This window comes from Bidens hawaiensis, unplaced genomic scaffold (assembly GCF_021521415.1).
Source record: "Bidens hawaiensis isolate Kalapana, Puna unplaced genomic scaffold, B.hawaiensis_p1.1 tig00044783_1, whole genome shotgun sequence".
NCBI classification, from domain to species: Eukaryota; Viridiplantae; Streptophyta; class Magnoliopsida; order Asterales; family Asteraceae; genus Bidens; species Bidens hawaiensis.
Window position 1 is genome coordinate 57,535 of NW_027497962.1, and position 72,089 is coordinate 129,623.

Here is a 72,089-nt window from a genome sequence, read left to right on the forward strand (position 1 = left end):
AATAGTTGGTGAGTTTCACTAATTTAAATAAACACTGACGAATCGTTTTAATAATCATTTATTACAATATAATCATGCTGGGAACTATGTTACCCCAGGACATTTCCATTAACTTTCTGGGAACTATGTTACCCCGGAAAAATTCCAGATTTATTTTCCTATATTTACATTTATTTATCTATTTTTAAATCTCATTAAAATACTAAATATATCAAAAATACCAAAACACTTTAGAAAAATCCCAAATTTTTCTGGGATGATCTCTATCATCCTCATAACTTTCTGGAATTTTCCCAGATTTATTTTCCTATATTTACATTTATTTATCTATTTTTTAGATCTTATTAAAACACTAAATATATCAAAAATACCAAAACACTTTAGAAAAATCCCAAATTTTTCTGGGATGATCTCTATCATCCTCATAACTTCCTGGAATTTTTCCAGAATTTAAAACTTATTTTTCAAGCCATTTTCACCCAAAACCGAGCTAGAAAGCCCTTGAACTCGTTTCACCGAAAAGCCTACTTAGACTTTTCCAACCGAGCTCAAATTTTGTGGGTGACTTTTATATGTTATAAAAAGCTTATCTTAAATTTTCCGGAATTTTTCATCATGTTTTGCTATTTTTCACTATTTTTGGCCAAAACCGAGCATTAAATTCACCAAATATTCATCTTTTATCCAAAAATTACCAAAAATTCACAGATCTCATATTTTCATGTGTAGATCATCTCTGTGAAATTTCGTGACCCGACTCTAAGCACACGAAAATCTGTCCAAATCTCATATACACACGAAAACCGAACTATCTTGTGTTTTCTAGCTTTAGATCGCAAGGATCTCGGTTTCTAGCCTTTGCTAGCCGCTAGATACAACACTTACAAGCACATCAACACCACACCAAGCAAGTTATACCCACAATCAAGCCATTTCTTTCCTAGTGTCGGTTAAAACATCAAAACAACGATTTTAACCGTAAAAATCCGTTCTCGACTCTTTTTACTCACTTCTTGGACCAAGATCCCTTGTATAACTTGTATACATCTCTTGGTCATGCAAGAGTCGGTTTCATCTCGGATTTTCACCCGTTTTTCACATGGAAAATTCATTTGACAAGATTTCAACCGTAAAAATTCATTCTAAACACTTTTAACTAATTACTTGGATCAAGATCCTTTGTATAACTTGTATACATCCCTTGATCATACGAGAACCGGTTCCATCTCGGGTTTTCACCCATATTTCACTTGGAACCTTTTGTTCTTGCAAAAACAACTCAAACTAAGTAATTAACACCAAAGATTATGTATTGTAATATGCTTATACCTTCAAAATCTTGGTTAAAATGTGATGATCTTGGAAGAAAACTTGAAAGAGTTAGAGATTTGAGAGAGTTTGAGAGAGTTTTGAGAGAGTTTGTGAAGTAAAAAAAGAAAATGTAATGTGTAAAAGGGTGTGGGGAGGGTGGCCGGCCTAATGAGGTGGTGTGGGGGGCCCCACAAGTTCAAACCATAGCCACATGTTTGGATTACACAATCCGGATAATGTTGTGGATAATCTGGTTCAGTTCGTTTCTCGTTTAAACTCGTAATTCGGCTTAAAACGGGCCTAAAATGGTTGTTTTTCGGGTTAACATAAAATTTATATAAAACTGATTTAAAAACTTTAAAAACTTAACCCATGACATTAAAACATCATATTATTAATAATTACGCATCTTTTTCGGCTTGATTGATCGTCTCTTGCTTGGTTTGGTGTTAAAGGTTTCGTTTAGCGTACCGACGTACCATTAAATCGAAATCCTTTTTCTGTGCTATAATTTACTTATCCCGAAGCATTAATACTTCGTAAATATCACTAAACATTATATACTTCGTCTATAATGTAATTCCCGATTCGTTCGGGTTTCAATAATCGTTCATTGGTTAATTGTAATTCCAATACGATTCACTATATAATCGAGTATGATTCGTACTATGAATCATATATACTCGTATATACGTACTATAACTCATATAATCAATATTTAAATGACACGTAAATAGTATATACCGGCTAGGGTATACCTGGATTTGCCGGAATCGTTACATTTTATTAATTCCGCAAAAGTTTTAGTTAACTCTGATATTTAGAACTATGTTTATGTAGTAAATCAAAAGCCAAAGTAGGGCACCGGGAACGGGGCCTTACAATTGCAAAACAAACCGCAACAGGAAACTGTCTTCGCTTCAATTTGAATGGCAGTTTCTTATCTGAAGGAGTTAGACCACTACGAGTTATATAAGTGCGAAACCCAATATTAGTACCTGAAATAACCTTTGCTTCGAAAAAACGTCTCCCCAAGTTAATTACTTGTAAATTGAATCTGTTGCATAAACAGTTCTTCTGATCAATATTCCATAATAACATTATTGGCACACAAACTTTTAGAGCCAATCTATGATTAGGCATACCAGGCATTTTTAAACCATTTATCAATAGGATTATTATTGATATAAAATGAATATTGATTTATGACTCTAACTGTGACATTCATCAATTTCGGGTTATCTTGTAATTGTTTTTATTATGTAAACCGACACGTTTTGTAAACCGAAACTTATGACATATAAAATATTGGATTTTTATGTTACTAAATCATTCTCGTTGGTTCAATTTGAAAAACCCCTTTTGCGGATTCAAAAACGCCTTTAAAACGACCAAATTACATAAAACACGAACTTCCGGGACGCATAACGAACCACACAAGACGAGCTAGGACAACCCACCCCACCCAAGACACGCCGCGTGTAACAACTCGGGTTTTCAAACTATTATTTATTAACCATTACCCGACCCGTTTTCGTATTCGAGAAATTTTCATGGCGCGTTATTCGAGTATTTATTATTTTATTAATAATTCTTATAATATCTACTTAATATATATTTTAAAACTTTCAAAAATGTTGCATTTTCAACCCAAAACTAAACTTTAACCCTTTATGTGTCAATCTTCAAACCTTAAGGGCTGAAAATAAATTTTCTATAATAACCCATCTTCAAATCTGGACTAACCTTTTACCCATGATCCAAACCCCGAACCCGCTTACCCAAACGTTATTCTTGGACCACAATCTTCTCATAAACATGGAAATTGATCGATGATTATCATTATACATACCAAATTGGTCATTGTCGACACTGGGAATTAGGAAACAGATCATTCGTGATTTATATTACTTAATATACCGAACCATCATAACTCGCTTAAGGTTTTGAGAATATAACCACCATAATAATGCAATTAATCGAGCATATACAACCCTTACAAGCCATCGGCCGTTAACCCTAACCCCAATTGCTTCTACCATCTCGCAAATCGACGTTCTTGTTCTGTGTATGGCTGGCAGTTTCATCGTGTCGTTCATCATCGATCCATCACTATTTCTGGCAATTAATACATGTAACTACTTCGTTTTGTATCCACTTTCATTAACCCTAACTTCAATTGCATTCTAATCAACATGTTATACCGGTTTTGGTTCGCGTTTTGGCCGTCGCTGTGTCGGGTTTGTTAGCCATCAATTCGCAACTACAAGAGGTAACAGATACATGTGTCAAGATCGTTTTTAACTCAATATCATTAACCATAAAGTTATTTAAATCAAATCATAGCAGATTATCAAATTACAGATCTAGGGTTTATAAGGTTTGGGGGTTTCTGTTCGCGTCTGGTTATATTATATTGGTTTTGTTTAATGCTCAATTGACAACCTAGAACAGTTGGTTGGGTGTGGGTGTTATGAGTGGGTGGTCGCGGGTTCGAATCTGGACAGCCCCGTTTTGCTCTTTTAATTTTTGTTCTAAAGCTTTTAAATGAATTTTTTTTATAAATTATTATAACTAGTATTAAATATAAAGTAAATGGTATTTTATCAAATCGACGTTAGAACGTTAAGGTGTCTTGTAAATAAATCTCGTTACTAGTTTTCGTGTGTGTGTGTGTGTGTATTTGTGTATATATTAAGTAAATCGTAATAATAATCATCATTACTTTATTAAAAACCCGACACCATTATTGGTGTATTCTCGTCGTTGAACGTTTTCATAAATTTGTTTATATTAATTTTATATATGTATATTATATATGCTAATAAAAGTAATAAATAGATTTTCCTTAAAATATTTAAACATAATATTTACTTATATCTTACTACATCCTATATTTAAGTATCTATACGTTATTATAATTATTTTATTTATTTATTTAGATATTATTATTATAAGCATATCTTATATCTTAATTATTTGAATTATTTACGTATATATATTTTTATCGTGGGTAATTATTGGTGAATTTATATATAATTAACAATGACTAATCATATTGTTTTCATAAAATAATTCGTAAAGATCTATCATTCAATCAATAAACTTGCTAATCATAAACATAACTTAAATCATATCGAAATCTTAAATCATTTAAATCGTGTTATATCTTTTATACTTAATTTATACTGTATTATATTAGGAATCCTTGACGGTGAATCCCGAGGGGGTTTAACTGCTCTCATCCTCACATCCTCACTTTTACTTCACTCATTTAATCAGGTGAGTAATCACTCCCCTATTTTACTTGTTTTCAAATGTTTTGGGGACACTTGCGTACCATTTATCAAATTATTTATCTTATTATTCTCAAACGCAAACTGTGATCTTTGTGTTGTGTATCAATTGAATGACTGTTTGTTACTTTCTATTTGCTTACTTGAATCACATTCGGAGAGGTCCAACATAATCTCATTATAGTATGATCATACGACCGTCGTAGTGGCCGGAGCCCGATCGCATTGGCAATGGTTTTACCGACACTCATTACTTGCTTAACACTTTCATTGTTTATACTCACAGATAATAGTTTTGCTTATTTTTACTCTATTATTTATATCATTATATATTATCATTTTGTTCGTGTAAAAACTTGTGAATCTACTCACTCAACATGTGTTGTTGACAAATATACATATTTTGTACGCATTTGCAGGTTATAGATTGGATTGCTTGTCGAACTGAAGCTCACGTAGAGATGACCTTAGGATGTTAAACATAAACAAGAATAGTTGGTTTTGTATTGTAATTTTCTCTATTTTTGTTGTACTTAAATGTTCGTTGACAATTAATAAAGTAATTAGATATTGTCGCTTTACAATTGCATGATACTATCTTGCGAGCTGTGGCAATCAGCTCACGCCCCGACATTTCAGCCGTAGGTTGGGGTGTGACAGATTGGTATCAGATCCGAAGGTTTAAGATAGGTCATTAGAAAAGTCCTAGAAAAATGCTTAGGACCCCATACGTGTCTATTTGTTTACCTTATGTGTTATATTTAATTGTTTACAACTTACGTAATTACCTGCTAGACTAAGTACTTATTTAACTGCTTAGTTTAATGATGACCGTCGTTCAAGTTAATCAAAAACCTAGTTAAACTATATAGATAGGATAAGTAAGGTATCGTATCCACCAGGAGTATGTGGTCAATGCAGTTCGTGTAAACAGATTTAATATTATGAAGTGACTGGTTTTTACTGCTGATCACACAAGCAATTTTTAGTAAATATAGAGAACTAAGCAATGATCAAGTAAATGGATTTCAAACAATTAACAAAGCAAATCACACCCGGGAATTCAAGAAGCAACCAAACAGTATCTCATGCAACCTAACAGATTTATTATTAACGATTAACTGAAAACTGATCAATCAGACAAAACCTTAGACGTCAACAATCACTTTACACACGGCACTGGTTATCAAACGGTCCTTGCCAGTGTGACTCAGTTAAGGGTAATTGTACGTTTTATCGTATTTAATCTAACCAAACAGTTATATGACTAATTATCTAGCAACTGGTAACAGATCGTTCAGACCAACGTAAACCTAAACCGACCGAACACACAGAAATACTAAACATCAATAATCATATATCAATCTTTAAATAACAAAACATAAGTATTCTTAATCACATGAGAAAAACTGCAAAAGGTTACAAACTATACATCCCGAGCCGTGACATCGTCAATCGTCAATATAGATGATATGGGTCATAGATATGGTCTTGACACGAGCTAGGATGGTGGAATCGCCTATTGGAACTGCTGGAAATCGCCTCTATTCTTCAAAAACGGAGTTAGGGTTTTATGTTGATGAAAAACAAGTTATAAACTCAAATCCCGTCTGCACACCCGTCGTGGTACGCGACGGGTCTTCTTAGGGGTCTATCGCGTACAGCGATTGACCAGAGTCAACATAATTTTATCACCCATCGCGGTACGCGATGGGGACTTCAGCAAACCCATCGCGTACCGCGATGGTACTCTGACACAGCAAACTTCATTCTTTTCCTCGTTTTGCGTGATGGACATCCCGGGTCTTCATTCCGTGTCACAACAGGTCCATACTGAGTACTTTAACGCCTATGACCTGAAATCCAATTAAACACGTATGAAGTATCGATAGTTCTAAAATAAACAGTTAAAAGTAAATAATAAACAAACTAAAACATATACAAATTAACCGACCATCATTTAATGCTTATTTTACATTCATGCACACAGAACTCCGAGACTATGTCTCACCCTCAAAATATTTTTATAGCTCCGAGGCAATGCCTCATTCCCATGATATATATTTACATTTAAAATTTGTTGATTATTTTTTGTTGACGAGAATTTCTTTTAGGATTTCCTAAGTTTTGCATTTACATTTTAAGTGTTTAACGTAATCAGTTAACGGTTACATTTTCCATTGTGTTTTATTATTTTATTACTTTTTAAATGTCTAGTCGGGTGAAAAATCCATTGGACGCCATGGACACGCCAACTATTCATTTTCACAATTATTATATTTACGATATTTGGTTGAAGCATTATTACGCGTGGTGATATACAAGATACTTCAACTACTCATACTTTACATTTTTCATTCGTTATTTAGTTTGGTCGGTTAAAACGGCACGTAACACTCATGGGCCAACAAAATACCATGGGACACCCAATATATCAAGAAACTTACGTTATTTTTTTTATTTGTTTATGATGTTATTTTATTTTGAAACAAGTTACGATTTGACTCAATTACTTAATTATTCAATTGCATCGAACCAAGACTTACTGATTCAGTTCATTCACATACTCATAAATATTTTGATTTCCATAATGGAGCACAGATCATTCACTCACTGGGACTCTATTATCACAAGTCCATCTAAACAACTTACTATTTAATTATCTAATCGGTTATCTCGCACTCATATTATCACATTCACAAATTATCAAGAGCAATTAATAGCTATTTTCTCATACGGATATTACAACATCATCAAATTATCAAATATAATAAAAGTATTATTAAATACCTTAATATTTGAACAATATCCCTCATGTTCATGATTATCACGTTATCAATTAACGAACTTATCACAAGTAACTCAATATCTTCAATAACTATCAATTACATCTCAATTATCACCCTCAAATTTTAAGTATTAACATTTTAATTTGTTATGCTTCGACAAAAATCTCATATCAAATCACCTCATTGATTATATCATCTACTTAAAAAATTGTCGTATAGATTATCTCATTTAAATTCTGACTTATCCTTAAGTCATGATTAACGCTAGCACAATTTATGTCGAATATCACTATTTCCTTAATAAATAATAACGAATTTACACAACTTATTATTTATACTCATTTAATCTCAATTTACATAATTATAGAAGGATTTCTACATTAAACAATATAGATCATATATTCTCTACACCCGCTTTATGACCACAAGTACAGTCAATGAGATAGCTCCTACAATCTCTAGGGTATAAATTCTAAACACTAATACAATCAATTTAATCTTGTTCACTAACTTCTTTCAGAGAAATTTCGATTCATTTACCCTTACTCACCCTCATAACAACGATAATAGCAAGCTCAAGCTTAATAATCGAGTTTAGGTTATTAAGTAAACCCATTTATCAATCTCAACGAAATCATAGTGTCCCAAAACAAGAAACCTTACACCGGAATACGCTCGTTACGTCTTATTCGCAACTTTCGTCATCCAACTCAATTCTTGTGTCATTCTTACACTCACTATAACAGTTATGGTTATCCCGTTAACACTTGTCGTTACGCTGCCTACGACACAAAGACATCCCACAACGGTCTATGCCGTCAACTTAGCTTTATAAACCTGCTACACGTACCTTCTACAATTATGGAGACCCTAATCACATACGCAACGCATTGTTCTTTGCTCATTCACGCCGAGTTCAGATTATATCGGCACCTTACCATACTACCCATGCTCATTTAGCTTAAACCAACCAACTCTATGCCTTTCAGGCTTTCTTCATGTATTAATGTCGTTCTCGCCTATTCTATTCGAGACCCGCAAGACTTAATTTCATCAAGCTTACCTTAGTCAAACCTTGTTTTCACAAACCTATTTGAGGTGCCCCAAATCATTCGATCTCAATTATATAAGTTTTCATAAGCTCAATTAACAAAGGTGTTTTGAATTAAACCAATCGTAGTTATGTTTTCACAAAGAAGATTTTTATCGTCTTCATCATTTTCGTCTAAACGTATTTTGTACTCAATTATACCTTAAACGATTATTTGTCTAAATTAGTTATTTTGGAACAAACCCAATTTGAAAAATCCATCATTTTAAGTATCTTTTTCGCATACAATACAATTTTTCTTATCTTTCCAAAGATCAATATCGTTGGTTGCCGTACTTATCTATACGTTTGGTTTTACTTAATCGAAAATTATAGGATTTGGTTCATTAACATTTCATCAACTGTTCAAAATATTTAGATCCTCATAAATCGAAACAAATTTTATTTATTATTAATATTATTTGTTTTTTTTCAATTATAAAAGACATAATTTCGATAGTCAGTTATTAGTTGACCATATTATTCAATTTGTCTTTTCCCATTTACCTTGTTTGCTTATTAAATTACTGACAACGTGTCAATTTCTACTCTCAACTTTGATTTTTAACATTTTTGTACGTCGTGTATTTATTGATCTCATGCATTAAAAGTTACCTTTCATCTTATAAATTTTTTTTATCGTGGAAATTGAATTGTTATAGTTCTATTATTAATTGAACTTGTCGTTATTTAAACAAAATTATTTCCGCTATAGAATTTTATTCCATTCTTTAAGTTAATTTCACTATAAAAATATGAATTTCATTGAATTCCCATGGTGATTTAATTAGAATTCTATTATTAATGTTCACTATTATCTAATGACATTTGCGTGGTTGTTGTCGAAAACTTGCAGTGGTTCGTGGGTACCTCAACAATCCATTTTCACTCTTGTTAGATTTCGTTATTTAGTTGGAATCGCACGTTGGTTTCTTAGATATTTCAGCTTCTTACTTCTTTTTTTAATACATCTTGGGAATTTAAAATGTTTCGATGATTTCTTCAGTTGTTGTTTGAATAGTCATGGTGGTTCATGCATTTCCAGCTCCGCGTTTTCTTCTATTTAAATATATTATTTCTCAACTCGTCTCTATTTTTCATTATTACTTTAATATTCATTATTTATTTAATATTTCATGATAAACTATGAATATTGCAACTTCTTTATTTTAATTTTAACGATGTTATGGAGATAGGAAAATCCTTTGTAATTTGGGGATATTCCAATGACCCGCTTTATACTATATCTAATTTTAAAGATTTAATTGGAATAGGACTATCTCGGTGATTCGTGAATATCCGCTTCCCAATTTCATCTATTTACAGTTTGTTTGTATACATAAATATTTGTATTAATATTTTTGCATTCTCAATTACTACTACCAGTACTTTAATATTATGATTACCTCACCTTAAATTCACAATTGCGATATTTCAATGTTGTATAAAGTTCTCTTTAAATTTCATGAGTTTCTCATTTAACTAAACTAAATCCCTCAAATTCTTCGTTCAAATTTGTATTCACGGTCTTATGAATTCTACCTCGAATGTTAAAATATTTAAAAATTTTCACTGGTTATTATTCGTCTACAATTATCAATTAATTCCTTCATAAACTTTTGTTGATGTTATCCTTGCAATCATAGAATTTTTGGTAAGTTCACGTAAATTTGTTAGTTGGCTCGTATCCCCACTCTCTTTCTTTACAATCAATCTTGTCAACGCATCATATATCCCAACTTCAATTTTTCCGTTTCTCTTAACTTTTAAGTTACTATAAAATTTTCACTAATTTCATTAATCAAACTTGAAAGTTCACCTAAATTGCGTTATTAGAAATATTTTATAAAATCTTCTGATTATACACTTATAATAAATCAACTCCCAATGGTCTTATAATATGTTAACACTTTCCTCATACTTATAATAAATTAATAACTTTTCTCACTAAATCATGCCTTTCAAATATTTTGTATACCACACGATGGGACGAGTTATGCGGACCATCCGACGACCTAAGTAATTATGGAGACCTACATAATTATTGAAGTCCTCGCATGGAAATCATAATGCGTGCAATTGTGTGTCATAATAGAGAATCGTAAGTAGTCGGGGTAACGGTACAAATGTAGAGATGATAAAGACATGGTGGATACGTCGCTGGTACATCCTATATATAAGTGTCCTTATCAGATTTTCATTTGGAGCGTTGTTCTGACTGTTCAAAGTTCTGAGTTATGATTTTTTTTTATATTTAAAGTTTTCTTTTCTCTAAATTTAACGGTGGTGCTATAGTATTCTTTAATTTCGGGATGAAATTCCATAAAGTAAGGGAGACTGTAACAACTCGGGTTTTCAAACTATTATTTATTAACCGTTACCCGACCCGTTTTCGTATTCGAGAAATTTTCATGGCGCGTTATTCGAGTATTTATTATTTTATTAATAATTCTTATAATATCTACTTAATATATATTTTAAAACTTTCAAAAATGTTGCATTTTCAACCCAAAACTAAACTTTAACCCTTTATGTGTCAATCTTCAAACCTTAAGGGCTGAAAATAAATTTTCTATAATAACCCATCTTCAAATCTGGACTAACCTTTTACCCATGATCCAAACCCCGAACCCGCTTACCAAAACGTTATTCTTGGACCACAATCTTCTCATAAACATGGAAATTGATCGATGATTATCATTATACATACCAAATTGGTCATTGTCGACACTGGGAATTAGGAAACAGATCATTCGTGATTTATATTACTTAATATACCGAACCATCATAACTCGCTTAAGGTTTTGAGAATATAACCACCATAATAATGCAATTAATCGAGCATATACAACCCTTACAAGCCATCGGCCGTTAACCATAACCCCAATTGCTTCTACCATCTCGCAAATCGACGTTCTTGTTCTGTGTATGGCTGGCAGTTTCATCGTGTCGTTCATCATCGATCCATCACTATTTCTGGCAATTAATACATGTAACTACTTCGTTTTGTATCCACTTTCATTAACCCTAACTTCAATTGCATTCTAATCAACATGTTATACCGGTTTTGGTTCGCGTTTTGGCCGTCGCTGTGTCGGGTTTGTTAGCCATCAATTCGCAACTACAAGAGGTAACTGATACATGTGTCAAGATCGTTTTTAACTCAATATCATTAACCCTAAAGTTAATTAAATCAAATCATAGCAGATTATCGAATTACAGATCTAGGGTTTATAAGGTTTGGGGGTTTCTGTTCGTGTCTGGTTATATTATATTGGTTTTGTTTAATGCTCAATTGACAACCTAGAACAGTTGGTTGGGTGTGGGTGTTATGAGTGGGTGGTCGCGGGTTCGAATCTGGACAACCCCGTTTTGCTCTTTTAATTTTTGTTCTAAAGCTTTTAAATGAATTTTTTTTATAAATTATTATAACTAGTATTAAATATAAAGTAAATGGTATTTTATCAAATCGACGTTAGAACGTTAAGGTGTCTTGTAAATAAATCTCGTTACTAGTTTTCGTGTGTGTGTGTGTGTATTTGTATATATATTAAGTAAATCATAATAATAATCATCATTACTTTATTAAAAACCCGACACCATTATTGGTGTATTCTCGTCGTTAAACGTTTTTATAAATTTGTTTATATTAATTTTATATATGTATATTATATATTCTAATAAAAGTAATAAATAGATTTTCCTTAAAAGATTTAAACATAATATTTACTTATATCTTACTACATCCTATATTTAAGTATCTACACGTTATTATAATTATTTTATTTATTTATTTAGATATTATTATTATAAGCATATCTTATATCTTAATTATTTGAATTATTTACGTATATATATTTTTATCGTGTGTAATTATTGGTGAATTTATATATAATTAATAATGACTAATCATATTGTTTTCATAAAATAATTCGTAAAGATCTATCGTTCAATCAATAAACTTGCTAATCTTAAACATAACTTAAATCATATCGAAATCTTAAATCATTTAAATCGTGTTATATCTTTTATACTTAATTTATAATGTATTATAATAGGAATCCTTGACGGTGAATCCCGAGGGGATTTAACTGCTCTCATCCTCACATCCTCACTTATACTTCGCTCATTTAATCAGATGAGTAATCACTCCCCTATTTTACTTGTTTTCAAATGTTTTGGGGACACTTGCGTACAATTTATCAAATTATTTATCTTATTATTCTCAAACGCAAACTGTGATCTTTGTGTTGTGTATCAATTGAATGACTGTTTGTTACTTTCTATTTGCTTACTTGCTTACTTGAATTGCATTCGGAGAGGTCCAAAATAATCTCATTATAGTATGATCATACGACCGTCGTAGTGGCCGGAGCCCAATTGCATTGGCAATGGTTTCACCGACACTCATTACTTGCTTAACACTTTCATTGTTTATACTCACAGATAACAATTTTGCTTATTTTTACTCTATTATATATATCATTATATATTATCATTTTGTTCGTTTCAAAACTGGTGAATCTACTCACTCAACATGTGTTGTTGACAAATATATATATATATATATATATATATATATATATATATATATTGTACGCATTTGCAGGTTATAGATTGGATTGCTTATCGAACTGAAGCTCACGTAGAGATGACCTTAGGATGTTAAACATAAACAAGAATAGTTTGGTTTTGTATTGTAATTTTCTTTATTTTTGTTGTACATAACTGATAAATAATTTATCAAATTATTTATCTTATTATTCTCAAACGCAAACTGTGATCTTTGTGTTGTGTATCAATTGAATGACTGTTTGTTACTTTCTATTTGCTTACTTGCTTACTTGAATCGCATTCGGAGAGGTCCAACATAATCTCATTATAGTATGATCATACGACCGTCGTAGTGGCCGGAGCCCAATTGCATTGGCAATGGTTTCACCGACACTCATTACTTGCTTAACACTTTCATTGTTTATACTCACAGATAACAATTTTGCTTATTTTTACTCTATTATATATATCATTATATATTATCATTTTGTTCGTTTCAAAACTGGTGAATCTACTCACTCAACATGTGTTGTTGACAAATATATATATATATATATATATATATATATATATATATATATATATATATATATATATATTGTACGCATTTGCAGGTTATAGATTGGATTGCTTATCGAACTGAAGCTCACGTAGAGATGACCTTAGGATGTTAAACATAAACAAGAATAGTTTGGTTTTGTATTGTAATTTTCTCTATTTTTGTTGTACTTAAATGTTCGTTGACAATTAATAAATTAATTAGATATTGTCGCTTTACAGTTGCATGATAGTACCTTGCGAGCTGTGGCAATCAGCTCACACCCCGACATTTCTGCCGTAGTTTGGGGTGTGACACCGCGTCGCGCAGCTAGGGCAGGAGGGGTCAGGTCGCGCGGCACCTAGTGGCATCTGCAACTTATTTTCGTTTTTTCCTTGTTGTTTTGTGCTTTGCGTGTTTGTTGAACCAACCTATTTGCATGCAAACATGAAAGAGAACCTTACAAAGAACCCTTGACCCTTACCCTATATACACTCACCCATCTCCTTCATTTTTACACTTGCTCTTACTCCAAATTTTTGCTCAAATCTTAAGATCTAAAGGTTGTTCTTCATATTCCTGGTAGTTTGACTTCCCAAGTCAAACTACCCATAGTCTTTCACTTTAATCAACTTGTTAATACTTGAAGCTTGTTATATAACATATATATAATATAAACCCCTTGTTACCTTTGGTAGTCACTTCCCCGGTCTCGGTCGGTGGAGTGTCGGACCTCGTAAGGCAAGGCTACATAGAGGACTCCGTGTCCTTTATATATATATATATACATATATAACTTGTTAATACATATTAATCATGCTTAACTTCTGCTTAGTTTAGTTTGTATATCATATTTATGAAGTTCCATGGTTATGGGTTTAAAGAGACTAGCCTCGGTTTAACCGTAAATAGCTCTAAACCGTAAACCGAACTTGTTTACTAGTTTTGTTAAATAATTGTTTAAACATACTTTATGTTGGAATAAAGTTTCTAAAATCATTTTCATAAGTTCTATGGTTATGGTTTGTGAAATCTAACCTCGGTCTTAACCCGAAACAAGATTCGAACCGAAAACTGAACTTTTGTTTAAAGACTTTATTTTAACTTTTTAGTTGTAAAACTTAAGTATCATTACTTATAAATTTTTATACAAGTTCTTTGATATTTGGGCATGTGGAAACCATCTATGAACCTATTGTGAGATGGAAACCAAACCAAACCGAACTAAACCGACTTTCACTCGCTTAAGACACACAAGTGTGTTTTTAGCTATCAAGCCTTGTATAAATCTTTAAAAGTACTTTATAAACTGGTTTTAATTATTTTCTTAAGTACTTGGAAATGTTGGATCCAGCTTGATCTCACAACAAAGTTTGGACCGACAAAACCAAACACTCGCTTAACGTACGTTGTTAGTTCTAAAACAATAGAACTACATACTTGGTTAAGTATTACAATTTTTATGAGTTCTCCCATAACATTTAATACTTTGGAAAGTTGACTTTGGGTTTGATCAATTATCAAGGCCCGAACCAACAACCCGAACACTTGTTAAAACCCGTTTTAATATCTATTTTATAAAGGGACTTGCATTCTTGCATTTTTACCCACCTTATTACTTAACATTGGTTGAGTAAATATCAAGGCTAGATTCTTTAACCCGGTTTCGAGCAAACTTGTATTTTAAAAGGACTATTGTTATAATTTCTTAAATAGTTACATTTTAAACCTTGAACTTTAATTGTTTACATTTCTCAACATTTATTTTATTTAAATACTTTCAAGACAACTTTCCTAATACAAGACTTCGTTTATTTTAGGCTTCAATCCTTAAACTCGTCATTCCGGTTAAACTTCAGATCATCCATCTTTCAAGTTTATTACTCTAACGTGATACTTTCATACCCCGTTTTCCATCTTTCGTTTTGGGGGTGGTATTGCATATCTTATTAAAACTAAATGCTTTATACTCGAGTCTTAAAACCACAAACCTATTGTATACTTTACTTAAATAAAAGCTCGATTTGGTGTTCTATGCGTACATGCTTATATGCTTATGTGTTTAGCGCTTTTGGTAGGTTGATCTATAAATCCTAGGCTATTTGGCATCCCCTTATAGCAAGGTGTCGTTAATGTATTCTTATTAACGATAACTATAAATCCTAGACTATTTGGCATCCCCTTATAGCAAGGTGTCGCTAATGTATTCTTATTAGCGATCTCACTTTTATCCAAATTATTGCTATTATTTATTGTTTCGTATACAAGTTGTGGCATTTCTTATTGTATACATATATGTTCAAAACTATGAATTGTTCACCAACCATTGTTGTCACACCCCGATCGTGATGGCGGAATAATCGAGGCGCGGCGACTAAGTCGTGATTGTTGAGCACAATAGTATAAAAGTCTAAATGCATAAACATAACCAAAATGTCAAATATTACACCATCCAGGTAACATGAAACAAATTGTTTTAATACAAAATATCAAGTTTCCAAACAACTCCTAGACTAGCCTTCATCTCTCTAAGGCCTCTAAACTTGCTAGGGATTTCTTGCTGCATTATTTCCTGAAAACATGTAACAAACTGTCAACTACATAAAGTAGATGAGTGAATTCATAGGTTTAAAGAAAAAGAGTTTATACACAAACATACTAGTATAGGTTGTAGGGGTTTATATATAGGGTGTACCTGCGGCTAACCCACCACTCCTACAACTTATACTACTATGTTTGGATATAATACCCGGTTTTAAGATGGTTTGTAAGAAAAGGGTCTCTTGGTTTTCCCAAAGAGGTTTTTGTAGTAAGTAAAACATGAAATGTTCTCCTGGACTCTCAGCGGGCTTATTATTCTCCCATTAGAGTCGTTTGTGATAAGATTACTCAAAGATTTGTGGTCTCCCAACGGTACATGTAGCACATAGCAGTTAAGCATAAATAAGGACATATAGATTTGAGCATGCTAAGTTTACTAGATAAACCAACACCAAGATCCCACTGTTTACTAGTATCCAAGATGATGGTGAATAAATGATGATGATGATGAATGAAGATGAAACTCAATGATCACACAAGACTTGATTGATCCCACGCAAGACTTAAACCAAGACTACCTCGTTCTTGTCATCCAGGACTCAGCTAGGTTCTACCGAGAGTAGGATAGACTCCCCAAAGAATCCTGGGTTCCCTTGGTCCCTACCGAGACTAGTATAGGTCCCCAAGAGTTATGGATTTCACCGAGACTAGTATGAAATCCCATGAGTTACGAGTGCCACCGAGAATAGAATGCCACTCATGGTCGCGAGTTCTACCGAGAGTATAATAGACTCTCGCGTCCAATTCAACTCATGATGCTTTGATCTCTAGATTTCCATGCTGACACAATGACTATGATGATATGAATATGATTCCCATTCCCATGATGTCAATGTTCATAGAATTTCCCATACTCATTGATTTCCAATGTTCTTAGATCTCCATAAGTTGATGGGTTTTCCCATGTTCATAGATTTCCAAAGTTTATAGATTCTTAAAAAGCTTGTGGATTTCCGCACGTGTGTAGAAATCCAAAAGTTTATAGTTTAAAGAGTGTTTGCATAAATGATTTTATCCAAACGTGTAAAGTTACCATGTTTCCACCCCATAGTTTTGAAAAGCTTAAATAGGGGCTATGAACTCACCTTGATCTCGGGTTAGGATGGTGCTACAATAGATCTCCTTAGCCTAGAGTTGAACATATATATAAGGTTAACAACGTGCTATAAGTCTAAGAAAACGAGCTTACGCGGCCTCGAGCAAAAACTGGGTTTTAAAGACGAAAACAGCTTGGTTCTGGCTTGATTCGATCGAATAGGAACACGTTCGATCGAATAGACACACATTCGGTCGAATCTGTGGCACACTCGATCGAACTAGAAACACATTTGGTCGAACCAGTTGGAAAAACTCGTTCGGTCGAACATGGAACTTGTTCGATCGAATAGACACTCGTTCGATCGAATACGAAACTCATTCGGTCGAATGAGTTGGAGACCATTCGGTTGCTTTCCTATTCGATCGACTGGACTGATTCGATCGACTGGTTCGATCGAATGAGTCTGATTCGACTCCTTCAAGCTGGGCGACGGAGAAACCTACGGGTTTTTCAGATTTTCCAGATTTTTGACCCAAAATCGAAGTTTTTGACATGGAAATGCTCGGGATTGAAAGGGCTATCGATTCCTAGTGATTTTAAACACAAAAGCCTGCATTTTGACACCAAAACAAGACGGTTTTTGACCCGAAAACTCTAGAAACGAAAATGGGTGTTTTTGCTCGATTTGAGGCCGAAAATGGTTATGAAAATGGATGATTTTCAAGAAGATCTTACCAAGAATAACAACAAACAGATTTGTGGACTCGGATTTGAAGTTTGAAGACTTTCTCTCTCTAGTTTCTCTCTCTAGAATGAGAGTGTTTGGGTGGGAAGTGTTGGTGGAAATGAAAGAGATGGTGTAAGAATACTTGATTTTCCGCTTAAATACTCGGGTGACTCGGGTTCGGGTTTAGGCTACCGACGGGTCAAGACTAGTCGAGTTCATAAGTTTTTAAACAAACTAAAACTTTTTTTTTTTTTTTTCAGCAAAACTTTTATAAAACCATTTTCCGAATAATTATTTGAAATCTTTTTAAATAAGAACATTTAATTTTTCGAAAGCATAAAAATTAATATTTTTCAGGCGTAAATGTCGTTTTATAAAATAAACATTTTAAATGATAAAAGCAGATTTTTCCAATGATATGGGTTCCGAACTTATCGTCCAGAATCCCAAAGTCTATAGTTTCCGATGATTTCACGATCCTAGTTTACCAATCGAATTTCAGGGCGTTACAATTGTGTTGTTGATAAAATTTATTTTATGCAATGTTACAGGTTTGCATCTAGGTTGATTCGAGATCGTGGTGAAAACGTTGTCAAGACCTTTAGGATATTAGCAACAATGAACAATATTTAATTTGCTATATTTTGTTATTTCTTGTTATGACTATCTTATAAATATTGTTATGTGACATTTTGATGTTGTGAAATTGTAACATCCTACTTTTTATAAAGAATTAATAAAATAAATTTTGTTTATTTTATAATGTGTCGTGTATCGGTTTAAGTAAATAAACTAATAGAAGGCGGCTTGGACTTTAGAAGATGGAATAAGAAATGGAATAGGCCTTAGGTCCATGGGCTTAAGGGAGTATAAATACCTCTTAAACCCTAAACATCTCCATTTTATCCATCTCTACACCATAGCCTACACCTTGGAAAACACACACAAACCCGAACCAAGATCCGAAGGCGAAAACCCGAGCTTGTTGGTGCTGGAACATCGTGACGGGCCAAAACAACATCAAAGACCAGCTCGTGCTCGCAGTTCGACTCGTTTAAGGTACGTTTATATTTAGAAATCGTTCATATAGGTTCGGTTTGATTAGGGAAATCATAGATCTGTGTTAGTTTGTTATAAACGAATCTAAAACAACAAATATTATGGAAATTGATTAACATTTGATGGGATAATTGTTAACCTAAATAAACCCGTATATATATGCCCAAATTGCACCCTTTAAACGTGAACGTCTGGACGATTTGATGATTGGGGTTTGTTAGCGCTATGATTACGAGTTCATGGATACCAAAATCGTGTTATTTGGTTAAGAAACGAAGGTTTAATCGCAGATTTAATATAGTTTAACTGCTGGGTGTTCTTGACGATTTTGACTTTGACCCTAGGTCAAAGTTTGGATAAGAACAGACGAATCCCTGTCAATTCGTTAAGCAACCATGACGAATGGGACACATTTGCATGCCTTGATAACGAATGAACCCTAAATTCGTTACCTATCCATTCGCTAAATAAGATAACGAATCAGGTCGTTCGTTATATGCCAATTCGTTATGATAAGATGACAAATCAGAAGGATTCTCTATTCGTCAGTTCGTTATGATGTTATAACGAATCAGCTGATGAAAAATAACGAACTAAGACAGCGAATGAATCTAACGAACCAGCTAATCAGACCAGGATTGATAACGAATTAGAGAACGAATTGAGCTTAATTCGTTATAAAAAATGATTAGCGAATTAGAAAAAGAATTTAAAATCCTAATGGAAAATGTGATAAGACAGTTAATGGAAATAAAATTTTTCCAAGCTGACCTGGCAGCTCGACCCCAGCCAGGGGCTCTGCCCCTTGGACCCTTCTTGGGGCTGCCGCCCCTAGACTCCGCTGCCAGGGGCGCTGCCCCCGGACCCCCGTTCGTTGTGGGTTATATAAAGATAGAAATACGATATGAGTGGTAATACTTAATTGATACATGTAAATATTATACAGTTAGCCGTGCACAGCTCAAGAAGGGAATAACTATAAACGGTGAACGTAACCGCATTCAAGTGAGTTTCTAGCCCCATTTCCTTGTTATGTTTTCGGGGCTGTGTGCATACTCGATGTGATAGTTAATACACTTACCTTAAATGGTAAGTGTATGCCATGTATGATTTATATGTTAATTATGTATATCTTGAATGTGATCGAAAGCTTGTCGGTACGTGAACGATCTTCGGATATTGCACGTATTGACAAGAGAGGTATGTATATGATAGATGGATGTGTATGATAGATATATGTATGAATGTGTATGAAAGAGTAAAGAATGTTATGTATGTTACGAGTACGTAAAGACAGAATGTACGAAGATGAAGAAGTAAGGGATCAGACCCTAATAATATCTGAAATAGAGAAGAAAGGGACCAGACCCTAATAATATCTGAGATAGAGAAGAAAGGGACCAGACCCTAATAATATCTGAGATAGAGAAGTAAAGAGGGATCAGACCCTAATAATATCTGAGATAGACAAGAAAGGGATCAGACCCTAATAATATCTGAGATAGACAAGAAAGGGATCAGACCCTAATAATATCTGAGATAGACAAAGGAAAGAGGGATCAGACCCTAATAATATCTGAGATAGAAAAGGAAGGGATCAGACCCTAATAATATCTGAGATAGAATGGACAGTAAATATATAGTATGAAGTAATAAAGTATGTATGTATGTATGTATGAAGTTATGTACTGAAAGTAAAATAGTAACGTAATTATTATGTGTCTTCGGGTGCATAATGGAATGTAAGTGTACGTATTGTATGTTATGTGATTAACTAGAACTCACTCAGCATAGCTGACTTTTAATATGCACGCAGGTGAGTAGAATGAGGCAACTGGCTTGAGCGGGGACACATGACGGTAGAATAAAGAAGTTGACATCTGAAGATCTACTTGTTATGTTTGAACTAAAAGACATGTTTAAGTTATGTTTTAAAGACAAGTTATGAATGTTTGTAATGACTATTGATGTTTTATGTTATTCCGCGAAAGTTTTAATTAACTCTGATATTTAGAACTGTGTTTATGAGTAAATCCAACACCAAATGTAGGGCACCGGTAACGGGGCCTTACAGAAATTAAATGAGTTTTGTTAAATATTGTCACTTTAAATTAGTGTCATGCGCTTATGGGCAAATTGTTGCATCTCGGCATGTTCCGCCGCCTTTGGTCGGGGTGTGACACTAACAATAATTGTTTTTTATTTTATAAAATATTGTAACAATAGAAAGTGAGTTAATTTGTTAATAATGATGAAATAACAAAATGCTTAAGGTACAGAAATTCAGGAAGTCAAGTAATGCTATTTTTAGGCATATGCATCTTGACATTAAGACATAATTATAAAATTATCAAATAAAAAAATGTAAACGTTTCTAAGATTGGAAAGTGTAAAAATCTTTTAAATGTCAATGAGAATTGGTCAAATAATGTTTGCTGAGTTTGAGATACCACTACAAATAGATTATATTGCTAGAATTTGACAAATTATAATTGTGGTATATGTTAATAAGATTTGGAATGAAGAAAAAAATGCATGCTTTGTATATGAAGAAAATAAATATACAAATCGTTATAAAAAGAATTTTTATTCTTATGTATCAGAAACATTCAATATCTTTTTTTGTTAGATCTATTAAATCCAATGCTAAAGTTCACTTTTATGAATAAAAAAAATATTAGTAAACTTCAAAAGAAAATATTTAGAACAGTTGTATTGAAATAATAAAATTCAAAAAAATGAATTTTTTTATTTTTGTAATATTAAAATGAGGTTTATTTTATACATTAATTTTGACATTCAATTTGTAAAAGTTTGTATTTAATTTGTAAATTCAATATTTAATCTGTTATGGAAAATATGGGGGTTTTACTAAGGTATGAATCTTGAAATTTAGACATAATTAAAAAATGGTCAAATATAAAAAAAGGGTTTAAATATGTTATGAATATTAACCATAAATTATATGTATTATATAAAAACCAAATTAAATAAATGTACATTTTATTATATATTTTAATTTTGATATTTAGGAATAAATAAATTAATAGATTTAGTGGAAATTGACATTAAAATCATAATAACTTGAAATATTTAGAAATGGTTATTAAAAATATTTTTTTTATTTAAGGCATTAATATTGAAAATTTATGATATGGTCAAATTCGTTAAATTTCGGTTTTTGAATAGCTGGTGAAAGTCAAACTGTATAACACATTTTTGTAAACTTCACATAAATAGTGAAAATCCAAATTTGAATGGTGAAAAATCGGTTTCTAAAATGTCAAATTAAATTTGTATTATTTTAAAATGTTAAATAATATTGGAAAGTATAATAATGTTTTAAATTGCGTTGACATTAGTGATTTAATTGGAATTTGAACAGCAACAGTATAAGATTGATTATCTTAATATAACTAATTTAATGTATTATACAATTATCAATTAAATTTCATTTTCGGATTATATAATAATCAATTAAATTACATGAACTGTGAAAAAAAAATACATGAATAATAGCAAAAATATACATTAACATAAAACAAAAAATAAGACGTCTTGTCAACAAATCCTCAGTCCATTATATCAAGTTGAGGACAATAACATGAAATGATAAAATTAAATATTAATATTAATATCATATAATAAATAAATTACCAATTATGGAAGATTTGAATTATGTGAACAAATGTAAACCTTACTGGAAAACAATATAACCTTACCGGAAAAACATATATACGTGTATTAGTACAAAATGGGTGAAAACCCAACCAATAGATATAAAAACATTCACCATCCAATAATTAGTACAAAATTGTGTGAATAATATACTAAAATTCATGAATGTGTAATTTGGAATAAAAGTAAAAGTCCAGATTATGGTAAGCTATTTATTTTTATGTAACAATACCATTTCGTCTTGCAAAATCATCTCTATCGACCAATCTTCTCCGGGCTTGTTATTGTCCTTGAGACGCCACAGTTTCAAAATACGAACCTTGAGGACACGGTCGTTGTTAAGCACATCCAATTGGTTTAACATTGTAATGTTTGTTTGCTCCATCTTCCTAGTGGTGAAAAATTTAAAATAAACAACTATTAATTTTTAAACAATTATACTTTGGACCGAACAACTAAACAACAAAATGAATTATATAAGTACGACCAAACTATATACCTTACAAAGAAACAAATTCGTTTTTTCTAATTCCGGTGTGATGGTGTGAGAATTATTGTGTGAAGGTCAGAGTATTTATACATAAGTATTAGATGTTTAAATTTTTGAATAGGTGAATAAAGAAGTAAGGTATAAATGTAATTAATTAATAAAATCAGGGATTTTGAATTAGCTTGAAATATGGATGAAAATTAGGAGGTCTTTGATTATGGATTTTAAAATTTTGATTTTTTTTAATTTAATGTTGTTAAATTATATTATTATATTATTATTACAATATAAATAAAATTAATATGTTTAAATCTACACCATATTTCAACATACAGTATAAAGATAATGTACAAAAATATTTAGCTAATTTATTTTTTATTTATTATCATTAATAAAATTAATCATCAATTGAATAATCGCATAATTGATATAAGTTATAGATTTATGATAATTTTAGAATCCCTGTGATAATTGTTTCTTGTATAATGAATTTTTATTTTTTATTTATTACCATCCCTAAAATTAGAATCATTATAATAATATTAGATCGTTAATCATATGGTTGATTTGATGATTACGTTAAAATCATTCATACCACGTATATATCATAATCGATTATAATTTTAAAATTCCGTAATCAAAGTAATTATTAATCATATGGTTGATTTGTTCCTAATATAGAGAAATTTACTTGCAATTGATTACGATTTTAAGCTTACTTGCAATTAATCAGTCAAATCTCATAAATCTAAAATTAAAACCATTATTTATCAATTAATAAATTAAACAATTAAACATTAAGCAATAATAATAATAAAAAATAACAAACTAACATTTGATCGAACACCTGGTGGACAGCCTAAATTAGTGTATGAAATCACAAAGAAAAATAATATAATTTCATGTGAATCAACATACACAACATGATACATGATGCTTTAAGTGACTGGTAGAAACGTTGATGGTTTGTTAACACAGTCATGGGTAGGCCGAATTGCTGTAGATTAAATGTCCGACTGGTAAACAGCTTCATCGACGGTGGACAGTCAATTTATCGGATAAATGAAATGAAGGTATATATCCGTGGAAGAATAGGATGGAAGCATGAAAGATGGGATAACTGATTTGGGTTTACGGTAAATTACGTTATAATGAATAATGAAATAGGAATAATATAAATGATATAAATTAATATTAATAATCAATAATCATTAATAGAATTTATTGTCTAGTATTTTTATTTATTTTATATTTTTTTTTCACATAAAAATAGAGAAGTGGTAGATAAAAATAAAAAGTTTAAGAATCCATCAATAGAAAGAGGTCATGTTGAGTTAAACTTATTTGTTTTAATAGTATAGTTAGATTAAAGGGGTGTTTGAGATTTCTTATTTTACTTCCTTATAACTTTTAATTAAATTAATAAGTTACAAAAGTATAACTTATGGAACTTTTCCTCTCACAACATAAACACCCCTAACTTTTTCGTCAGATAAGCAAAATCCCAAACATCACCTCAGTAAATTAATCTCCTCCCTCATCTTGGGTGCTAGGTGAGTAGTATAGATATTTTACCGTCGTCTGTTATCATAATCCAAAGCCTACATTATTTGGGGAAATTAGAAAGAAACATCTGTCATTGCTAGGTCTCAAATTTACAGGAGCTAATGGTGGTTACTTTGATTATTGGATTCTTATTCAGTTTGTTGTTTTCAATCTTGTCTGATTTTGTAATGCTGTTGCATGCAGATAAAAGTCAAACCAACAAGCTTCACTCAGACATACCTCCCTCCAAAACAAGAGTTTTATTTAGTATGTCAAAGGGCCACAATGACTTGTCATACAGAGCGCAAACGGCATCATGACAATTTGACTCACAAAGAAATGACTGGCTGAGAAAAGCAAAATGCGAATGAACATTATAGTATCATGTATTTTGCAGATCCAGGGTTGAGCTACAATAATTTGCATTTTGAATTTTGTCTGGTAGAATCAATTAAATATAATAACAATTGTTTTGGAAATAATCCAACTTAGATCGAAGTACTCCTTTTTAACATCTCGTAAGTGATTCTGCACATTGAATCTTAAGTTGATTCCTGAATTTCTTGATGAAATCATCTGGTTTTTACATTTGTTTATAAATAACTGGGCATCAGTTTTAGTCTACTTACTTGTAAATGGGTCGTTTGTGTTACGTCTTATATCTAACGGGTCAAGTGGTTAAATTAAAAACAATTAGTTAACACAGTAAACAGGTTGGATTGAAAGTCACCCAAAGTGTTTTTTTTTTAATAATGTATGCAACCTCCTATATCACTTAATTATATATTATATATAACAACATAACAATTGCAAATGTTTGTTTGCATAATGAGTTGTAAGTTATGGACTAGGTTTTTTTTCAATTTTTTCTTCTCTTTTACTTTTTATCATTTAGTTTTCATATTTAATCTTTAGTCTCTATACTTTTTATTTTTTTACAAGTTTGTTACAAAGTATGTTTCATTTTTAATTTCAATAATTTTCTACTTTCAACTTTGCTCTTTAATACTTTTCATCTTCTACAAAATTTTCATTTAACGTATTAGTCTAAATTTTGCAAATTTACACGTTACAACACACATGTGTTGTTCAACGTTCTTACGTCTATCTTCCCCATTCAACTTTTCGGTCATAAGACGACTTAGTTATTGTTTTTTGTGTTTTAGTTTTCAGTCTATGTTTCATGTGTTAACAAGCCACAATAAACGGCTGTGATTGAACGTTTTTAGGTCTAATTTTCGTTCGGTTTAACAATCCCGCCACTAAGCACGGGTCCAACGCCCCAGACCCATCAACACACGGGTTCGATAAATGTTTGAGGGTTAGTTTTTTTCATGGTTTCTGCCCGCACCACAACGCGGTGGGGCTTAATACTAGTTCTATTTAAAAGAGTATTATCTATTCTTATGGTTCTTATAATTATATTTGAAAAACTAACTGTTGATAAAAATGTAAATAGACAAAAAGTGTTGGACTTTTGGCTTAACACATCTCCACCCATAGTTGTCTTTTGCCTCCTTTAGTATTGCTAAGTTACTTCTAAGCTGTGCTTCAGTCTTCAATATCTTTAGTGGTTTGCTCCATTTATCTTTTTGGTTGTTAATCCTTGTATGATTTCAACTTTTGTCCTAATTTGAGTAATTATTTTAACTATGTAGACATCGTACCTTATAGAAGGAGGAACTGCTTAGCCATGTCCTATTAAAATTTTGGATGAGCAATGAGATGGGTATTATGAGACCGGGTACAAGAATAGTTTTAAAAACTTTTTGCAGGCATGGTGTTAGGTGATACCCGACCCAATTACCCAAACATACACACCCACAAAACATTTTCATTTTATTTTTGTTTTCCTATTTCTTTGGGGTAATAGTAATACTAGCAAACTGGGCGGTTTGGGTGGCTTCTGTGACGGGTCAGAACGGGTTCGGGTTGAAACATGTCTGAACAAAATGAGTTCGGGTCAAAATATGTGGTTTTAAAATTTTTTGGTCTCAAGACTCAAGAGGTAAGGTATATTTAGGTATATTTATGACTTTTGAGTCTTAGTTTGAAACCATTGCTTCTCAGAAACCTAACTGTGACTGTGTACTAGGAATAGTTCAATTGTGTATTTTGTTAATCGCTATTTGACTCATCAGCTAATTACGACATTTATGTGTGCAGGCCACAACATGCAACTCGAGTATTTGATATGATTAACGATTTCTATAGACATGATTTGTTCATTATACAGGATTTGTAGTATGACATACATTTTGTTTAGATTGTTCTTGATTTGAAGTTTGATTATTAATTAGATTGTGTTGATTAATTTGTTATTATTTCTGGATACAAACAAGTTTATCTCATACAAATATTCTTGATTTTGCATAAATTACTAGACATTATCAAACAAGTTGATAATAGTTAAGAGGCAATTAATGTTCCAATCTGATGGTTTGTTCCTTTTCTTTTATAAAAAAAAAGTAAATTACACGTATGGTCCTTATGATTTGGGTCGAATTATAGACTCCGTTTTTTGCTTTCACAAATGGTCCCTGGTATTGCTCTGGGCTATTTTGCATATAAACATCACCTCAAATGACCATTAGAACAATAAACTTTATACCGAAGATGTGCATCGAAGCCTGGAGAAGATGGCAATAATATATTTTTATTTGGTCTATTTGTGTTAATTATTAGATTTATTTTGATTCGTTTGTAACTTTTTTATTGTTTTGTTATTGTTATCTTGGGAAATATAATAATTTTAAACATTAATGTATTCTTTAGAAAATACAAGTCCTCCCTCATGCCTTCAATTTAAGCGCAGACATTTTCTACAGTTTTTTTCACACACAAAAAATAAAACTAAAATCATAGAAGAAGAAGAAGAAGACTTCTTCCAATGGAGGAATTTAAAAAAGCTTCAAATTTGAACTCTATCGATCTCTCCTCTCCAGATATATCTACCTCTGTATCCTTACTCAAGCAGGTTTCTCTCTCTCTCTCTCTCTCTATATATATATATATATATTATATATGTGTTGATTTGTTATACAATTGGGATATAGAGTTTTGAGGATATATTTTGATGTTTTAACATGAAGGGAGTAATTAGGATATGTTGTTATAGATTATTAGTATTGTTTATTAATCTGTTTATTTTATTTTATTTTGATTTGATGTATTGAATAGGCATGCATGGATTCTGGTTTTTTCTTTGTTACCAATCATGGAATCAGTGAGGAATTTATGAACCATGTTTTCACACAAACTAAAAACTTTTTCCGTCTTCCACTGGACACCAAAATGAAGCTTCTTAGGAACCAAAAACACCGAGGCTACACGCCTGTTCTTGATGAACTTCTTGATCCCGCTAACCAACTCCACGGTTTGCTGTTCCAAATTCATTATTATTATTATTATTATTATTATTATTATTATTATTATTATTTTTGTAAACCCCTGCTGTATTTTTGTTAATAAATTAATACTGTAGGTGATCACAAGGAGGGGTTTTATATAGGGGTTGAATTGCCTGAAGATGATCCTGAAGCTCAAAGAACATTTTATGGACCAAATTTATGGCCCGACTCAGGTATTAACTATTAATCGAGTTTAGAAAGTGATTATGTTCTATTTCATTGTTGGGATTAAGTAATCAGCTGTAATAAAACGGTTTGTAATATGTTCTATGTCCTTTTAAGCTATGAAGATAAGATAATTTTGTGTTTTAATTATTATTTTAAGGAATTATTAGATGAAATAACTAAAAAAACACATTTTTGATAAGAAATGACACATTCTGATTTGACTTCTAAATAATCAAACATCCAAATCCGAACAACAGTTTGTCAAATCATACGGGCCCTATGACTTTTGAAACCACAGAAGTGTTACATCTGTCATATCGTGCTGACCGTATAAAGCAAACTTTTATATCATACGGCCCCGTATGACTTCTGACACAACACACCACTATTAAATCAGTCAATTTTAGTAAAGTTATACAAGCCCGTATATGACACTTTATACAGGCTGTCAGTGGTGTGTGGATAGCATGTGAGTGGTGTATACAACATTTAAGCTTATAAATCACTGATCTACACATTTATTAATTATAATACAAATATTATTTTTTTACTGGTGAATTTAGTAATTTATTTAAATGGTGGTGACAGATATCTTGCCTGGATGGAGGGAAACTATGGAAGCATATCATCAACAAGCTCTGTTAGTTCCTCTTAACCCCATAAACTATAAGCACAATCAAATTCATTAAAACTTAATATATAATTGTGACATTTTTAGGGAAGTAGTTAAAAAAACTGGGAGACTCATAGCCCTTGCACTTAATCTAGATGCCAACTTTTTTGAACAACCAGAAATGCTCGGAAAGCCTATTGCAGTCCTACGGTTGTTATATTATCCAGGTGAAATTAAAACTCTTTAAAAATATTAAATTTCATCTTCAATGTTTTCTACATCTGATTATGTTGTAGGTCAAGTATCCGAGCCTGCAAAAGGAATATATGGGGCCGGTGCACACTCTGATTACGGTTTGATTACTCTCTTGGCAACCGATGGCGTTTCTGGACTCCAAGTAAGCAACAAATATATTTTCAGATATTTTTTTATGTCTTTTTTTAAATTTATTTTATGATTTTAAGATATGCAAAGACAAAGACGCGAAGCCTCGGGTGTGGGAAGATGTTGAACAGTTAAAAGGGTAAGTCGGTTTAATGTTTACACTGTATGATGAAACGTGAACTATGCTTGTTGTTGTTGACGTTTGGTGGATTATATTATATGTTTGTTTTAGCGCGTTTGTTGTAAATCTTGGCGATATGTTGGAACGATGGAGTAATGGTATTTTCAGGTACAGGTGTTATTGTTTTGCAAAGTTTGACTATTCTGTATATGGCTTCTGTTGATTTTTCTTTGACTTTTGTTTTCCAGGTCAACGTTGCATCGCGTGTTGGGTAACGGGGGTAGAGCGATATTCTGTATGACAACTTCTGATACAAGTCGATCTTTAAAGCAAGAACTCATTCATACTAATAATGCGTGTTCTTTTGTATGATCAGATTCCATATTTTGTGGAGCCTAGTCATGATTGTGTGGTTGAATGCTTACCTACTTGCCAATCAAAAGAAAACCCTCCCAAGTAAGAATATTTATAATTTCTTTTTTTAATACTCAATGCGTTTTACTAAATGCTTATACTCGTTTATTGGATTTCGATCGTGTTAGGTTTCCTCGTGTCAAATGCGAAGAGTACCTTCTTCAACGATATCGGGACACCCATGCCAATCTTAGTACATACAACAAAACCTGAATATGAATGCTTGCAATGGAGTTTGTTGTTTAACAGTGCAAGTTTTAGCAGGAAGAAACCAGGTTTTTTTTAAAAGTAGTTGTGTCTGGAATGAATAATATATTTTGTATGAAGCAGTTGATATGCATCAGCTTTTATACCATATGTGATTGAATTTTGATGTTTTAATGTCACACATTTATCCCCCTCTCTCTCCTCTTCCCCCACACTATTTTATTACATTTAAACGTTTTGTAGATAACGCTTTACGAAAACGCCAACCAAAAACGGGCGGGGGGGGGGGGGGGGGGGGTTGGGCGGTGTACCCCCGACGTTTTCATCCAAAACGCCACCATACTGCCATGACTACGGATGGTCTAACTATAGAATTAAAATGGTTTACATATATTTATTATTGGTTAAGATTTGTTAGAATTTATCTTATACTTGACCATAATCTAACACCTAAAAAACATGGGAGAATTCCCAAAATAGACCTTCTGAGGAGAGAGAAACTCCCAAATAGGCCGTGAGATTTCATTTTCCCAAAATAGCCCTCCAAATACAATTTCCACGTGATATTTCGTGGACCAATCAAAAACTGTCATTTGTCAAGCCTTATCACCTACCACGCAAGTTTTCATCTTAAATCCGTCTTAAACGTTACTTTTCACATCAAATCTAACTTGATAAAAAACCAACTTTTACGTGATGTTTCAACCTGTTTCCGTCTCCAACGTGAGTTTTCAAAAAAGTTGGTTTTTGTGTTTTTTTGAATTCATCTCCAAAGATGAATTTCAACTTCGGAGACGAATTGTGATTAAAAGCCAACTGGCAAGATGAATTTCAAGGGAATTTAAACTTTTGTTCATAAATTACTTATTACAACCAAATTTCATGTTGATTATTTTCATTTCATTTATCATAAACTAACTTAAATCTGGTTGCTCTCATGTTGAAGAATGAAGTTTAAGCGAGGTGATCCGATTGAAGTTGTTGATATAGGTCCTGGTTTCTTGGTTCGTTTTATGATGGAAACATAATCTCACGGGTTGGGAAGAAGACCTACATCGTGGTTTTCCGCACACTGCTTGAAGCGGATCATTCCGGGTTGTTAAAAGAGCTTGTTAAGGCCGATAAAATAAGGCCGAAACCTGCTGATGTTGTGAGTGGCTTTGATATGGGTCAGAAAGTGGATGTGTTTGCAAAGGATGGTTGGTGGCTGGTCGTATTATTAGCAAAATTGGAGAAACCGAGTATCTTGTCCATTTTGACAGCACGAATCAGGATCTCATTTACCCGTTTGCTAACATTCGCGTTTCAGGACTTGGATGTTGATAATGAGGTTTGGGTGTTTACCCGTAACTAAATAGCGTTTGGAGTAGTTGAAGTTTGTGCAAGTTTGGGTAGTTTGTGGTGTAATGGTTATGGTTGGTTGAATAGTTTGAGTTGTTGTGGCTAGAATGGTGTTGCTGAAACATGTTTTGTTTTGTTGTGGTTAGATTTAACAATGTAAGGGCAGAATGTAATGTTTAACACTAAGTTTTTAACTTAGTGTTTATGTGTAGTATTATGGTATGTTGTTTTAAGGTATTTAATGTTGACCAAATATAAACAAGATTATCCAAGAAAACAACATAAACTAATCTTATTAAACTACATTTTTATAAGATGCCAAATGAAAATTACAACTTTAAAGTTATACATTACAATTTTGGTGGATGGGGTTCACATGAAGTATTTCTCCTCAAAAATGTCCTTGAAGATAGATTTTATAACAAACCAACTATGACTATGGTTTTCAACATAAATCAACGTATTCTGAAAAGGGTTAAGTGGACGGGGTCCACATGAAGTATTTCTCCTCAAAATTGTCTTTGAAAATGGATTTTATAACAAATCCAACTTTGACTTTGGTTTTCAATATAAAAGCACTGTATTCTGAAAAGGGTTAGGTGGATGGGGTTCACATGAAGTATTTCTCCTCAAAAATGTCTTTGAAGATGGATTTTATAACAACTCCAACTTCGACTTTGGTTTTCAACATAAAAGCAACGTATTCTGAAGAGGGTTAGGTGGAGGGGTCCATATGAAGTATTTCTTCTCAAAAATGTCATCGAAGATGGATTTTCTAATAAATCCAACTTTGACTATGGTTTTCAACATAAAATCAAAGTATTCTGAAAAATGTTAGGTGAATGGGGTCCACATGAAGTATCTCTCCTCAAAAATGTCTTTGAAGATGGATTTTATAATAAATCCAACTTTGACTACTAGGTTTTTTTTTTTATTAAAATCAACGTATTCTGAAAATGGATGGGGTCCGTCAAACTACTTTAACCCGAAAACTATCTTTGAAGATGGTTTTGTATAACATATCCAACTTTGACTACTGGTTTGTATAACGAATCCGACTTTGACTACTTATTTCGGTCTAACATAACGTTTTCTTTGAGTTATTATATCTTTAAATACATATACAAGATATACATATATTTGGGGAAATATTATTAACAGACATGAAACACTAATATGTTAGAACACATGCATTCACGACCTAGAAGCCGACCCCAAAATTCTCGACCAGCTTTCATTCCGTTAAGTAGATGAGAGGAACAATCCGAACAGCTTCCATCATTATAGAACTTATCAACGTTTGGAGGCCAACAATTAGAATATGAATTTGGCAATTATCAAAACGTTTGAACCAGAAAACATATATAATCTGGGAAAATTTTAGCGACACTTGATGATTCCATTTATTGAATTTCAACACGAATTAAATGTTATATATCTAAAAATAACTCATGGATGGTTTCATACGGGAGTGGGAGAAGAACATGGTTTTTGTGAAGGATATGAAAAACAAAAGTAAAATAGAAGAAGAAAACGAACATAACTTGAAATTCATCTTGGCAGTTGGCTTTTAATCATAATTCGTCTCCGAAGTTGAAATTCATTTGAAATTCATCTGTGAAGATAAATTTCAAAAAAACTTAAAAAACCATAATTTTGAAAACTCACGTTGAAGACGGAAACAGGTTGAAACATCACGTTAAAGTTGGTTTTTATCAGGTTAGATTTGTTATAAAAAGTAACGTTTAAGACGAATTTGAGATGAAAACTTACGTGGTAGGTGGGAAGGCTTGACAAATTGCAGTTTTTGATTGGTCCACGAAATATCATGGAGAAATTACCAATGTTACATGAAAGTTAGATTTGTAGGGCTATTTGGAAAATGAAATCTCACGGGCTATTTGAAAGTTTCTCTCTCCTCATAAGAGCTATTTTGAGAATTCTCCCAAAAAAAACATTCTTAAAACCAATATTTTATTCTGTTTTTCATTTGAATTTTTTCATGAGTTAAGAACAGAGATCAAGGGAGAACATGGAACAAATGTAATAATAAAACACTTATGTTGTTATTGAACTAAAGACAAACTTCACACCATAACCACTGAAAAAGATAAAAGACTCAAAACATACATCAAAAGAACACAGAAACAAGAAAGACTCAAGAGACAACAACACTTTGAACATCTTAGGAGTTTGCTCTAATCATTTATCGGTAGCTTCGGTAGTTGGGTGTGTACATACAACTCTCAGCATACTTCACTAGATCAGTAGGGCGGGGGAGACGTGTTGCCAAACCTGAAATACATTCATCCAGTTAAGAACACAGGTCACAAATTATTATTATTTTTCATAGGTGGCACTTTCGACCTGTTTAATTCTAAATTGGTCGATCCTGGGATAAAGCTTTATATCTATCTATCTATATGTCAAGCGGGATCACTTTAGACTCATTACTTCTGAATTTGTGGATCCAGGGATAACTTTTTTTTTATTATCTCTACAGGTTGACCCAGGGTTGTAATGAGTCATCATAGAAAGTACCCAGCTAACCCATTTTGACCTTTTCTAAGTTAACTTTTATTATAGTTACCCGTTTTGACCTGTTGACTAATTAGCGTAACCCAATTTGACCGGTTAACTACCTCAAGGTGAGTCATTTTGACCTGTTGACTAATTTAAGGTGACCCAAATCAACCGATAGACAATTTATTTTTGCCCAAATCAGCCCATTTTTTGAAGAATGGATCATGATTGCCACCTCGAGTCAAACGGGTAACATAAAAATTAGCTTTGAAAAGCTGGATAAAAACCACCCAAAGTTTTTATTTAATGCATAAGACCTAACCATTCATTTTTTTTTCAGTTCTTTGGATTATTACTGATATAATCAAAATTTTGGAAAAAAAAGTGTTTCAGTCTGACCCAACCAGAACTGTATCGATGTGCGCAAAAAGTAGTCATTTTAACCTAAACCGTTTTCAGTCATTATCAACCCCGTAAGACCCGCCCATCATTGCTACCTGTACACAACTGTAAAACCTGACTCACCAAGGTCGTATGCCTTAGCAGCAACATTTGCAGCAATATGAGCCGAAATCTTTCTGATGTTAGTGAGTGGAGGATAAATCAGGCCTTTATCATAGTGCTCTTGTGTTACTTGATTAGCCAATGCTTCAGCTGTAACAAATAACATATAAAATTAGCATCGGTTCAAACAGATACATAAAATAGCAATAACTGTAATCATTATATATGGTAAGAAATATAATTGATACTTACATGCAGCCAAAAGCATCTCATCATGCACACGGATCGCACCAGAGATTACCAACCCAAAACCAAGTCCAGGGAAAATGTAAGCATTATTTGCCTGGCTTTAAATGAAGACAAAGTGATATAAGTTTGAATGATTAGTTATATAATTCCACCAAGATTTGATAATGCTTAAGTGATAATATAACCTGGCCAGGAATGAAGAGGTTCCCATTGTATTCATAAGGATCAAAAGGACTACCACTGGAAAATATTGCACGACCCTACACAATAATCGATTAAATGTTAAGTTCATGTGTTTTATGTTTGGAAGTTGAAAGCAGTTGATGTTAGTTACCTCGGTCCACGTGTAAGCTTGTTCAGCAGTGCACTCGGCTTGTGAGGTTGGATTGGAGAGTGCCATAATAAGCGGTCTCTGCAAGCAATCATATATTCGTTAGTTTAGAGAGAGGGGTAGTTTCTATGAAGATTTAACGTTGGATGTCATAAACCATTGGTGAAATAATAAATAATAAAGATTTAAAATTATATAGACAAAATAATAAAAATTTAAGAATTTTAAAATTATATTATAAGATAAGATATAATTGAAATTATCTTATGACTTAGTAGTTATGATAAACTAATATAATAAATATAGATATTTTATTATTAAAAGTCATTATTTTTAATAGGAAAGAGAGGTGGGATATAAAAATGTAAACTTCACCAGAAGTTAACATTTTGCAAGAGTGTGTGTGTGTGTGTGCGTGTAAAGAGAGAGAGAGAACCTCGTTGGCGGCTGCCATAGCCTGAACCACATCTTTTGTAAACGTTTGTCCCACTCCAGATGTTCCAATCAAGACAGACGGTTTAATGGCCTGATGATTATTGGAAACGAAAACAAACGTCATGCGAAACTGGTAAAAAATATATTTGATCATTAGAATGGTGAAAAGTCATTAAACTGTCTCACCTTGACAGCTTCTAAGAGAGTTGTAAGAGGCTCGTGTTCATGAGCCCATGGTTTCTTAAAGTGCTGAAGTGATTCTTTACGAGAGCTAACAATTAACCCCTTAGAGTCCACGAGCCATATCTTCTTACGAGCCTCTTCAACCAGAATACTTGTCTATAAAAGTTAAACAATACGATATTAGTGACTGTGACACATATAAAAGGTAATATTAAGCATAAAGGTGGTACCTTTGTCAATAAAAGGTTAAACAACACAGTAAGAAAATGTGATACAACTAAACATTAATTTCAAGCATAAAGCTGGTACCTTTGTCGATATTTCAAGAGCTATAAGCTCTGCAATACCAGTTCCTGCTTCACCAGCACCAAGGAACAAGAATGTGTGATCAGCCAAACTACCACCAAGTAGTTTTAGTGATGCAACAAGACCCGCAAGCACCACAGATGCGGTCCCCTGTAACCGAATAAACAAAGTTATACAAATTCAGAGATTAGCCAAATGGAAATCTGTTGGCCAGTCGAACATTTGTTTATACCTGTATGTCGTCATTGAACACCAAATGACTGGTTCTGTATTTGGACAACAGCTCAAATGCATTATGGTTTGCAAAGTCTTCAAACTGCAAATTTCAGACAATGCCAACGTAAGATTTTATGAAACTAAGACTTAATGACTGTAGATTATTTACCTGCACAAGGACTTTTTCACCATAGTTTTGCTTGACTGCAGACATGAACTCCTCAAGTAATTCCTCATATTCCTGCAGAAACAGTAGATGTTAAAACCCTTTATATATCTCAAGAAAAAAACATGGTTAAAGTAATGATAAATCAACACAATGTACCTTTCCAGTGGCCCTCTTTTGTCTAAGACCAATATAGAACTCATCATCTAATAGCTTCTGATTGTTTGTTCCCACATCAATGGTGATAGGCAAGCACTACATAGCATTTAAAAAACCATAATCAAAACACTACAGTGAGTATGAAATCACGAAAAACAGTTGCTTTCATTTAAAAGAACTTACCGCAGAAGGTCTAACTCCTCCAAGTGCAGTGTATAAAGCAAGTTTCCCAACTGGAATACCCATACCCTGTACAAATTTAAAAGGTTTGATTATTGGACTATTATGAGTTATGACATTGATGAAACATAACCGTAAAGTAAAAAAAAATGTTTGCTTATTTTACCTGACAACCAAGATCTCCCAATCCCAAGATACGCTCACCATCGGTCACCACAATAACCTGAATATTCCTCTCGGGCCAGTTTCTGAGTACCTCAAGAATCTTTCCTCTGGAAATCAGGTTATTTCATCGTCAAGTTATGCTAATTTGTGATAATTTATGTTAAGGAAACAGAATTCAATCTATCATTCATACTTTTCTTTCAAACTGATGTAGAGACCCTGAGGGCGCTTGAATAAACTCCCGTATTTCTGGCACGCCTCACCGACTGTGGGAGTGTACACAACTGGAAGAAGCTCTTCCACATTATCAATAAGAAGCTTGTAGAAAAGCCTCTCGTTTCGCTCCTATAAACCATAACAACAGAACAAACATGAAATAAATATGTTGATTAATGGAAGTCAAAGTAAAATATATATATATATATGTTGATACCTCGAGCTCCATCATAGCCACATATTTGTGCAAGGGAACGTCATAACTGCGAATGTTGTGCATCAACTTCTTCTCCTGGTGAGTCATAAACAGAAAATGAAATTCCATTTTTAAGCCTAATTGATTGGAGATTTTGAGAGAAATGCAAACCTGAAGCTCCTGGTTTGAAATAGACGGAGGCAACAGACCACGCAAGTAATGAGCATCTCGTTCCCTCTCGGTGAATGCAAGCCCCTTGTTGTGGCGTGGATCCCTCAGCAACGTGTATCCACTACAAACAATAATAATTTTAGTTACAGCAAAATCCAAGAAGATAATCTAATAACTAACTGATGTTATCAGCACAACATAATAATGTAAATTAAACAAGCAAAAAAACTGTCTAGGTCAAAGGTCAATTCATCATCAATTAACAAATAACATCAACTCCTTAGGCAATAAACCTAATTATTCCTATAAATTCAACATCTACACTAACAAATACTAATCGGATGGGAATATTTATTTTATATATATTGTTAAACACACATAAAATAAATATGAATATAATAATAGTTGAAAATTCAAAGATTTAACCTTTAAAATAGCAAATCAAATCAAGTACTTAAAAGCTAGTGTAGGCATTTGGACCGATGCAAAATCAAGGCGTGATGATATTTACAACTGAAATCATGGAAGCTTAAACTCAGACAATACATAATTAACTATTCTTGTTATTTAGACTAACAAAAGCTTCCTATCATATCAATCAAGTTGTTATTATTATTATACCTTGCGACAGAAACGGTCCACGGGGTGATGAGTTGGTCCTCGCAAGCGCGATCTTCACCGTACACGTCATCTACGCCACCGCCCACGGCGGTGTTAGGGTCAACCACTGACTCTCCGTTCCTCGCCATTTGAATATGAATTATTGAATTAATAATATTATTGTTGAAAAATACTTATTGAAATGAAATGATGATCAACTCCCTACGTAGTGCGTCTATTTATATATACAGCTTATTACCAACCCATTTCCAAAACTAATATTCAATTCAAACATGTACAAACATATAACGCTCATTTATTTTTTTATTTTATCATCCATTATTTTACACTTTGTTAATTTATCACTTTTTCCGATTCCTTCCTTCTTAATTATTGATGCTTCGGTTGATTTAACTTTTTTAATCAAATATTCGTTTAACAACATTTGGTCCACAATACCCGAGTAACTCTTAATGACATTAAATATTAATCGTTTATATTGATTTTGACGTTTCAAACTTAACTTAGATATGAACACGAAACCCAACAACATCTCTATTTATATCTTTATAATTATATTAAAAAACCAAAACATTTGCTCTCTTCTTTTCATTTAAATAATATTTTATTATTACTTTGCTCTTTATTCTTTCTTCACGACTACTTTCAATAAATAATAAAAATGATAGAGGATAGACAGTATTTCTCTAAACTTACTCGTCAACAAGTTTTTTTATATACTCCACTCACAACCACTCTATATAATATTAAGAACACACTTATAATAATATATCATGCTAAAAATGCTTTAATCATCATTCTAATGCTATGGGACCTGTTTACCAATAACTTTTAATCAAATATTAGAAATCGATTCCTTGCCTCTTAATTATTGATGCCTTGTTTGATTAAGCCGTTACGTTTTCGTAGTTAATATACAACTTTATATGTGAATAAAACTTTTAGTATTATATTAACCAATAACTTCTTCTTCTTATAACATTTGAGAAGTTTGGTGTCGCCAAGTTTTGATTGGGTTACTTGGCGGCACCATATTGGTGATTAAAATTTTTTTGTTTTCTTATTTATATTTTTTATTTTAGTTTCGGTACATTAACAAACATAACGAAATGAAACCGCTAAGCTCTCATGGGGCCACTTGGAGGCACCATATTGGTCTACGTTGTTTAGGTTATTTTTTACTTACGATACCATAACGAAAGTTGACCGAATGCCAATTTTATTTTTGTTTTTTAGTGAACACGGCGAAAATCGAACGAATTCGACGTAGACTCGCCGAATTTTGTTTTAATTCTGGTTGCCTTACAAACGTAACGAAAACCGACCAAATATTGTTTTTGTTTACTTCCAATACCGTAACGAACGTGGCGTAAAAGACCAAATTTGCATAGACTCACCGTCTTGATGCCCGAGATTGACAACACTCGGGTCTTTTGAACACCCAGTATTTACCAACCAACGTTACCCCATTGGTGCACCTCAATTTTTATATATTTTTTTGGAAAGAGTTAAGTGCCATTTTAGTACCTGTGTTTTGACCAACTACGCAACTTTAGTACATATTATTTATTTTGTGCAAATGGCTACCTCAGTTTCAAAAAACTTGCATTTTTAGTACTTTTTTCTAACCCCGTCTATTTTTTCCGTTAAGTTATGGATAATTTGGTAACTTCGTTATTTTCTTTGTTTTTTCTTTTCTTTTAAACGCTTATATCTTTGTAAACCCTAAATCCCCAAATCATAACATCAAAATCCAAATCCTAATCCCCAAAACCTTTCTCCATATCATCATCATCATCTGTAACAAGCTTAACCGTCGGCATTCTTTCTTTAACACTCGCCTACCGGTGAGCCTCCACGATATCCTCCTCGAGATGGGTAAACCCTACCTTCAAGCTAGCAGACTTCTTCATCTTCGTCGGCAGCTTCGTCAGAATGTTGTCATCTGATTTAGTCATGTCGTGACCGCCATTTTTCAGCTTGTTGTACACCTCATCCAAACACTTGAACTCCTCGGTGTTCTCTTCTCCGGCGTGATTTGGATCAAAATTAAACATCACGACTCCGTATGTGAGATGATCGTCGAGATCATAGCCCGTTGTATGGGTTTCAACAAAGTTTCGATTATTGGCGTGTATTGGATTTGGGTTTGCGGAATCATAACGTGCCGTTAGATTTTCACCGGAAAACTGACTAGCGGCGTCGAAGGTGGCGGTGGCGCCGACGTGTATTGAATCTGGGTTTGTGGAGTCGAAGTCAAAATGTTGGTAATCGAGAGGCTGGTTGAACACATGTTGTGTACTTCTAACGAATCGATGATTGATGAAGGAAAAAGGGTTTGGGGATTTAGGGTTTGAATTGATGTTATGATTGGGGATTTAAGGTTTACAAGATATAAGCGTTTAAAAGAAAAAAAACAAAGAAAATAACTAAGTTGCCAAATTATCCTTTACTTAATGGAAAAAATAGACTGGGTTAGAAAAAAAAGTACTAGAAATGCAAGTTTTTTGATACTGAGATAGCCATTTGCACAAAATAAAGAATATGTACTAAAGTTACGTAGTTGGTCAAGCCACATGTACTAAAATGACACTTAACTCTTTGTTTTATTTTTGGTTTATAATTATCGTATCATGGAACAAAAACCGGCCGTATTCGTATTGACTTACATCCTCAACGTTGTTGACTGACAACGCTTGGGTTTATCACCACTCGGATTTTACCAACCTGTGCGCCGGGTAAACCACTAGTTATTTACAACTGAAAACTTTCGTGCCGCAAGGACTCTATTGGATCATTTGGCAACACCTGATTGGTGCAAGCTTGTTTTTTTTTGTTTTTTTAATTTTCTTTTGTTTCGTAATGAACGTAATGAAAACTGATCGAATGACAATTTAATTTTTGGTTTTTTAGTTATTCTATCGTAATGTGCGTGACAGAAAACGACCGAATTCGCTAAACTCAACGTGTTTTCTTTTATTTCTAGTATCGTAACGAATGTAACGAAATGACCGAATGCCAATTTTTTTAGTTCCAGTGTCGTAACGAACGTAAAGGAAACTAAACGAAATTGCGTTTCCTCGCCGCTTCAACACCTAGAATCGATAACGACTAGGTTTTACCTGTCACACCCCAACCTACAACGGAAATATCAGGGCGTGAACTGATTGCCCACAGCTCTCAAGGTTACTATCATGCAACATTATAAATTTCAATATCTAATTAATAAATTTCAAATAAAACAAATATTCTTTACAATATCCCGAAAACAAATAAAGCATCAAACAAATATAACCATAAAAATAATTGTCTCATTAAATTTTCTCTAATATAATTCCTCACGTGATCTTCCAACTTCAACTACTTCACATCACACGATGACCTGCATATGCGTTGAAAATAAAGTAGATTTGTCAACACAAGGTTGAGTGAGCAACACACCAGTTTAGTACACATATAATATATTAAAAAAGTAGTGCAACAAGTCATATGAGAATAACAAATTAACCAATGAGCAAAGATAAATGAGATGTCGAGAAGCACAATGACTATAACGATTGGCGTATGATCATACTATTATGAGATTATGTTGGACCTCTCCGAATGCGATTCATAATGAGCACATAAAAATATGGTATAAAGTTGTTAACACATAAGACAATAGTTTTTGTTTGAGTATAAGTAATATATGAAAAATATGTTTACGCATATGTCCCCAAAACATTGAAAGCAGTAAAATAAGGAAATATGGAACTCACCTCAATAGACGAACAAATGTGATTGAGATATTAAGAATGCGTGAAATCACACGTGAACGTTAAAGCCTTGAACAATGAACGGAAGTGGGTTAAATGGACACCACAGTAGCCAGCGGTATTGGGTTAAGAACGAGCAATCAAAAGGTGATGAAAATGTAATTATGTATAGGGTTATTATTGGCGACATGTTTAAGGTTCTGATGGATGGTTCAATTGCATATAACATGATCGTTTATATAGAAATCTGATATTAGGGTTACGTTTGAATTTCAAAAAAGATAATGGTTATCTATTGGCCGAAGTTTTCAAATAGATAATGACGGGAATATCATATTTTACTTGAATGTTCCAAATACCAAACGAATTTTGAACCAAACCCGCGTTTTGATCATCAAATAAGAATCTGGGTTGCAAAATGGGTATACGGGTCGAGTTAACGGGTTGGTTGAACCAGCTTTTTATTATATAATTTATAATAATATTATTTAATCTAAAATTTCAGTTTTAGTCCTTATAGTTTACGGATGGGTAAAAAAGAGGATAAAACATATAGTTGGGTTAAATATGCCAAAACATAAATAATACAATTAATAAAATAAATAATAATAGAATAATCAATTTAACTCAATAAATGGGGGAATTTTTATTGATGAGAAAGCCTGGACCCGTAAATGGGTCGGGTAACGGTTACAAAAGAAAAAGCGGGAAACCTGAATTGTTATAGTATCCCCTACTTTTGGGAATTTCGTCCCGAAATTAGAGAATCAGCAACAACGAAAAGATAAGGATATTTGAGTTTCATCTGGTCCTCACGCTCCCACGTAAACTCGGCGCCTTGCTTGGAATTCCAACGAACTTTAACTAAAGGAATGCGGCTTCGCTTGGTAACTTTATCCTTATCATCCATAATCTCAACGGGTTGCTCAACAAAATGCATAGTCTCGTCAATACTAACTTCATTGAGAAGGATGTGGAGATTACCCTCGGTAAGACACTTCTTAAGGTTAGAAACATGAAACACCGGGTGAATATTAGAGAGTTCAACAGGAAGTTTGAGTCGATACGCAACATGACCAACTCTATCAATAATATCAAAAGGACCAATGAAACGAGGAGCTAGTTTTCCTTTCTTTCCAAAACGAACAACTCCCTTCCAAGGGGAAGCTTTGAGTAAAACAAAATCACCAACACTGAACTCTAGGGGTTTACGTCTCTTATCAACATAACTTTTCTGACGACTACGAGCAGCGAGGAGGTTATGACGGATTTGAGCAATACGGTCAGTAGTTTCTTGAACTAATTCAGGACCAGTGATTTGAGATTCACTAACTTCGTTCAAACAAATTGGGGAGCGACATTTACGACCATAAAGTGCTTGAAAAGGTGTCATACCAATACTATAGTGAACGCTATTATTATAAGAGAACTCGATAAGCAGTAGATGAACATCCCAATTGCCTCCAAAATCGAGGACACAAGAACAGGGCATATCTTCTAGAGTATGAATCATTCGCTCGGATTGACCATCAGATTGCGGGTGATAAGTAGTACTAAGATCCAAACGAGTACCCAAAGAAGATTGGAGAGACTTCCAAAAGCGAGAAGTGAAATGACTATCACGATAGGATATAATGGATAAAGGGGTTCCATGATGACAAACAATCTTCTCAACGTAAATACGTGCCGGTTGATCAACGGAATACGTCTCTTTGATGGGAATAAAATGAGCAGACTTGGTTAAATGATCAACAATTACCCAAATACTATCATGTTGCTTACGAATATAAGGAAGCTTAGTGATAAAATCCATAGCAATGCCTTCCCATTTCCACTCACGGACGAGAGGTTGCTTGAGTAAGCCAAAAGGTCGGTGATGTTCGGCTTTCACTTTGGAACACGTGAGGCATTTAGAAACATACAAAGCAATATCTTTCTTCATTCCAGGTTACCAATAGATAGAATGAAGGTCAGCGTACATCTTATCCGCACCGGGATATATGGAATATCGTGACTTAGGAGCTTTGTCCATAATAAATGTGCGAATATCTTCACGATTGGGGATCCATAAGCGGTTCAGAAAGTAAAGCAGACCATTGGGTTTAGATTCGAGTTGGGTTTCAGCACCACACGACATCTCGTCATACATATTGCCTTTGGTGACGGATCCGTGTTGAGTATCGAGAACACGCTTTTCGAGATCATTTTGAACAAGAACACAAGTAAGAAGTATATATTTGAGTGGATTGTTACGACTGAGAGCGTTGGCCACGACATTCGCCTTTCCAGGATGATAGTGAATTTCGCATTCGTATTCGCTAAGCAACTCGGCCCATCAACATGTCTCATATTGAGTTTTTTTGGTCAAAAATGTGTTGGAGACTCTTATGATCGGTAAACACCACACACTTCGTATCATAGAGATAGTGTCTCCAAATTTTCAAGGCAAATACGACAGCACCAAGCTCGAGATCGTGTGTCGTATAGTTTTTCTCGTGAACCTTGAGTTGTCTCAAAGTGTAAGCGATAACCTTGCCTCATTGCATGAGGACACAACAACCGAGACCTTGGTTAGAAGCGTCGTAGAAAACGACGAAATCTTCATTTCCTTCGGGAAGAGAAGGAATAAGAGCATTGCAAAGCATGTCCTTAAGGGTTTCAAAAGCTTCTTCTTTCTTTGACCCCCACACAAAGGTCTTACCTTTGTACCTTTGTGTGTTAAAGCGGTGAGGGGCAATGTGATGTATATAAAATTATACATCTTTTAAGCATCAAATAATCTCTAAAAACTGCAACTTCTATCAAATAACATAGCACAGAAGGCAAATATCTTAATAAAATGTAATTTGAGGTAAGCCCAAGCCTTAAACGAAGAAACAAGCAAAAAGACGAAGAAAACACAAGAAAAACAAGAAACATGCCTCCATGCTTCAAGAAACACGCCTTCATGCTTCAAGAAACATGCCCCCATGCTTCTGAACAAAAGAAAAGACAAAAATATATAAGAATTTAAGCACATTTCAACAAAAGCATGGGGTCGTGCTCCTTTGGCCACAGGGCCGTGGTCACCTCCAGATAAAGACAAAAGCGATTTAAGCACATGTCAATAAAAGCACGGGGGCGTACCTATGAAAGCGCACCCCCGTGGTGAGTCAGCATGTACGATCTGACAACATGCAACTGGGACACGTAGACACCGGTCCGTGCTTAGTAAAACACGAGGCTGTGCTTTTCCTTCCAGACAGTTTATATATAGAGGCTCTTGTGGCATTTGAGAAGTGTGCTTGAAAAAGAATTCTAAACGGTTTCACTTATAAAACACCCACATTACACTCATATTGAAGATCTTGTGAGGAGTATGAAGGCTTGGAGGTTATCATCACCATCCATCATCATCATCAACACCATCATAATCCATCATTAAGAGAGGAGATACATCCACATTTGGTTAGATTGTTCTAAGATTAATCATGTGTTTGTTATCATCACTTCTTATGTTCATAACAATGCTCATTATGAGCTAAACTCCTATTACCATCTATAATCTATGAAGAAGCTTTGTTTTACTTGATGATTATATGAAACATGTGGTTTAGTTTGGTAAAGTACATGGTTATTTTGCAATTATCCATTGATGAAGAAATGTTTTATCACTTTAATCCAATACATCAAGGTTGATGATTTATAATCATTCATGGTAATTCATTTTCTTGGAAACTAGAAATGGTAAAAAGAATACTTTGATACTTTATTTAAGATAAAACATGGAACCTTATGTTGTACTTAGAAATGATGAGATATAAGTTATGATCTATTTCTCTAGTTTTGATAATTCTGAAATAACATTGTTAACATGATTGCTTAGGTTATCATGCTAGTTAAATAAATCATATGTTAATGGAATGTGTAATTATAACCTAATCTAATCAACCAAGGGGAGGTTGTGTGAGTTAACTACAACCACTCAAAGTTGATTGGGTTGGTAATTGAGAAATCAAAGTCAATCCTAATCATTGTACTTTACCAACTTATGGTCTATTTAAATTGACATTCTCGGGGTAGTATGCTATTAAGCATAGGATGGACTTGAAAATATGCATACTATTTACCATTATGTCATAGAATATGTTCACTCAAAAATGAGGAACATAGTCTATCATATATTATTAGGGCAAGTTTATCACATGTTGAACTATTAATCATCAAGGAGTGGATTCTTGATATTAGATGGTAAACCTTCATATAACTGAATTACCCAATTAGAATTTCTCTTCTTGTCACCTATATATATATATGTCATATTTCTATCTTATAAAAGTGTCTTCTTATATATATATATATATATGGAATGGATCTTGCGAGAAGTGCGAGAAGTGAATGTATAACTCCATTAATCCATAATTTCACTCCCTTTAATATGATGCTACGTACATATATGTAGGTTGGTTGTATTTATGTCTTAATTACACATTCAAACCTACCTGCAAACATATAAATGTATCGAGCCACATTCAAACCTATGTACCTACACACATACAAATATACATACACATATACAAACATACATACCTACACACATACATATGCACCTACACAACGCACCTACACATAAGAAAGAGAATGAAATTAGGGATTAATGGAGTTACACATTCACTTCTCGCACTTCTCGCTGTAAAAAAACTTCTGAAATGATCCAATACCTATATATATATATATTATATTTCTATCTTATAAAATTTTAAAAAATCAACCTCAAAATGATTAAAACTTTTCGATTAAACTAAAACAAAGATTCATTATTAGAAACATTTGTGTCCACGGATCGATACTTGGTTCTTACCAATACTATTCTACATATATGGTAGGTACACTTGCCTATTTTGTGTGTGTTTAGTCTTAGTAGAAATCACTTTTATAAATTTAAAACACGATCTTGTGCAAAAGCTAAATATCCAATCCATTATATTTTAAACGCAACGCACACTACGCATCACAATGTGATCTTCAAAAAGTTTTGAAAAAAACGACGGTAATAACCCGCCAAACCGAGAAAGGATCGAACTTCGGTGGGAGAAATAGGTGATTTCCAATTCTTAACAGCTTCAATCTTTGCGGGATCAATATGAATACCCTTGTCATTGTCAATATGGCCCAATAACTGAACTTCTTGCAACCAAAAATCGCACTTAGAAAACTTGGCATACAATTGCTCCTTTCGAAGTAGGTTAAGGATGGTATGGAGATGATTCTTGTGGTTGCTCTAGGATTTTGAATAGATCAAAATGTCATCAATGAAAACAATAACGAAGTTGTTCAAATAAGGTTTACACACACGGTTCATGAGGTCCATAAAAACCGCGGGTGTGTTAGTTAACCCAAAAGGCATAACACAGAACTCGTAATGCCCATAACAACGGTCCTTGGGGATGTCTTCTTAATTAACACGGAGTTGATGATAACCCAAACGGAGATCGATCTTTGATAAGCATGCGGCTCCTTGAAGTTGATCGACAAGATCATCGATTCGAGGGAGCGGGTAACGGTTCTTAACGGTAAGCTTTTTGAGTTCACAGTAATCGATGCACATGCGGAATGAACCATATTTCTTCTTCACGAATAACACTGGTGCGCCCCAAGGGGAAGAACCCGGGAGAATAAAACCATTGTCCGAAAGTTCTTGGAGTTGGCTCGAGAGTTCTTGCATTTCAGAAGGTGCAAGACGGTAAGGGGCTTTAGCTACGAGGTTAGCTCCAGGTATAAGATAAATTCGGAATTCAACTTGACGAACCAGAGGAAGACCAGTGACGTCATCGGGAAATACATCGGGGAAATCGCGTACCACCGACATATCAGATATCTTCCTCTCTTTCCGCTCTTTCTCCACTACGAGAGCTAGGAAGGCGACACATTTCTAGCATAAGTAAGGTTGAGCTTGAAAGCACAGCATAAGATTAAGCGTAGACGTTGGAGTATCACCGAAAACGTTAAGAACACGACCATTCTCGAGAGGTATACAGATGAAATTTTTAAAACAAACAACTTCCGCACGATTAAAGGTTAACCAATCCATCCATACGATAATATCAAAACTACCCGTTTGCATCGAAATGAGGTCAATAAGAAATTCAACTTTGTTAAGAATTATGACGCAATCCCGAACTACCGAAACAATAACAATAGAATTCCCGTCAGCTACTTCTACGGTAAAAGGCTTAGATAACTTATCTCGAAGCTTATCAATAATATACGCAAAATGCAAAGAAAAAAAACTCTTATCGGCACCCGTATCAAATATTAGCGAAGCATAATGATTATCAATGAGAAACGTATCATTCACCACATCGCTAGAACTTTGAGCTTGATTCACATTCATCATAAATTCACGAACATTGGACCCTTGAGGGGTTAGTTAAAAAGTATTAAGTTTCTTTGTTGTTTAAGTTAACTTCATAATAACTAACGAAATGCATTTGCGGATGTTGGCCTCCCATGAGCTTTCCATGGCAATTTGAATGGCCAACAAAATTAACAAATAAAAACAAGGTAGTTGGAAGGCCCATGAGCGTTACATGATATTTTAACTGTGCCAACTAAATAACGCTTAAAAATAGGTGGGTTTAGACGGCCCATGAGCGTTACATGGCATTTTAACTGTCCCAAACAATTAACGAATTATCAATGCGATGAAGTTGGAGGGCCCATGAGTGTTCCATGGCATTTTAACTGTCCCAAATATATAACGAACCATCGAAATAAAATTTGGGTAGTTGGAGTATCTCGTGAATCACCACGTTGATTATTCCAACAAAATACGAAAACAAGTTGAGAAACGGATAGTCGGGATTTCCGACAAACCATTTAAAATAACATAAAACCATAATCGGAAGGTTACCGAATTTAACCCACGAATCACCGTGAATTCGGTTTAAAAATATTATAGGGATGCAACTACTAATGTGGTCACGGTTGAAAGCTTAGGGTGTCGGTCATATGGCATTTTCGGGTCTTGCTCGGGTCCATAGGGTCGAGTATTCTGGTCAGGTTATCCCCCAGGTAAGGAATAACGTCTTACCTTTGGTTCTCGGAACCATTTTGCCAAGGCCCAACTCACAGTTTCTCTTCCCGTCTCAGTTATAATAGGGACATGCCACATAACCTAGCCCTAAGGTGAGCGAGCAAAAACAACATGTGGGAATTCTTAAGGAATTTCCCAAAAATTAAAGCAATCTAATTTTTGATTTTAAATTTAAATAAAAATTTGAATTTTGAGGCATAGCCTCAGAGCAGGGTGTGTGTGCATGACAATAATAAAATAATTATTAACTAAGGAAAGTAGTAAACAATTAAACAGAACACGTAAGGTAGGCAAATAAGCACGTATAGGGCTCCTAAGCATGTTAGTAAGGCAATATCTAATGACCTATCTTAAACATTCGACTCTGATACCAATTTGTCACACCCCAACCTACAGTGGAAATGCCGGAGCGTGAACCCAAACGCTACCCATTGATGATTGGTCCACCTCAATTTTTATATTTATTTATGGTTTAGTTCCTGTACAATAACACGCATAACCGAAACTAGCCCAATTCATATCGACTTACCTCTCAACGTTTGGATTTTACCATCGTCTATCTGGGTTTTACCGATCTGTCATGGCGCAACGCTTGAGTAAATCACTATTTTATAGTAATTGATAAGTTTGTTGTCCCATGATATATGATTGGTCCACTTTGCGGGGTTTTATTGGGCCAACTATATGATAAGTTTGGAGTTATATTGTCGACTCGTCATCACAACGCTCGGTTATACTAACGATCGGGTTTTAACGACTTTTCGTTTTAGTTTCGGTACTGTAACGAACATAACTGAAACCACACGAATTCGCATCAACTCAGTGCCATAACACCTGGACCGACAACGCTCGGGTTTTTACCAACGCCCGGGCTTTATTTTGTTTTAGTTCCGGTACCATAAGAACATGATGGAAACCGACCGAATTCGCATGGACTCACCGAGTTTTGTTTTACTTTCAATACCATAACAAACGTAACGAAACCAATCGAATGCCATATTTGTTTTGTTTTGTTTTGTTTGTTTTAGTTCAAATATCGTAGCGAATATGACAGAATCCGGCTGAATTTGCGTATACTTGTCGCCTCAATGGCAGAGATCGATAACGATCAAGTTTTACCAACGCTTTGATGCCACCCCATTGGTCTACCTCAAACTTTATAACTTTTATTTTATTTTTTGGTTTAGTTTCAGTGTAATAATGCACGTAAATGAAACCGATCGAATTAACGTCGACTTACCGCTTCAACGCTTGAGACCGACAACATTTTTTTACCGCCATCCAGAATTTGTCGAGTTTTGTTAATTGGATTGAATTGTATTTATATTTGCTTTTATTTTGAGAAAAGATTAACCCACTTTAAATGTGTTCCTGAGTATCATTTAATGATGGAAAGGAAGGAAAATGTAGGAAAGAAAAGATTGTTGTGTTCCTAAGTTTCATTTAATGAAAATGAAGAAAATAGGAAAATGTGTGTTCCCAAGTGTCATTAAAGGAAAGAAATTATAGGAATTGAAAGAAAAAGTAAAGGTAAAATGGAATGTTTTGTTTCCTTCCAATTTGGAAGGAAATGGATGAAAATAAAGAAAGTGAATAAAAGGAAATGAAATGAAAAGAAAAAGAAAGGAAATGATTCTTTTCCTTTCCTTTCTTTTGTTTAATGATCTCGGAAACACAACGTAAAGTACTTATATTTTGAAGAAAAATGTTTTAAGAGAAGTTCGAACACCGAAATTTTGATTATGAGGACAAAGGTTCATCATTCGACTGTATCAGCATGTCAGGTTTAATTTTATTTTTCAATTATTATTTATACGAGTTGATGTTCGAAAACCTCTAATGTCAAAAAATAACTTGATAATATACATACCGTATTAATTTCAAAAAAAAGTTCAAGATCAAGATGAACTCACCTTTGACCGCGTTCATATAGTATATTTAGCGGTAGACTAGTGAAAACGTTATATGCACCATACAAATGTGGATACAACCAATTTTTGTGTCAACAAACCATATTGTTTTTTCATTAAATAATGAAACAATTTCATATATACCCTTACAAATATTGAAAATATCATATATACGTATGTAAAACTAAAAGTGTCATATATGTCTTATAAAAACCGTTAATATATCATATATACTCAATTTATTAAAACCATTTAATAAATTATCATATTGCACTGGTTCGATTAGATGTGATAAATGGTTTAGAGTGCAAATTGTTTGATGAAATAAACCTTCGTAGGGTTTGCAATTTTGAAGAAGTGACGAGAGATGATTCGGTTGTCGCCAAATATGGGAAACGTAGAATAGAAAATAAAATAATAACATAGGTATATAAAAACATTATATAATGAAGAGAGATAAAATAGTATTTTCATTCAAAAATGTGTGTATATGAATTTTAAAATTTTTAAAAGAACATTGTAAAAATGATCATCTATTTATTTGTTTTTTATGATATTATCACTGTTTTTTTAATATTATAGATGATATTTTAACTATTTTGTATGTGTATATATAATATTATAAGTCATATGTGGTATATATAATATTAATTATGTTTGTAAAAGTATATATGAAATTAATCCATAATATTCTAAAAACTAGTTTGTATTTTTAAGTGATTTTTAAACTTAATTTACGTCGTAGCGTTTTTTGTTTCTAAATGAGTCTTTTTTCTTCTTATGTACTGTACAGCTGTACTATTTAGTCTTTAGATATTTACAAGAGTTTTTATTTATGTTGACCATTTAGGCTTCTAATGCATTATTAACATGTAACAATACAACTTTATTAAACTATTAAAAGCTAACGGAATAATTTGTGCAGCACTGAGTTTTTGTTCGATAATCGTGGAAACGTGGCGGGGCAAAATGGCTCCTCAAAATATCAATTGTTAATTATATCTTTTTCTTAAAACGTTGAGGGTAACATTGGAATATAATTAATAATGGAACGGATAAAATATTTAATTAAGACGGTAGGACATGCCTACGTATCAATGGAGATGTTACCGGCGGCTATCGCAATAATTAAGCTTATGATAAAGACATTTAAATTCAAAACTGTTTTGCATCCTCTAAGGCTGAGGGGTGTGGGGCTTCAGCGGGGGCGCGAGAGCCCCTCCGCTCACGCCCCCAGGCGCGAGCACCACACCACCTAGAGATGTTCAAAACGGTTCCGGACTAGGAACCGGAACCGGTTCCTAACCGGTTCCAATATTCAAAACCACCTTTTAAACCGGTTCCAGGCTCGAACCGGTTAGGGAACCGAACCGGTTCTCCCACCCTCGGACCCCTAACCTATCTAACCGGTTCTTACCGGTTCCTAACCCGGTTCCTGTACCGTAACCGGTCAAAAAAACGGCTATTTTTGACCCCAACGGTCAAAAAACGGCCAAGAAAACGGTTAGGAACCGGTTCCGGTTCCAGAACCGGTTCCGGTTCGGTTCCGGTTCCTACCCGCCCCCACTCAGAAATGCAAGAACCGGTCACGGATCATCGGGTTGAATCAGATAGGGTCCGGTTCCTACAAAAAAACGGGTAGGAACCGGTTCGGTTCCGGTTCGGTTCCACCGGTTCGGTTCCAGGAACCGGTTTTTTTTTGATCATCTCTAACACCACCGGGGCGCGAGAGGGGCGCGAGAGGGGCGCGAGCGCGGAATTCAAAGCAGGTGCAAGGGGGGTCGCGGGAGAAAGGTGGCGTAAAGGAGCATTGGGGTGCGTGACATAGCCGTTGGAGTGTACACAAATGAGCCGTTGGGCTCTTTAATTTAATAAAAAAAAATTATTCTTCCTATATATAAACCCAATATCACCTAAAACAATTACCACACCCAAAATCACATAAAACAATTACCACAACTTCAAAAAAAAACCCAAAATCAATCCATCTTCCAAACTTTTTTTTAAAAACATGTCTGGAAATTGGTACCCAAACCTAGATTCAGGTTATAGTTACGATGATTTATGGTCGTCACCAGACCAATCGATGTTTTTTTCGGGGTCGCAAGAAACATCCGGCTTTCAACAATCCAACATACAACCGTCTCCTAACTTTGTTGTTCCGGAGACACAAGAATCACACGGTGATGCTACGGGAGCAAGAAGACGTGTCCACCGAAAAAAACAACTTGCAACGGACGGGCCGGGACCGGCTTCGACTCCGAGGATGAAACGGAAAACCACTCCGTGGTCATCGGATGAGAAGGAAGCCTTGTGTCGGGCTTGGATAGTCATTTCTGAGGATCGGCGTTGCGGTAATTGTTTTAACGTTTTTAATAATGATTTTTAAAAAAATAGTTAATTAAAAAAGTTAACTGGAAATCTAATTTAATTATTCATTTTGCAGCCGACTACCAAAAAAGCAAGGTTTTTTGGACAAAGGTTAGGGATACGTTCTATACGCTCGTTGGGAATACAGAGCGAAACGCCGATATGATTTCGGGTCGGTGGTCCGAAATCAGAAAATTTGTCGGCTTGTTTACTAATCTTTTCAACAGGAACGCCGGTCGTATGAGACCAAGTGGCAGTGATGATTTGGCGGTTTACAATTTCACTGTCGAAGAGTGGAGGCAGGAGTGTTTGCGGAGGTATGGGACGGTGAAGACGTGGGACGATGTAAAGTTGTGGGAGAGGTTGAAAAGGTGTTCCAAGTGGGTTGAGCTGGTGGCGCCGGACACTGATGCGGAAGTAGGGCCGAAACGGTCTAAAACTAGTTCGTCTGGAGCGTGTAGCACTACTGCCGGGTCGGATTGCCGCGTTGGATTCGACCTAAACATTGCGGGGGAGGAAACGTCTTCACCGCCGAGGAGGCGGCCATTGGGACGGGACGTCAAGGGGAAAAAACCGGCTGAGGGGGGAGCCGTAAACATCGTCGATCTTGTTGAATCCCTCAATAAATTCAACAAAACCATGGAGATGGTCTCTAATGACAAAAAGGAAAAAAGTCGAATGAGAGATTTGAACTTCCTTACAAGAGACTTCAGTAACCTAAATCCGGTCGATCAAATGCTGATGGAAAAGCAAAAGGAACGTATCCGAAAGAGGTTGATCGAAGAAGACCAAGCCGAAGAATAAGAATAATGTTTTTTTAGTACTTTAATTTTTTTTTTATTTTTATATATTAATGTGTTTTTTTTTAATGTGTGTTTTTTTTAATAATTTATGAGTTTTTTTAATAATACGTTTTTTGAATATATTTATAAAAAAATAAAAAAAAAATCCGCTGGAGCCCCTGCTGGAGCCCCTCCACACCAGGGCCAGGGGCTCCAGCGGGGGCTCCATCACCCATCTTATCCAGTTTCTCTCTCTGCCACACGTCACAATATTATAGGCTGGAGCCCCCACTCGCGCCCCCGTTAGAGCCCCCCACACCCCTCAGCCTAAGAGCATTCTCATCCAACCCCTTATTTAATATGACAGGTGTTTTTATAATTTAGAGAGTGATTCAGGGTGTTGTGAGTGAAGAGTTTTTACATTTTAGAAAAAGTAGGGATTTTTCTGTATATTTGAAAAGTTATTGTTCATCCCCCATAATTTTTTAATATATTTTGAGAGTGGTTGTGAGTGAAAGAAAGAGAAAAGGTAATGATAAAAGGTATAAAAGGTATTATTTAATTGAAATAGAGAGAGAAAATATAGTGAGTTTTAGTGTAATTTTTGGTTTAGAGATAAGGGGTGGAATGAGAATACTCTAAAACTACATAATTTAGTAAAGTCTATATTATATATAACATGAACAAAACATGATATCAAGACATCAAGTTGGGTGACATATCTATATAAATTTTTCTTTAAAGGTCAAATGTAACTAGTTATCAGGAAATTTTGAAAGGCTAATCATTTGCATACGTTCATCTTACCTAAACTCAAATCTCTCTTACAATGACGCTGCCTATATTTCAGAGCATGCACATGAGCCGAAATTTAAAGTTGAGCATCACCTCCTTACAATAAAACTGGCTTGATAAAACAAAATTAGTTTTTTAGACGACCTCTAAGGGAAAGTTATTAGTATTATACAATATATTAAATTACAGAAATCATGCATTGACTGTTGTACATTTGGTTGTGAACTGTGTACCTTCTGCTTTAAAGGTTGTATCTTTGGCTGTGCATTTTGTAAAACTCTGTCTCACAGTCCACGTGTACTGTATTTACACATGTCCTCTTTTATCAAAAACAGTTGTCCTCTCTATCAAAAGATGATATTTACATCTTTCAATTTGACACATATCAAATCTATCTTCTTTCTTTATATGTTTGAGAGATAGGTGTGGCCCTGATTTTGGCTGTTATGCTATCATAGCTAGATGATCTTCAAGCTCATGTACAATGTCTTTAACCTCGCCTACTGTTACCGGGTTTCATTTTGAAACCCTAGGTGGCGGTAGTGTCGTCGTGGTTGTGTATTTGTATCATTGAACCTTTTCATATGTGGTTTCTTTGTCTTTTATCATGGTTGTTGTCGGGTTCCTTCTTGGTAGCGGCGCTCTTCATGGCCACGCTTTGTCTGCCATGGATGGTGGTTTTGACTGTCTATGGTTTATTACTTATTAGGCAAACAAACAATGTTTAATGTTTAGAGGCCATGATGATGATGATCAGTTTGTCAATGCCTGAGTGAATCTAACAAAGCTTGAGACTTTCCATATTCTTGGTGAAGTAATATCCGGAGGTTTCATGGTGGAAATTACCAAATTGGTGTTTTTACCAGCTGAAGCAGCCGTGGTGGTTATGTTCATCTTTGTTTTGATTATTATTAACAAATCTGAGCCTCCTGTGTGAACTTTATTCTTATTAAAATTTTCGTTTGATTTTGAAGTTTATTCTTATTAATCAACTAATTTTATTGTTTCTGTTAATCACTTTGTGGATTCACAATGTTGGAAAATTGCATTTTAAGAGATGGCATTGTCTTTGTGAGAAAAAAAACTGAGAAAAGGATGTGAGAGAGAAAGAAATCCAAAGCTTAGATTGTCGACATTTGTTACTGGTTGATACATTCAAACCTTAAAGTTTTTTTTCTCTAATCAATACCTGCGCGAGACATTTGATACCGGTTGATACACTCAAACCTTAAAAGTTTTTTTTTTCTCTTTACTAGTTATAATTATTTAGGTGACTTTAAGTTGAAGGTTAAAAGATATCACGAATCGTGTAAAGTTGCTATTTTGGCATAATTTTGTTGCCAAAGTTGACTTGGTCAAACTTACTAATGGACAGAATATTATCCATATGTATTTTATGATTTATTTAAAATTTGCTAAAGAATATTAAATGAATATCCATAAAAAACTTCACGAGATGCTTATTTTTCAATGCCGTTTGGAACTAATTTAATATACGAGTGAGTTTTTTTTGAAATATGATATCAACTATTGGAACTGATTTTATTGACTATAAGTTTGATTCATCTAATCTAAAATTACCATTAAGAAAGAAACTTATTATTATAAAAAAACATCGTAAATCAGGTTTTAAACCTAAGAAATCAAGAATTTCAAATCTTAATCTTTCATCTCATGCAGCGAATTGCTAACCCCAGAAGAGGCCAATTTAAAAATTATTATCACTTTACAGAACATATTTAATTTGTTTTAGATATATTTAAAAACATTTTAAATAATACATGAATAATTATTCGTCTAGAAGAAGCTGGTTTCCCAATTTTGATTTAAGTAATTATTATTAGAGAGACTGTATGCATAAATATGCACAAATGATACCAACATATATTTAGCAAATATTTTAATGATATATCTTAATAGCTTTTATTATTGTATTATGAAATTGTTTTATATTATTCGTTTATAATATTATATATAATTTTTGGATTTTAATTTTATTTATTATAAAAAAGTTAATAATATACTTAGGATTGATTATGAGAGAGTTTCACAAATAAATAAATGTTATAATTCGATTTAAAAGTTATATAGGTTTGGTGAGACCAACGACTCGATTATTCTTTTTAGTATAAAATTGTTTCTTAATTATAAATAATATATACATATTTTTATATTTAGTTTTTTGTATATCCATATTTTATAGGATTTTCATATAAAATATTTGGTTAGATTAATTTTTAATTTAATGAGATGTTATAACTCATTTAAGGACTATCTGGGTTTGGCGAGACTCATACCCGTGAATTCAGGCCATATACATGAGATGCCTCCATTTACAAATGATTACCCACTTGCTAAGACCGCCTAATCCTCCATCAATCAAAATATTACCTCCATAACCATCTTTCTTAATCCTAAAGAAAGCTTTTTCCTATATTACACTCTGTCATCTTCAAGCTCACTCATACAACCTGCTTTCTACCATCACCATCTTCAGATAATCTGTAAAAATGGCACAAACCCTAGAAACCTTCAATTCAAGAACTTTCATAACGGGTTAACATACCTTATCACCATAGTGAGTATGACAACATAATCGGGACAATCACTGGAAGCCAATTCTTTAACCTTTTAACGATTGATCCTGATCTTTATCCTCAAACTCTCAACGATTTTTGGAAGAATGCTTTTATTCAATATGTTGAGGATGATAAGACGCCGTTGTTTATCAAAACAAATGTAGGTCAAACATGTCACACCCCAACCAAAGACGGAAATGTCGAGGCGTGAGCTGATTGCTCACAACTCTCAAGGTACTATTATGTAATAATTTAAAGGTGACAATATCTATTTAATTTAATTAAATATCCAAATAGATTCAAATACAAAGTACAACTCATTTAAACAAACAATGAATACAAATCTAAGTCTTGGTTATAATTCTTCTAACTTAATTCTTCACTAAGTTTTCACCAAATATTGCAACTAGTTCAAACAATAACCTGCATATGCGTATAAATAGAAATGTTTGCCAACACCACACGTTGAGTGAGTAAAACAGCAGTTTAAGACACTACAATAATAATATATAATATATAAAGAAAGATACAAACTGTTCATGTGAGATAAACAATTAAGCCATAACACATAAACAATTCAACCAAACAATAAAGATAGGGCTAAACAATTGCCATACAAATGGACACTGGTTACCAAGATATGGCTAAACCGTTACCATAAAAATGGACATTATATATACTACAATTACAAAGGTCGGTGGGCTTTGCTACTTGTACCACATGCTTTACAAGTGATTTTCTTTGTACATTGTGATGTGTTTGTTGTACCATGTCTAACCACCGCTTCGTGTTTGTACATCACGCCTCCACCACTGTCCACAATCGTCTTCAGCTGAACCACACCAGCCATCGTCTCCACTTATGTGTTTCACAAAAGCAATTGTCGGTTACTGGTTCGATTTTTGGATAGGAGGGATGGTAATGGACTTCTTCTTCTATTTATGCCTTTTTTGCTTTCCACCGATTAGTAGTCATCGCCTGCTGCTTCCAAGTTCCATTTCGTAACCGGCAGTGCTGGTCTGGAAGGAGGATGAACTTCGATTTCGCGTGTTTGCTTCTGATATAAAACCCCAACTCGGTTGTGATGCTTACGAGATCTTTTGGTATGCTCATCTCTTTCTTTTGTGCTCGCTATTATCAATAACATGTGTTTTTGTTACACAATCCCATGTCTGACCTCTGCTGGGTCATTATTCATTTCATATTTTGTTTGCACATTATAAACCCAACATCATATGTATGCATACTTGGTTTTAGGTGGGCTTTGACTTCTTGCGCTTAATCCGAAAGTGGATTCAAACTTTTGTTTACAAGTTGTACATGTCATACATCGCAACCTAAGGACTGTTTTGCCAAAAATATTGTTGACTGTTGAGTAGGTGTCAAGTTAATCTTTTTAGCGGCATCTCTGTAAAATATTAGTGTTTGTGATGATCTTGAGAGATCATAAACTATGTAATTGTGGTTATCCACTCACTGATGCATCAAGAGCTGATTGCAGCATAACAAAACATTATTTTGGATGACTCAAGGGCTGAATCGTCAAGTAATACTTATCGCAACTTTTGCTACTAACTTGGCCTGTGTTTGTATGCCTCTTTGAAGGGTAGTGGTGTGTATAATCAGGTAAGGTAAGTTTTATTATCCATTGAGTTTCCCATTGTTTTATAGCTCATGTATTTGTCTGATAAACTGTTTTCATTCTTTGCAGAAATGCACGGATTTGATTAATAAAACACAACAAAGAGCTGTGTTATTCTGATTTCTGACCCGCTTGATAAGGTAAACATTAGAAATTAAGTGAAAATCCTTATTTTTGTGAATTTAAATTTTAAAAGAAGTAAAAGAAGGTTGTTTGGACTTCCAACCACAGGCAACAACAGCAACTTGCTGCTGATATGCTAATGAGGCTGCTAGACTAAGCAAAACATTAGCTAATATTATTCTTTTGTGTATCAATAACAAATCCTATGAAATTAATACTTAGTTTAAAAAAAAACTATAGAATATTTTAAGTTTTCTAGAAACACTCCTTGGATGGGTTGACAATAGTTATCGGTCAGAACAATCATTGGGCCGACAACAACATATGGTATATGAAACTTCATTTGATTCAACTGCCATTGTTTATATATCCCAAATAACTTTTGAAAATATTTTTAACAGGGACGATTCCAAAATTGATTGAAAGAAGCCATATTGAACCAGAATGTATGTTTTTGGGTGAATAGAATTTCTAATTGTAGAACAGTGACTTTTGCAAATATGTATTTTCTTCAAGATTATTAGCTTGCGTGTGTGTATGGAACAAATGTAAAAGATTAAAACTAATTATAATAGTATGAGGAAAGATACATATTCAGTTTCATTAGAATATGAATGCTAACGAGTGTGCTGTTAGAAAGCGTCAGGCATTGATAACTACATTAAAAAGATGAGCTTGAAGACCTTATCAAGCAATGCTAAAAGTTAACGCCAAGCAAGCCCATTAAAACATACGAGTTTTTTGCTTTCGATTTTGTTACATTCAAATCGACCACCCCTTCATTACATTCAAATCGACACTCCGCCCCCGCAACGCGGGGGATCAAATCCTAGTTGGTTAACAATTACAGTTGTATGATCATACTATAAATGATTGTAAGGCCCTGGTCCCGGTGCCCTACTTTGGCGTTGGATTTACTCATAAACACAGTTCTAATATCAGAGTTAATTAAAACTTTTCGCGGAATAGATAAAAGAAAACCATTCATTATATAAGTCTTAAAATTTAAATCATATAAAACATGCTTTAAGTTCAAACATCATAAGATTAAGTCTTCAGATGACAAATTCTTTATTCTTCTGCCATGTGCCCCTCTTCAAACCAGCTGTCTCATCCTACTCACCTGCGTGCATACTAAAAGTCAACTACGCTGAGTGAGTTCTAGTTAATCAAGCAACATACAATACCTTCAACTACTGTTGTATACATACCCGAAGGTATGTACACCTTACATACTTACCTGTTCACCTTACATTCATACATACTTACGTTCATTCATACTTTCTTTACTTTCATGATACACACATAACTATCGTTACATTCTAAAGAGCCTTTCGCCCTATAACCTCACAGATATTGTAAGGGTCTGGTCCCAAACATCACAGATATTATAAGGGTCTGGTCCCTAACATCACAGATAATATTAGAGTCTGGTTCCTATCCTCACATATATTATTAGGGTCTGGTCCCTTTATTCCGTGAAACCATACAATACCTTTCTTTATATTTATATCCATATGCATTCAAATCCAATCTTTACACCATGAGTGTTGTCGATCAGCTCACTTTGCTATCCGAAGATTCTCTCTTTCTTCATTAGCCTTTCATCTATGAGCACATCCAATTGCACCTTGATAATTTCTTCGAAGAAATCTGAGTTAATGATCAACTTATAAGACTTCATTGTTGCAATGACTTCCTCATTCTTACGGCTGGGCGCGTCGGCAACTGCATTAACCTTACTCGGATAGTATTTAATTTTACAGTCGTAGTCCTTTATCAACTCTAACCATCTCCTCTGCCTCATGTTCAACTCCTTCCGCTCGAAGTTCTTAAAACTCTTATGATCTGTATAAATAGTACATTTAGTACCATACAGATAATGTCTCCATATCTTGAGAGCATACACTACTGTTGCTAACTCTAAATCATGCGTTGGGTAGGTACTCTCATGAACCTTCAACTGTCTAGACGCATAAGCTAGAACCTTACCTCGTTGCATTAACAAGCAACCTAACCCACAATGCGAGGCATTGGTACAAACAACCAAAGCCTCCTCTTGAAATTTTCCCCAAGTGAACACTATAGATTTCCAGGTCATTCCGGTCAACGTTGTGGCTATCTTGGAGAAGCCTTCGATGAATCTCCTATAATAGCCAGCCAACCCTAAGAAGCTGCGCATATCAGTCGGGTTCTGCGAAGTCTTCCAATTCTTTGCTGGGTCCACAGTGATCCCTTCTAGATTGATCACGTGACCAGAAACTGCACTCACGCTACCAGAATGCGCACTTCGAAAATTTTGCATACAACTTTTCCTTCTTCAGAATCTCTAATACTTCTCTTCGATGCTCCACGTGGTCTGTCTCGCTTTTCGAATAAATCAATATATCGTCAATGAACACGATAACTGATTTGTCTAACATCGGCCGACATACCCTATTCATCATGTCCATAAATGTTGCGGGAGCATTCGTTAGACCGAATGACATTACAAGGAACTCGTAGTGTCAATACCGCGTCCGAAACGCTGTTTTAGGGATGCCTGCCTCTTTCACCTGCAGTTGATGTTAGCTTGATCTAAGATCTATTCGTGAGAACCAACTCGAACCTTGCAGTTGGTCAAACAAATCATCAATCCTTGGCAATAGATATCTGGTCTTACCGTAAGCTTTATACAACTCACGATAGTTTATACACATTCTCAAACTTCCATCCTTCTTCTTAACAAACAACACCGGTGCACCCCACGGGGAAATACTCGGCCTAATGAAACCTTTGTCGAGGAGTTCTTGTAGTTGGGACATAAACTCTTTCATCTCGGATGACGCTAGACGGTAAGGTGCTTTCGCGACAGATTGTGCTCCTGGTATTACTTCTATCTAAAATTTTACTCCTTGTTCCGGTGGTAGCCCTGGAAGGTCCTCTAGGAACACTTTTGGATAGTCACACACTACAGGAACATCATTCACTTCCTTCGTCTCGGCCGTAGCTTTGACAACATACGCCAGGTAGGCACTGCACCCTCGCCTTAACAAACCTTCGGCTTTTACCATCGAAATTTCATTAAGTGCTGAACTTTCCTTATACCATAAACCGTCACTGTACCGCCATCCAAAGACTTCAACCTTATCAACTTACTCTTACATGCTATATGAGCCTCAAACTCAAAAAACAAATCCATTCTCAACGACATCAAACTCTCTTAAGGTCAAACAATAAGAGTAACAAGGAACTCACGTCCCTCTAGTTCTACCTTACAATTCTTAATTGTTCTCACACTTTAACGAAAGTATCGCTAGAGGTTTCTTCCATAAAATCTCAGGTACACAACTACATTCTTCTTAGCGTCTTCCTTTCATATTCACTACAATAAGTTGCCTCATCCTTTCATGCCTGCTCAATTAGGATACCTTGACAATCACCCGTCCTTCTCGATCATCTCTACCTTCTCAACATTCTCCTCGTCACTCACAATCCCAGCAAGTTCCCTAATGGAGTTAGCTATTGCAGGCATTCTACATGTCTTGACTCATTCTAGTTGGCTTATCTCCGTTTCTTTCATGTTGCTTCCTCTTGGATTTCCTAGTTTGGGCTGCCTTTATGCTTTAACAAACATTGTTGGCATTGTAGTGCGAAACAAGTGAGCAACTCCTTTTGTGTATATGACTACAAGATCAAATCGTGATCCTTTTTATTACTTCCTTCGTCAGAGTCCTACTGCTTTCGTATATCTCCTTTTCACACCTTCTTCAATAAGGGTGTCTGGTTGGCACGTGTCATACTAAATCGTCCAGTACGACCTCCTCGTTCTTTTCCCTTTGTATCAATCATCTATCTTATATCTAAGGAAACACAAACGTTATCACTCTAGGAATTATTTAGCACATGATTTGTAAGGTAAGTAGTTAATGACAGTGGCAAAGTATAATTAACTTTTAACATTACTCCTCAGGTTCTACATACTACCGTTTATGATTTCACTTGTGCTAGTTTCTACTAGGGGTGTTCATGAGCCAAGCTGAGCTCGAACCAGAGCTGGCTCGGGCTCGGCTCGAATTTTGATCAAGTCGGCTCGGCTCGAGCTCGAATTCTAAATCGAGCTGAAACTTGAGCTCGAGTTCGGCTCGGTTTTAAAACGAGCCAGCTTGGCTCGATTCTAATTGGTTCGAAATACAAAAAAATAATGCAATTTTTATGCTTAATAGCTTAACTTAACATACAATATTTAATTTAATAAACCATATATATACATTATTAGGGTTAGGGCTATAAGATATAAATATATAATAACTAATATATACACATATATACATTATTAATTATATATATTTATATAACCACCGAGCCACGAGCCGAGCCAACCATGGCTCGGGCTCGGCTCGTTTCGAAACCGAGCCGAGCCGATTTTGTTTGAGCTTTTTTCGAACGAACCACGAGCCGTGAGCTTTTTGAACAGCCCTAGTTTCTACTTCTCACACAATCATGTAAGCATGCATATAACCTACATTCTTATCCCTAGCAACTAAGCTAGCATACACACATTCTTTCCCTAGCAATTAAGTTAGCATACAAAATTCTTTCTTTAGAAATTAAGCTAACATTATACATTCTTCCACTTTAATTTAACATGCGTATTTCTAAATTTTTATATTAACTTAATCATGAAACTTACCGTTACCGAGCTTGCTTGAGCGACAAATGGCTTTCTTGAACTGTCATCTTCTTTCTTTTCTTACTTATGTCCCATTCTCTATTCTAGTCTAAGCATGTAGGATGCTTATTTCTCTCAAACTTATGCTCTGATACCAACTTGTAAGGCCCCGGTCCCGGTGCCCTACTTTGGCGTTGTATTTACTCATAAACACAGTTCTAATATAAAAGTTAATTAAAACTTTTCACGGAATAGATATAAGAAAACCATTCATTACATAAGTCTTAAAATTTAAATCATATAAAACATGTCTTAAGTTCAAACATCATAAGATTAAGTCTTTACATGCCAGCTTCTTTATTCTTCTGTCATGTGCCCCTCTTCAAGCTAGTTGTCTCATCCTACTCACCTGCATGCATACTAAAAGTCAGCTACGCTGAGTGAGTTCTAGTTAATCAAGCAACATACAATACGTTCACATACTTGTATACATACCCGAAAGTATTTACACCTTACATACTTATTCACCTTACTTTCATACATACATACATACATACATACATACATACATACATTTATACGTTCATCCTTTCATACTTTCTTAACTTTCATGATACATACATAACTATCGTTACATTCTAAAGAGCCTTCCGCCCTATAGCCTCACTGGTATTGTAAGGGTCTGGTCCCTAACATCACAGATATTATAAGGGTCTTGTCCCTAACATCACAGATATTATTAGGGTCTGGTCCTTATCCTCACAAAGATTATTAGGTTCTTGTCCCTATCCTCACAGATATTATTAGGGTATGGTCCCTATCATCACATATATTATTAGGGTTTGGTCCCTTTATTTCGTGCAACCATACCATACCTTTCTTTATTTTTATATGTATAAACTTTCCTATATACTCTCAATACTTTCTATAGCATTCATATATCATTCATACATCATGCATAAGACAATCACATATCATACTTTTTTTTATGTATATATATATATATATTCATATACATCTACGTACATACTCTTAACCATTTCTATGTCATTCAAATATCATTCATAACATTCATATAACATAAACTTACCACTTAAGATAAGTTTATTAACTAAACACATAGTAGTATGCACACAACCCCGAAAACATAACAAGGAAAAGGGGGCTAGACACTCACCAGTGTCCTGCTTCTTTAGAAATTGATTGTAACACATTTCTTCAGTTGGGCATGGCTAAATTTGTAATAATTATGAGTATCAATGAACTACCTCTAACTATATCGTCTTATCGAATCATCATTCTAATCAAATAACCATTATTATCGAATCACAATTCTAATCGAATTACAATTCTAATCGAATCATAATTCTAATCGAATGACAGTTCTAATCGAATGACAGTAATAATCGAATGGCCATTTTTATCGAATGACAATTCTAATCGAATGGCAGATTCTAATCGAATGACAGTTCTAACCAAATGACAGTTCTAATCGAATGACCGTTCTAATCGAATGACCGTTCTAATCGAATGACAATTCTAATCGAATGGAAAATTCTAATCGAATGACAGTTCTAATCGAATGACAGTTCTAATCGAATGACCGTTCTAATCGAATGATCATTCTAATCGAATGGCAATTTTAATCAAATGGCAGATTCTAATCGAACGACAGATTTTAATCGAATGATCATTCGATTCGACTACTTTGCTCATTCGATTCGATTAATTTGTCTATTCGATTCGATTACTTTTTCTTTTGAATTAAGTTTCTTATGGACTCGACTCATATATAGTTTCCATACTTATCACTTCCCAGCCTTTCTTTTCGACTTGTTTTGCCCGTCTTGCATAAGAAACGATCATTGCGACATAACCACATTGTTTCCTTGCATTAACCCGGTCCAAACGTTACCCGTTTGTTACGTCTCATTCCAAACAGCTTGTTTATATTCAAGTTTACATTTTTCTCTTATAATAAGGCTCGATTTACTATCCTACTAAGTTTCATGCAAAACCGACTTCGTTTACCCGTTCTTTTCACGAACCGAACACTACTCGTTTTACCCGAAGCGAACCAACTAACCCATTTACTTTCAAGTTCATTACTTTATCAATAGTCATGGTCCGTTCTATCATCCTACAAATTTTCATGCAAATTCGTACACGAAAGGTAAACCTTTTTAACAAAAACGTACTTTTGAGGTTTATGATCGAAATCACTCGAATAGACAAAACCATATCAAAGAAACTCAGAATTGAGTGATTCAAGTGAATTTTGAACCGGCTCGCACCTATCTACAAATCCATCAGCTCGCCTTTGCCCGAAAAGCCGCTACAGTCGCCGGAAAGTTGAACATTGGCCGGAAAAACTCCATGTTTAGCTGTTACGGTTTTGCTGATAAAAACCGGACTTCCCAAACTCTGATCAAAGATCTGATCGGTGGAAATCTTCATTTGTATGCCTTTAATGTTCAGTTAAAATTTGAGACTGATCCGACGGTTAGATCTACAGGAATCGTCGTGTCTTTGTGGGCTATTTTCTTAAAAATGAGAATTGGAGAAGTGTGTGTTTTTGAAGGTGTAGGCTATGGTGTGGAGATGAATGAAAATGAAAAGGATTAGGGTTTAAGGGGTATTTATTCTCTCTTTAGCCCATGAACCTTAGGCCTATCTTTCCTTTTTAGTCCATATTTAATTCCATCTTTAAAGGCTACCTAACCTTCAATCTTTATTATTTTATTATTTCGTATACTAACTCAAGTAACTTTTCCATCATAATTATATAATATATTAAATATCATTTTTAAAAATTTTGGGATGTTACAATGATGGACCTTACCGAAAAGTATTCCAATAAAAAGTTGCGGTTTTGAATACAAGATAATAGATAAATACTGTAAATACACATATGTCCCCAAAAGGAATTACAATAAGTAAAAATGGGAGTGATTACTCAACTTAGCAATTAAGCAAGTGAATAATATTAGATAAGAAAACGATAACCATGATGTTTGGGAATCACCGACGGGAAATCCTAAGAAACATATGTTGAGGAAATAAATATAATTTGAATAACGGAACATAATTAAATAGAGGTTTGGGATTTGATGATCGGGCGTGTTCTCACGAAAGCTAAATATTACTTAGATTTATTATAAATTTTATTATCAAAGTTTTATCGTAATAAATATGATTTAATTATATAAAATACATAAAAATACTTAAATAAATATATATAAAGATTTTATAGTTTACATAAAGATATTTGTTTTCTTTTAAATTAAAAATGTATTTAATATAGTTATATATATTTTTATTATTAATAAAGATTTCTTTTATATTTAACATTGTAAATATTAGATAATAAATAAATAATTTATATAAAATATTTTATAAAGTACCTGACTTATAGTATATTTTAATATATTAATTAACGAGATATTCTATATATATTAAAAACCCTTTTATAAAATTAAAACTTTTATCAGTTTTTAATAAATAATCACGCATACACACATATACATACATACATATAAATATACATATATATATGGACGGGTTAGCGTACAATAATGGCTAATCGTACATTACGTACGCGTCTTTCCATAGTGTTAGATTAAAATCACGTGGTGGCAGTTTCGTAAATAACCCAACAGTAGTTTGCGATCAAATTCATCGTTTACAAATCAACTTTGATCCAAATTCGTAACTCGTCGCTCTATCTCATTCAATTTCTAAACTCTAATCACAACTTAAAGTATGAAATCTCAAAAGTCAAAAACCAAAATTGAAATAAACGTCGTTGAATATCAATGATTTTCAAATTGATCAAAAAATGTTGATTTAATCAATGAAATTGATGTTTAAGAGGCTTTAGAATCATACTAGATTATGAAATAGCTTGAACCATTTAATTATAAACTACTGATAAACGAACTAGTTGATACACCAAAACCCTAGAACATCAAATCAATTAATCCCGTTTGATTTAGTTCAATTAATCATAGGGTTATGCATCTATTATTACCGACGAACAGGATTAACATATTAATTACCTCAAACGACGGTACAATATGGTTAAATTGCACGAAAACATGTTGGTTATAATAAGTGTTAGTGCACGGTTTTGCGTCTAGAGTCTTTGTATTTAACGTTAATGTTTTATTTATGATTTAATGTAATAATAGTTTGTTTATTGAGTTAGTTCGCTAAGTTAAAGGCTAGTTCGCTAGGGGATGTTAGTGAACTAGTCAGTAAATGTATTCCCTCCTAATTCGTTAGGGGATGTTAACGAATCAGGGGGTGTTTCGCTAATTTAATGTATGTAACGAAGGGGAGGCTGGTTCGCTAGGGGATGTTAGCGAACCAGATCACCTTCTATATATAGTGAACTACTGTTCACTTTTAAAGAGAGTTTTTTGGGAGTTAATTAACGAATTGTTGTCCAAACTCTCTCTCAAGCTTCACCTAATATTATACAGATAATATATTGATAATAGATATACATATATAACACTGAATCAATGTTAATTATGAGCTAGATCTTTAATCGTATTAATAGTATAAACACAGAACTGAGATCTGTTAGTGGTTATTGTTATTGATACGAATCATCGGTTTCCAACAAGTGGTAACAGAGCTGTTGGTGCTCATACAATTGATTTGGTTTGATATTGTTATCGTTTTTATTAAATTTTCTGTTTAAGAGGTTTTGAATCAATTTGTGTTTGAATTGGTTGAATTATGGACGGATTGGATTGAATTTTGTGTTGGTTAAGGTATTGGCTAGGTTCGGATTAGAGGAATTGAGATTTGATTTGGATTTGTGTTGTTTGGTATTGATTTCAGTTTAAGTCCGAAACAGGGGATAGTTTTTGGTGTAATTGAATTGGTTTAGGGTGTTAATCGGTTACGAGATTTAGTGTACTGGATTCGGAATTCGTTTACGAGGATATTGGTAGGTTGATTGTGCGATTTGGTTGAATAACGAAGTCGTATTACGGATTTAACAATTCTGGGTTTCTGGGTTTAATCTTCAAACTTTCGTATTACGGATTTAACAATTCTGGGTTTCTGGGTTTAATCTTCAAACTTTCTGGAAAACTTGTTTGAAGATTTGAAGATTTGAAGATGAACGTAATTCGCTATCATCTTCCTGTTGATTCGCTATATGTTTATTCGTGATTCGTTATCAAATTTGTTACTTCGTTACCTTGTTCGTTAGCCAGTTCGTGTGAGTTATTGGTTCGTGTTATCTAGTTCGTTATCTAGATTAACCAATTCGTGTGACACGCGTCCAACTTGGGATTTGTGTCCTAAAAACCTTTGCCACGTGGCATAAGGTGTCAGAGTTTGTTATAAACGGTTGTAACAACCTGATTCGCTATAGTGTGATTCGCTAATCCACTGTAGCTGATTCGCTAAGCATTCTTTAGTGATTCGCTAAGTTTATTCTGGCGATTCGTTACTGATTATGATCTGATTCGCTAAACTAATCCTTTGTGATTTGCTAAACTAATCCTTTGTGATTCGTTTGGTCAATTCGTTAAGTTGACTTGTGATTCGCTAAACCTTCATCTCATTCGTTATCTGTTTCGCCATTTGGTCAATCTTAACCTTGTTAAGAGTTGATTCGTTAAACACTGTTCACAGTTCGCTATAACTGTTCACAGATTGTTAAATTTTATTTGTTACACCCTTTAAATTTTTGAAACTTTTCAAAGATGGCCGGTATGTATGCATTAGCGTCTCAAAACATGTTAATGCAACAGATGTTGCAACTTGATACCGAGATAGGTTCGCATTCTAAATGTCCAAGATTGATGAAGTTCAGTGACTTTGCCAAGTGGGAACCTCGGTTTCGTGCACATTTGTGATCTGTTCATCCTGATTGCTCTTAATGTCTTGATGAAGTTTATGTGACACCAATGATTGGTGATGATACTATTGGGTATACTCCTAAAGCTGTTTCTCAATACTCACAAGAAGAGAAGAAAGCTTTAGAAATCGAGATAAAAGCCTATTCTACTCTGACTATGGCATTACCAGAAAATATCTTTCATCAAGTTGGTAGTATCAAGAGATGGGCGTCTTTATTTCAACATCTGCGTATGAGAAGCATGGGAAACACAGCTGAGAGTAAGAAAGTGATGCTCAAGTTTCAGTTTTGAAACTTTAATTTATTGAAGGGAGAAACAATTGAAGAGATGACTATAAGATTTAGTCATTTAATTGCTGAAATGGACAAGATGAAAATGGAAATTTCTGAAAGGGATAAAATTGACACTATAAAAAGTGTGCTTCCAAGTTCTTACTCGACATTTCTAATGGTTTTGAAAGAGAATGACTATTTTGTGAATGAAGACTTGACGGCACTTGAATTTCTACAAAAGGTCGAAGCTAGAGAATACGATCTTAAGTGTCAAAAATCCTCCAAAGAAAATCAAGATCCAGCTTTCTACGGTGGGAGTATGCCTCTTAGTTCAACGATCTCTCCAATCACTGCTTTTCTTACTCATGCTGCAAGTGAACAAGAATCAATTATGTTTAATGATCCAAAAGTTTGTTTCTACTATGCTGGTAATTTGGGTGGTTCTAGAGGTTCAACTAATACAAATCCATTTTCTATACCACCTAGTGTTAATATGAAGGAAGCTGAGCAAAACTTTGCTTTTCTGACAGCTTTTATGTCTTCATATGAAAACTTAGTGAGTAGTAAGATTGCCACAAGTGATTTAACAGATAAGGACTATGATCAGATAGATCCAGATGATCTAGAAATCATGGATTTAAAATGGAACATGGCTATGATCGTCCGTAAAGTTAAAAGATTCATGCAGAGAACTGGAAAAGATCTTCCAGCTTTAAACAAGAAGTCGGGTTTTGACAAATTAAAAGTAAAGTGTTATAATTGTCAAGAATTTGGGCATTTCGCGAAGGAATGTGACAAACCAAGGAAAGAATACACTGGTCCTCGTGGTCAAAGTCAAAATGCTTCTACACCACGAGGAAGTGATGCTGAAAAGAAATCATCTTCTTCTACAACACAAGCAATGTTAGCAGATGGAACCGACTGGTCACAACGGTTACTATGCAATGATTTCCAAGCAAAATTAGCTATGTTTGGGTTACATAAAGATTGTAAAGATGCAACTGGTAGTGAGATGTCTTCCGATAATGATTCTGGATCTGATTCTGACGACTCTTACGACAATCCTTCCGAATCAATGTTTGCTTGCATGGCCAAGATTAACGAGGTTAGTAATTCTATTTCTGCTACTTCATTTGTTAAAGCATCATGTGTTGTCTGTGAATCTTACAAATCTAAGTTAGAAGCTTTGAAAAACCAAAATGATAGTCTTATACAAGAAATTGCTTCTCTGAAAGATACTTATCGACAATCTCTTGAATCTCAAATGAGATCTCGAGAAAAGATTGAAGCATTGTCGACAAGTAACCATGATCTGAAAGCCGAATTATCTGTGAAAATGACCATTAATGACCAAAAGTTTCAAGAAATATTGAAACATCGTTCTAAGATAACTGAGCTTAAGAATGAGGTTCTTGAGTTGAAGAACAAGTTGAGTAAATTTCTAAATTCTTCATTTTTGTTGAATGAAATTATTGAAGTTTCTGGAAAACAAAAGGACTCTAAAAAGGGTATAGGTTTTGTAGAAATTCCTCCACCATTTCACAACGACTATAAAATGAATCCTTTTGCTAAAAAGGAAGAAGAGGTAATTTTGAAAGAACCTGTGATTTCAGAAAATGTTAAATCTGTTAAATCTAAAAATGTTAAAACCCAAGTTGCTCCTCAAAAATCTCATGTTCAAAGCAAAAAGGTGTTTGTTGAACACGATGACGAGGTCATTATCGAGGATGTGTTGGAACCCGAGATTATACACAAGAATAAGAACATTCCTAGTTCTAATTATATTATGTGCGAGCCTCACGAATTTGAGGAAGCAGTGTATGGTTCACACAAACCTCAAGTGAAAAAGGAAAGTCCGATGAAAGTGAACTCTGTGAAGGCAAAGAAGTCAGAAAAACCGAAAATTTCTGATGAGGATTTAATGCGTTTCATTAATCCTTCTAGTTCTAAGCCATCTGCTGCTAGAGTTTTTTAGTTAAAGGGAATGGATACGATGTTCACTGAGAAAGATATTCCAATAAGTATTATCAAACCTGAACTTATTGAGAGTGTTTTTGTCAATGAAACTTCAAAAATTCAAGAACTTGAACGTGTGTATGCTCAAGCAAAAACATCAGTTCAATCTGACCCATTGACTAAGGCAAAACAACTTTTAAAACAAGCTAAGAAATTAACTTTATGAAGTCAACTGGGACAGATACACTAAAAAGTTTTTCGAACTGTTCTAATTTAGATTTTTACTTAATGAAGAAATCTA

At 34.0% G+C, this 72,089-nt stretch overlaps 1 protein-coding gene, 1 long non-coding RNA gene and 1 pseudogene across 3 annotated transcripts; 2 read left to right on the forward strand and 1 right to left on the reverse strand.

Annotated features, from left to right (window-relative positions):
- Nucleotides 1-27,510: 27,510 nt before the first annotated feature.
- Nucleotides 27,511-30,205, forward strand: LOC143595192 (kihadalactone A synthase LFS-like; annotated as a pseudogene). The gene is made up of 11 exons (XR_013146481.1): nucleotides 27,511-27,694; nucleotides 27,898-28,093; nucleotides 28,202-28,300; nucleotides 28,884-28,935; nucleotides 29,014-29,135; nucleotides 29,205-29,305; nucleotides 29,373-29,431; nucleotides 29,525-29,581; nucleotides 29,662-29,708; nucleotides 29,790-29,869; nucleotides 29,956-30,205. The product of XR_013146481.1 is annotated as a kihadalactone A synthase LFS-like (transcript).
- A 3,214-nt stretch (nucleotides 30,206-33,419) lies between these two features.
- On the reverse strand, nucleotides 33,420-38,190 carry LOC143595194 (NADP-dependent malic enzyme-like). Its single transcript, XM_077074293.1, has 17 exons — nucleotides 37,997-38,190; nucleotides 37,376-37,496; nucleotides 37,226-37,300; nucleotides 36,986-37,137; nucleotides 36,794-36,899; nucleotides 36,631-36,696; nucleotides 36,448-36,543; nucleotides 36,292-36,363; nucleotides 36,139-36,222; nucleotides 35,910-36,056; nucleotides 35,604-35,756; nucleotides 35,419-35,508; nucleotides 34,986-35,063; nucleotides 34,837-34,911; nucleotides 34,655-34,745; nucleotides 34,424-34,552; nucleotides 33,420-33,670 (listed from the first exon to the last, which is right to left on the reverse strand). Exons 1-17 carry the CDS (start codon nucleotides 38,122-38,124, stop codon nucleotides 33,582-33,584), a joined length of 1,752 nt encoding a protein of 583 aa, XP_076930408.1. The 5' UTR covers nucleotides 38,125-38,190; the 3' UTR covers nucleotides 33,420-33,581.
- Nucleotides 38,191-58,460: 20,270 nt separating this feature from the next.
- LOC143595193 (uncharacterized) lies at nucleotides 58,461-59,793 on the forward strand. Its single transcript, XR_013146482.1, has 3 exons — nucleotides 58,461-58,888; nucleotides 58,974-59,044; nucleotides 59,429-59,793. It is a non-coding gene; the product is annotated as an uncharacterized LOC143595193 (long non-coding RNA).
- Nucleotides 59,794-72,089: the final 12,296 nt, after the last annotated feature.

Bases quoted from the DNA above. Each gene is read 5' to 3' on its own strand.
- LOC143595194 (XM_077074293.1), bottom strand. From the start codon at position 38,124: ATGGCGAGGAACGGAGAGTCAGTGGTTGACCCTAACACCGCCGTGGGC. The intron at 36,544-36,630 runs GTAAGTTCTTTT...AATGCTATGTAG, and splicing joins GAGGAGTTAGACCTTCTGCG to TGCTTGCCTATCACCATTGA. The intron at 34,553-34,654 runs GTAAGTATCAAT...TATTTGTTACAG, and splicing joins TGAGATGCTTTTGGCTGCAT to CTGAAGCATTGGCTAATCAA.